The following is a 72,089-nucleotide window of genomic DNA, read 5'->3' as shown; positions in this document are numbered from 1 at the left end:
TGTTATAAAACATGCCTTTGTGTATGATTCAACAAGTAGTAGAACAAGCCATATGAGTTGAAGTTTATCCATTCCCTTTACCTTCGGGATAAAAGCGATATCTGTGGGCCCTCGATGACTTAGCGATGACACATGTGAGTGCTTGGCCAAGCCAGAATTGATTTGATTTGTTCAATCAGTCAGTCATCATAAGTCGGAAATCGGGAAACAACAAATGGACTGAGAGAATGATTGATAATCCATGTCTCAGTCCATATGATATCTAGAATGGAGGAATATATGATCCCTTATCTAATGGACAAGTCGTTGACGAGTTCAGAGTTCAGTTACAACGGCAGAGTTCGACAGCAGCGAGCTACGATTGCCAGTTGGTTTTTGAAGTCATACTCAATAATAGTTTTAGACTTATCCAAGTGGGAGACTGTTGGACTAGTGTCTAAGTCCACAACTATAATTGGTATGTACTTGACCCAATTGGCGTGGTCCATTTGGGTTTCATGGCATCATGCATTTGGATAGACTAAAATGAGAGATATAGCACTTAAGGTTTGGTAATATATTGATCAAGAATTAATTTGGAATTAATTAAGTGATCAAAAGGAGACTAATTAAATATATGGATTGATTGTGTAAATCATCCATACTTGTATAATGGGCTAATGCTCCATGGATTATCAAGTTGGGCTAAAACTCATAGGATGCTCCATCGTGTTTTTGTACCCATGGATCATGGAAATGAAAGGCCATGACAATCAGGGTTTACATGGTGTAACCCTAATTGTGACACACTATATAAGCATCTTATTCTTCCCAAAATCTGCGACCATGAGAAGACTATGATGGAATGGTGAGGGCTAGCCGATTTCATGAAGTGGTTCATTTCTCTCTAAGTTATTTCAAGTGTATTTGATGTTGTGTGAAGCATTTGAGGTGTCACACTTGGGGCACTCTGCTCTTAAGCATCAAGGAATCAAGCTACATAAAAAGGTATGTCTTCTAACTTGTTTTATTACCCAAGTATCAAAGATTGTATGCTAGATAGGGTAATACCTTGGAATATTCATATTTGCATGTATAATAGAGAAAACATAGATCCAAGGTATTTAGGGTTGCATGTACACTTAGGAGTGTTATAATGCTCTAAACCCAACAACATATATAGACATTCTAAGAGTACTTAAGAAGAACTAAGAGATTGTATATGAGATAATCAGTTTAGTAGAAGATCTTTATGTAAAGAGTCACACAAGATGCTAACTTCAAAACAAATAGATATAATTATGAATTATAATTGGATTATAACTTCATTATATAATGAAGAGTAAGTTTTATTGGAATGAGGTCCAAGAAAAACAATAATAACACAACCTACTAAAAAATCTAAATACACTACTACTTTAGAAGTTGTAATCAAATATGAATGGATAATTGAGTTTATTGGAAAAACTAGGTTGAGTCCTTCCATTTAGGGATTTCCTAGAAATATTTTGTGACTTCAAGAGTATACTTAATTAAGCCAAGAGACTTTATGTCACATCAGAAAACCAATCATATTACCTGAGGTATTTAACTATACTTAGAATAAAGTTAATTATGGAGATGATAGTAGTCACAGAATTCACACAAATTAAATTTAGTTAGACCCATTAATAGAGTCTTTCCTTCAAGCTAAGTAGGAATGGTTACACTTCAACTATAGTACTTTTTTATTCTAGAAATAGGATTTTGATTTGGATTTAGCATTTGGATATTGGAACATTAAGACAACTACTATTATATTATTTAGATATATTACGATATGATCTTCACAATAATATTTGTTGTGTTTTATATGTTCACACCCCCAGTCGATGGTGAAAACGTCGGGTTGTACGACATAGTCATGGGTCACAGTTATTGAACATGCATTGAACAATACAAAATATAAACTTCTATTATGATCGAAATAGAAATTACATTGTCGTTGTCTATTACTAAAACACAATATAGACGTAACAGTTTTGCATTTGTGAAATATAGTGCAATAATTAAATGTCTTCAATGTGCGTGTTCTTCCAACTGCTTATGATCCTGAGAATACATGCGTTCTAAAGATATTTCAACATAAATTTGGTGAATTCTACAGGTATTGAAGCATTGTGGTTTTATATCCAAAAGTGTTTTATATCGTTTTGACTGGTTGGCCAGCTTATATAAAAAGTTCACTTTTTCTAACCAAAACGTACAAAATTTAAGACAGTACGTAGTTACCCTACTTATGTGTTTACGTGATTCCTTTAATTTTGATATTTGTGATCATAATTTCCTACCAAACCTATCAAACATATACCTACTTGTAAATCCATACAAGTATTCAAATAGATTAATTTCAGTCATATTTCAACTTAATTAGTTGCTTTTAGAGTGTACTCTGGGGCTATGATGGGCCTATAACCGAGCTATATGACTAGATTCAGCCTCTATAAAGCACTGCAAAGGGTCGAGCATCACCAATGCTTCATCAATATCATGAAAGAGATAGAGAATGGACAGTTATCACCCGTTTAGACTCGTCAGAAAATGGTTGTGGCTAGCAACCACATGTGGGGGGTGTCAACCTATATAGAGCTATAAACAACACTTCTCGCTCGTTTAAGATTAATGGTAATAACACAAAGGGATTTAATAAGTTTGTGTTCTTAATTGATGAAGAGTAGAACTCGTATTGAAATCCCGAGTTTAAACAGTTCTCAATATGTGTGATTTCGTGTTCTAAAATTTAAGTTAAAAAGTTTCTAGACTCATTGTTCGTTCGTTGTATAAAAACTATAAGAGCTTTTCTAACAAAAATTTGGCTGCACGACGTCTGTATTTTGATCAAAATCAGACATTACCCATTAAAAAACCAACAACACCAAATTAACATACAAGTTCAAAATAGAAGCAATTCATATCATTTGAAGTGAATAATGACATTTGACAATTATTTTAACATGTATAACCATAAACCATAAAATAAACTTTTATTATTTATATTTATAACGAAGTATATATTTTTTGTAAAAAAAAACATCAAATATATATATATATATATATATATATATATATATATATATATATATATTAAGCATTTGTGGCTCAAAATATATACAAATGGTGTAAAAACGTTCGTTTTACCAACCGCTATATTTATAACAAAAACATTAACTTATATAAACCTTTAAAGTTAGGGATTTAACATTTATATAAAGAAAAATGACGATATGCATGTATTCTCCCCCGCAAAATATAAAAAGGTTAAAAGGGGTCGTAGAACTCACTTTCGTTGTGTGCTTTATCGTTATTTTGTCCGTATCTAAAACCGGGATCCAAACCGCGACTTGGTTTTTCACGAAGAACAAACTTTTTCAAGTAAACAACACATGAATGTCATAGATCGGTAAAAAGGGAGTAGGAAAAACTATTCAGATTCACCGGAAAAACTATTCGGATCAAGAACTAGGATTCGTCTTACGATTTCTGACTTTTCACCTAGCACACTTTTCGAGCAAAATGACTTTCTAGGGTCGTAGAACGGGTCACGACAAGTTGGAAAAAGTATTTGTGGTCTCCAGAAAACTGTCCAGAGCCTCACCACGCCGTAAAATTCCCAAAAATCAGTCGTTACATAAAAAAGATGATGGCGGACCCCTGTAGGACCTGAAGTCACTAGTCAAGGAGCTCTAGGAGGTCCTTTTTTTCGATTTCGAGGGTTTTTGGTGGTGGTGGACGGTGGCAGTTGGTGGCCAGTGGCGGTTGTCGACTGTTTCCGACAATTCTGGGCTGCCGGAGTGGGTTTTCTGCCTCGTCGGAGTTGGTCGAACAGAGGGGGGGGGGGTAGCTATATGGCGGGTAGTGGCAGTAGGTGGTGTCGGGTGGTGGTGCACGGCGGTGGAAATCGGCGGAGGTGTTGGCCAGCGATGGGCCGATCATAGAGAGAGAGAGAGAGAGAGAGAGAGGGAGAGAGAGAATTTATAGAGAGTGGGAGAGGTGCAAGAAAGAAGGGATAATCTCTTATCTATATCTATATCTATATCTATATATCTATATCTATCTATATCATACATACTTATAAAGCTAGCATTTTTTCTTGAATCTCATGCATTTGAAACCCCATTTTTTAACTTCCTCAAACAACATTTATTTGAAACCCCCTTTTTTTAACTAATGCAACTTAAAAGTTTTCTTAATTATGATTTAACACTCAAAAGTTTTATAAATTATATTATGTTTAATTAGCATTTAGTGAAAAGTTTACTATAAATAGACCAATCTTTTGTGTCTTTTGTGTTATATAAAATCTTACATGTAAGAAGGATTTAAAGATATTGTGATTCAAAAGTTTTCATATAGTTGAAGCATTCACGATCCAAATATGATGATTTGAAGAAATGGGTTATGTCGCATCGATGGTAATTGTAATATGATTTTTTCTTTCAACCAAAATAAATGAAGCTTTTTCTATTCCTTCTTTAAATTCAGTTTCTCATTTAATCTTTATATGTGATTTGTGTGTATTACTCAATCTTGAATGTGACTCTCCAAACATCAATGTTTTTCTTGGAATATCTTTCTGATTCTTCTTTTTCAAGAAAAATATTTTGATTGTAGGTTAGTAAAGAATTGTCATCAAGTTTCTATGGTTGAATGGTGTTAAATGAAGAAAGAAGATTCATAAAATGGATATAGGTTTTTTTGTTTGAGCAAAGTTTACGAATGTTAGTTTTTTCTTTTGATTAAAATGTATGTTTATGTAACATCTTTATTTATATATTTAACCACCCAATGCTCTTATTTATTTGATTGTAGTTTTTCTATTTTGATTATGTTTATTTTCTATTATTTTTTGTTAGGTTATCCTACACATCATATTTAAAAGACAATATTTAAAAGATAACATAATTTTGAACATTTGATATGTAATTATGATAGACTTATCATGATATGTTCTTCATATGAAAGTAATTTATCCATATTACTACGACAAGAATACTTATAAAGCTAGCATTTTTTTTTAATCTCATGCATTTGAAACCCCATTTTTTAACTTCCTCAAACCACATTCATTTGAAACCCCCTTTTTTAACTAATGCAACTTAAAAGTTTTCTTAATTATGATTTAACACACAAAAGTTTTATAACTTATATTATGTTTAATTAGCATTTAGTGAAAAGTTTACTATAAATAGACCAATCTTTTGTGTCTTTTGTGTCTTTTGTGTTATATAAAATCTTACATGTAAGAAGGATTTGAAGATATTGTGATTCAAAAGTTTTCATATAGTTGAAGCATTCACGATCCAAATATGATGATTTGAAGAAATGGGTTATGTCGCATCGATGGTAATTGTAATATGATTTTTTCTTTCAACCAAAGCAAATGAAGCTTTTCTATTCTTTCTTTAAATTCAGTTTCTCATTTCATCTTTATATGTGATTTGTGTGTATTACTCAATCTTGAATGTGACTCTCCAAACATCAATGTTTTGCTTGGAATATCTTTCTGATTCTTCTTTTTCAAGAAAAATATTTTGATTGTAGGTTAGTAAAGAATTGTCATCAAGTTTCTATGGTTGAATGGTGTTAAATGAAGAAAGAAGATTCATAAAATGGATATAGGTTTTTTTGTTTGAGCAAAGTTTACGAATGTTAGTTTTTTCTTTTGATTAATATGTATGTTTATGTAACATCTTTATTTATATATTTAACCACCCAATGCTCTTATTTATTTGATTGTAGTTTTTCTATTTTGATTATGTTTATTTTCTATTATTTTTTTTAGGTTATCCTACACATCATATTTAAAAGACAATATTTAAAAGATAACATAATTTTGAACATTTGATATGTAATTATGATAGACTTATCATGATATGTTCTTCATATGAAAGTAATTTATCCATATTACTACGACAAGAATTACATATGACATTTACGAATATATATATATATATATTATATGTGATTTGTTTAACATGTATATGCACCTATGTATGTTATAAATTTATAATTAAATATCTTTAAGTTTAATAATTGAAGGGATTAAAATGATGCATCAAAACCAATTATTTAGACGAATATAATAATAATAATAATAATAATAATAATAATCCATTTCCAAGTACCGCATTCATTTGAAACTCACACTAAAACCCAAGAGTTTTCTAATTTATGTATATTTATTAGTTACAACCCAAGAGTTTTTAACTTATGATTATTAATTAGTAATCACTAATAAATTTTTATTTTCCTTTCTTTTATAAGGTTGTAAAGTTTTATTCATTAAAAACATTAATGTTTTTGAAGAGATTTGTAATTTAAATATGAAGAGTTAATATAAATGTTATAATAGATGTTTTAGTGTTTTTATGTTATTAAAAGTTATAGTGTTTGTTTTTATGTTATTAAAAGTTATAGTGTTGTATATATATATTTTTTAATACAAATGTTATAATAGATGTTTTTCTATTTTTATGTTACTAAAAGTTGCAGTTCATATTTTTGTTCCTACGTTTTGTTACCCGTTATATTATCATTCATTTGATATATAATTTACACAATTTTAAACGGTTTATAAAATTATCAAATAATTGTATATAACACAATGACTTAAAAATTAAACTATAATGTTTAATAAAACTAATATGTTAACTATATGTTTGCTTTACTACTAACATTTTGTTTCAAAGTAGAAATATTAAATAATAATTTGGTAAAAGTTATTATTTTAACTATATATTCTATTCTCGCGCAACGCGCGGGGATTCGCCTAGTATACTTATAAAAGAAAAATTTTTGCTTTCACCACATTCATTTGAAACTCCCATGACTTTTCAATTTCTTTCTAATAATAATTATAAGTTGGTTAATAAGGTTTAATAAATATCAAACTTAAAGTGTAATCATATATAAACTAAATTTCAATATTAAAATAATAAATTTACTTCTACTTATAAACATATATTTTTTTAACTTTTAACATATTATACTTAATTTATTAGTTTTAATATGTTATTGGATGTAACATTAAGAAAATAAATTGTAAAAAACTAATTAACAATAACAACAACTATAAATAACATTAAACCATATATTATATTTAATTTTATTCATTTGTAACTCGCGGGTAGAAGTTATTCAAACGATTGAGATTATGTTGTTATAATAGATGTATATATTATCATATAATTCAAAATAATCAATATATTATATAAATTTAGTATACGAATTATTATATCAAATTTAACAGCAATTTTATTTTTATATTAAAAAATATATATATTTGTAAAGACGTCAACTATATAGGCGTTTCTGCACAATGCGCGGGCATTTGCTTACTATATATATATATATATATATATATATATATATATATATATATATATATATATATATATATATATATATATATATATATATATCATACATACTTATAAAGCTAAAAAATTTTCTTGAATCTCATGCATTTGAAACCCCATTTTTTAACTTCCTCAAACCACATTCATTTGAAACCCCCTTTTTTAACTAATGCAACTTAAAAGTTTTCTTAATTATGATTTAACACTCAAAAGTTTTTTAACTTATATTATATTTAATTAGCATTTAGTGAAAAGTTTACTATAAAATGGTCAATCTTTTGTGTTATATAAAATCTTACATGTAAGAAGGATGTCATAAGAAAATGAAAAGAAAAATTTTCAATAGGCACAATTCTTTTAGAATGTATTTAAGTGATGGAGTCCCTAAAAGAGCTCTATAAGTCAAGGTTGTGGATGAATATATCATTTTTTACTCATAATTTGATCATGTTATATTTTTTCCAGTAATATAAATGAGACCATTCAAAATCATATGTTTAGAGATATTTTGTTTTCTCAAACCATAACATTCAAAATCATATGTTTAGAGATATTTTGTTTTCTCAAACCATATTGATTTGAAACCGACATAACTTTTTATATTCCTTATGTAAAACCATTTATAGTATTTATAAATTTCCAATAATTTTTTTTGCATTCTCTTATTATATATGTAGTTATATTAGTATATTTTTCTTACAAAAAGTCGTCATTTGGTTGAATATATTGTGATTCAAAAGTTTTCATATAGTTGAAGCATTCACGGTCCAAATATGATGATTTGAAGAAATGGGGTATGTCGCATCGATGGTAATTGTAATATAATTTTTTCTTTCAACCAAAACAAATGAAGATTTTCTATTCTTTCTTTATATTCAGTTTCTCATTTAATCTTTATATGTGATTTGTGTGTATTACTCAATCTTGAATGTGACTCTATAAACATCAATGTTTTCCTTGGAATATCTTTCTGATTCTTCTTTTTCACGAAAAATATTTTGATTGCAGGTTAGTGAAGAATTGTCAACAAGTTTCTATGGTTGAATGGTGTTAAATGAAGAAAGAAGATTCAGAAAACGGATATAGGTTTTTTTGTTTGAGCAAAGTTGACGAATGTTAGTTTTTTCTTATGATTTAAATGTATGTTTATGTAACATTTTTATTTATATATTCAACCGCCCAATGCTCTTATTTATTTGATTGTAGTGTTTCTATTTTGATTATGTTTATTTTTTATTATTTTTTGTTGGGTTATCCTACACAACATATTTACAAGACAATATTTAAAATATAACATGATTTTTAACATTGGATATGTAATTATGATCGACTTATCGTGATATGTTCTTCATATGAAAGTAATTTATCCATATTACTAAGACAAGAATTACATATGACATTTACGAACATAGATATATTATATGTGATTTGTTTAACATGTATATGCACCTATATATGTTATAAATTTATAAGTAAATATCTTTATGTTTAATAATTGAAGGGATTAAAATGATGCATCAAACCCAACTATTTAGACGAATATAATAATAATAATAATAATAATAATAATAATAATAATAATAATAATAATAATAATAAATACACATTTACAAAAGATATTGTGATTCAAAAGTTTTCATATAGTTAAAGTATTCACGGTCCAAATATGATGATTTGAAGAAATGGGTTATGTCGCATCGATGGTAATTGTAATATGATTTTTTCTTTCAACCAAAACAAATGAAGCTTTTCTATTCTCTCTTTATATTCAGTTTCTCATTTAATCTTTATATATGATTTGTGTGTATTACTCAATCTTGAATGTGACTCTATAAACATCAATGTTTTCCTTGGAATATCTTTATGATTCTTCTTTTTCACGAAAAATATTTTGATTGCAGGTTAGTGAAGAATTGTCATCAAGTTTTTATGGTTGAATGATGTTAAATGAAGAAAGAAGATTCAGAAAACGGATATAGGTTTTTTTGTTTGAGCAAAGTTGACGAATGTTATTTTTTTCTTTTGATTTAAATGTATGTTTATGTAACATTTTTATTTATATATTCAACCATCCAATGCTCTTATTTATTTGATTGTAGTTTTTCTATTTTGATTATGTTTATTTTCTATTATTTTTTTGTTGGGTTATCCTACACAACATATTTACAAGACAATATTTAAAAGATAACATAATTTTTAACATTTGAAACGTAATTATGATAGAATTATCATGATATGTTCTTCATATGAAAGTAATTTATCCATATTACTACGACAAGAATTAAATATGACATTTACGAAAATATATATATTATATGTGATTTGTTTAACATGTATATGCACCTATGTATGCTATAAATTTATAATTATATATCTTTTTGTTTAATAATTGAAGGGTTTAAAATGATGCATCAAAACCAACTATTTAGACGAATATAATAATAATAATAATAATAATAATAATAATAATAAATACACATTTCCAAAAGATATTGTGATTCAAAAGTTTTCATATAGTTGAAGCATTCACGATCCAAATATGATGATTTGAAGAAATGGGTTATGTCGTATCAATGGTAATTGTAATATTATTTTTCTTTCAACCAAAACAAATGAAGCTTTTCTATTCCTTCTTTAAATTCAGTTTCCCATTTAATCTTTATATGTGATTTGTGTGTATTACTCAATCTTGAATGTGACTCTCCAAACATCAATGTTTTGCTTGGAATATCTTTCTGATTCTTCTTTTTCAAGAAACATATTTTGATTGCAGGTTTGTGAAGAATTGTCATCAAGTTTCTATGATTGAATGGTGTTAAATGAAGAAAGAAGATACAGAAAACGGATATAGGTTTTTTGGTTTGAGCAAAGTTGATGAATGTTAGTTTTTTCTTTTGATTTAAATGTATGTTTATGTAACATTTTTTTTATATATTCAACCACCCAATGCTCTTATTTTTTTATTGTAGTTTTTCTATTTTGATTATGTTTATATTCTATTATTTTTTTGTTGGGTTATCCTACACAACATATTTACAAGACAATATTTAAAAGATAACATACTTTTTAACATTTGATATGTAATTATGATAGACTTATCATGATATGTTCTTCATATGAAAGTAATTTATCCATATTACTACGACAAGAATTACATATGACATTTACGAAAATATATATATTATACGTGATTTTTTAACATGTATATGTACCTATGTATGTTATAAATTTATAATTAAATATGTTTATGTTTAATAATTGAAGGGACTAAAATGATGCATCAAAACCAACTATTTAGACGAATATAATAATAATAATAATAATAACAATAATAATAATAATAATTACACATTTCCAAAAGATATTGTGATTGAAAAGTTTTCGTATAGTTGAAGCATTCATGATCCAAATATGATTATTTGAAGAAATGGGTTATATCGCATCGATGGTAATTGTAATATGATTTTTTCTTTCAACGAAAACAAATGAAGTTTTTCTATTCTTTCTTTATATTCAGTTTCTCATTTAATCTTTATATGTGATTTGTGTGTATTACTCAATCTTGAATGTGACTCTCCAAACATCAATGTTTTGCTTGGAATATCTTTCTGATTCTTCTTTTTCAAGAAAAATATTTTGATTGCAGGTTAGTGAAGAATTGTCATCAAGTTTCTACGGTTGAATTGAGTTAAATGAAGAAAGAAGATTCAGAAAACGGATATATGCTTTTTTGTTTGAGCAAACCATTATAAGTTTAAAGCTATAACTTTTGTATAATTTTGACAAAATACATAAATTGTTAACTTAAATATAACATTACAGTGTCAACTTAAATATAAATTTCAGTTCCACTTAAAAAACCAAAAAATATTTTGTAAATAGTTAAAAGTATGAAATTGTAGAGATAAATGCAAAAGTTTTCAAATAAGTAGCTTAAAATAATTTACAATAACAATAGTTAAAAATTACTTTATATAAATTATTACATAGTTATCTTTAAAATAAAAAAACAATGTTTGATGTTTTAAATAATTATAATGATAGAAATTAAAACATTAAGCAAATAAATTTTAAAAAAATTAAGTAACAATAAAAAAAACTATAAATAACATTAAACCAAATATTATATTAAGTTTATTCATGTGTAACTCGCGGGTAGAAGTCATTCAAACGATTGACATTATACAGTTATATTAGATGTATATATATTGTCATATAATTCAAAATAATCAATATATTATATCAATTTAGTATACGAATTATTATATCAAATTTAACAACAACATTATTGTTATATTAAAAAAAACATATCTTTGTAAAAACTTCAACTATATAGGTGTTTCTGCGCAACGCGCGGGCATTCGCCTAGTAGACTTGTAAATGAAACATTTTTTCCTTTTACCACATTCATTTGAAACTCCCATGCATTTTTCCTTTCACCACATTCATTTGAAACTCCCATGACTTTTCAATTTTATTTCTAATAATATTATAAATAAGTTAAATAATGTTCTATAAACAAGAAAATGTGTTTTATTACAATATCTTCATCCTACATCGATGATGAGAGTAAACAAGAGAACGTTTCCTCTTCTATAAACAGGAAAGATTGTGAAATGTTTCAAAGCGACCAAACCATGAGAACTTCTTTATGCCTACCTTTGTAGGTTTTTAAGGGTATTATTTGGTGAGATTGTCTATATTGGCAAGTGTCCAGTTAACTTTTAGAATTCCAAATTTGGTTTTGAGCAGGATTTTTTTTCAGGTTCAAACCATGTTTCAGTAGAAAAAAAGTTATGTAGTTGGGTATATTGAGTTGAGTCGGAGATTGATGAATTTGGATCGATAAAGGAATAATTTTCTTTTCACCACATACATTTGAAACTTTATGATTTTTTAAATTATTTTTAATAATATTATAAATAAGTTACATCATGTTTTATAAATATAAAAAATCATCTATCTAAACCTAAATTTATAACTGTTTGGAAAATCACTTTGATTCAGAAGCATGAAATATATATATATAAACCGGGTTTCACTTGAAAAAAAGTTATGTAGTTTGGTATATTGAGTTGAATCGGTCCGAGTTTGATTAATTTGGACCGATAAATGAAACATTTTTCTTTCACCACATACATCTGAAACTCCCATGGTTTTTCAAATTGTTTCCAATGATATTATAAATAAGTTACATAATGTTATATAAATATAAGTGAACATCTACCTAAACATCAAATTATAATTGTTTAAAAAATCGCTTTGATTCAAAAGCACGAAATATATACTCGATTATATTTTATAAATGAATTCATTTTATAATGAACTTTTGAATCATGAAAATACATATAAACAAACTTTCTATATTAAGTACCTAACCGAATTTATGATTTTAGAATTTAACAAAAAGTAACTCAATAAAAACATACGTTTTTGGATAGCCACTTACGAGATTATAGAAAAATGGAACTATTGAACAATAAAGAAAAGGTAAACAAGAGAAATGGTGTTTTATTAAATAAGTTAAATAATGTTTTATAAAGAAGAAAGTTTGTTTTATTACAATGTCTCCATCCCACATCGATGGTGAGAGTAAACAAGAGAACGTTTACTCTTGTATAAATAGGAAAGGTTGTCAAATGTTTCAAAGGGACCAAACCATGAGAATTTCCTTTGCCTACCTTTTTAGGATGTTGAGGGTATTCTTTGGTGAGATGGTCTTTATTGGCAACTATTCAGTTATGTTTTAGAATTCCAAAAATGGTTTTGAACATGATTTTTTCAAGTTCAAACCGATTTTCAGTTGAAATTTTTTTATATAGTTGGGTATATTGAGTTTAATCGGTCCGAGTTTGATCAATTTGGACCGGTAAAGAAATCATTTTCCTTTCACTACATACATTTGAAACTTCCATGATTTTTCAATTTGTTTCTAATAATATTATAAATAAGTCACCTAAACATAAAATTATAATTGTTTGGAAAATCAATTTGATTAAAAAACACGAAATATATGCAAACGGGGTTTCAGTAGTGTAACACTAGTCAAAATAGGTCAATAACAATCACATGTGATTATATCAATCATGTAATGTGATTTTGTCAAACTAGTAATGTGATAAACTTACTATGTAATTCGTGATAAATTCTAATACAAGTATGAACTTTTACGATACAACTCAAAGTATACGTACATACGATTCCAAATATATAGAGAACGTCTAAATCTGACTTCGCATGAAGAAGTTATGATAAACCGAACACTATAAATCTCTATAATAAGAGGAATTTAAAATAGACTAATAATTAGCTATTGGAGTCTAAAATAGAGTTGTAGTACTCGTAAATACCTAATCGTGGATATAAAGAACGTCAAAAACGGAGTTCGTATGCAAAATTTACGACCTTCCGAAGATATAGCCGTCAGAAACCCTAATTTGACTGAACTCACGACGTGAGCATAAAAAACTCACGACGTGAGGAGTCAACAGACACTAATCAGAGCTAGAAAACACGCGTTAATGCTATGGGATGACTCATGGAAGTTCACGACGTGAATGAGCCCAAAACACCCTATAAATAGCGATCAAAGCTCATTCAATCCTTACACCTTCTCCTTTCATTCTCTTTCGTTTCCGAAGGCCGTTTCCCTTCTCGAGCCTGACAACGACGAGCCTCTAACCGTTTAGATTCTATAGATCATGCTACTAGGGTGAGTTTCACGGCCCCACTTTTTAATATTTTCGGGCGAAAACGCATGGTAAATATTGTATATACGTTAATATTATGTCTATATGATAGTATATTAGTATCAACGTAGATAGTTATATTAACCGGGATAAAGTTGTTTAAATATAATATTTTGAATATATACAACTATTATCAACTTGTTAGCATGTTATTATACTAATATAGATCTTGAGTTATACTTAGGATTCTATATATATGTTGTGTGCGATATAGTTCCGAAGTTATATTCGGAAGTTCTATATGTTAATTTATAAAGTATGTTGCTATTATTAGTTTTATTTCAAGATAAAACTTGGTATGCTATATGTTGTTATTGTTGGTTTTATGATAAAACCTGGTTTTACCTCAAGTTATAACTGTTATACTGCCTAAATATTATGAAATTAGGAGTAATGTTTAAAAGCATTGTATAGTAACTTAGGGTGTTAGACATGAATATGCTTTGTTGTTAGAGTTATAGGAAGTAGACAAAGTCTACATGAGCTACCTCATTCATCAACTAAGATTGGGAATCGTATTGGAAATCCTCTGACCTGTAACCGTTAATCCCGTGTGAGTGAGGAAGTTGTGTATGGATCTATGTGGGTTAACGCCCCATCCGTGGTTGGTGGCTACAACCCAATCGATTTTACGGTGGACTATAGATCTATGTGGGTTGACGACCCCACCCGTGGTTGCTAGCTACAACCCAACGGTCTGCAGGTGACGAACTGTCCTATTGATAGTTATGGACCCGACGTCGATGAAGCGTACGGGGGAAGTATTTACCTTGGTGGAATCCTTTCTGGCACCAATGGCGGTTTTATTGTGGAACCAATGGAGGAACCATTGGTGGGATATCTTTTAATCAGAGGTTTGTATGTCTAGCAGCGGTTACGGACTCATGGTAGCACAACTTTAGAAGCATTATACTTTGTCTATATACAAGTATGAATGTTAAGTATAAGTTTCCCAAAGACATATACTCTAAGTACAAGGAACTTGTAGGTATACTACTTGCTCATTAAGTAGACAATTATACCTAGCACACTTACTCGTATAGAATTGAAATAGATTTATACATAGCGGTTTTACTCATATAGAATTGAAATAGATTTATACGTAGCGGTTTTACTCTTATAGAATTGAAATAGATTTATATGTAGCGATTTTAGTCGTATAGAATTGAAATAAGATTTATACGTAGCAACCTTAGTTTGTATGGGATTATATTCATTTATTCAGAATATGTGAAACTTATAGGTATATCACTAATTTAATAAGTAAACCATTATGCCTAATATATATACTAAATGTTGGAGATTCAAAATGATGCTTTTAAAACTAAACTTTTGAACTTAGAAAAAGTATTATTTTCATATGGAGTCAAAATCTGTGAACTCACCAACTTTATGTTGACGTATTTTAAAATGCATGTGTTTTCAGGAAGTTGATAACTATGATACAAGAAATGACGTTACACTGCCCGGTGTTTCCGCCGACGGCCGGGGTGTGACAGATTGGCATCAGAGCTATTAACTATAGTGAATTAGTACTTTCTTAGGAAAGCACGACTATAGTTTAGGGCTTACTCTGTTAGTTTTAGGTATATCCCTTAGCCTACAATATAAAGTATTATTATATATTCTACTGAAGGACTACTTACGTGAGCGGTGACAGGATAGACATGTCAATTTGGGTTGTTGGATTCCAGAACGGCTATATGCTAAAATGATCCTGCCCTTTCGACTGTCCCGACTGGTCGGTGCCTTATCAGCTAGACCTGAAGTAACAAACAATAATTAATAGAGCATGAATACAACAAATAATAAATATATAGTCATATATGAAGACTCAGACCCGCGATGAGAATACACCTAAATGCCCGGAATGCTTTTGATCTCAAGGATTTAGATAAGATATTCCAACTAAGGCTTATATGTGAATAGATCCTATCACAACTAGGTGTAGGTGTACAACTACATTTTGTTATGATCAAGTCATATGGACTATTCAAATTGGAAGTAGTATTTGATAGACTAAATATTTGGTGAATCTAACTAGGAATTCGATAGGGCTCATTCTCGAGAATGGATAATCTTAGAAGGTACAGATGAAAAACAAGAGATTCCATCCCCTCTTATGGTAGATGATCCTTACTACCCTATAAATCCAACTACCTTTCATCCAATACCTTCTGACGATGGAGCACCTTTATCTTCCAACGATTAGGAAGAAAGCAAGTCATTGGAAGAAAGCAAGCAAGTGGAAGAAATAGAATCAGTTACATCTTCTTTTCCCCCAATAAATACCCTTTGTTGTCAATTCCCAGGAGGAGCGAAGATGAAATGAACGGCCCGTAAGTCTATACCAAAATGGATAAGGAAGAATCCAAAGGGGACATCTTCAGGAACCCATAGAGTTCAAGATGAACCTGGGAGGTTAGCACAAACGGTTGATAGGTGGGTAGCAGAAGAGAGAGTTGCTAACAAGTATGAGATTGGTCAATCATCCCGACCATATCTCTCACCTTCTTCCAAAGATGACACTTTGTCTCAGCTGTTTGAGAAAAGTGTGAGAATCGAAAACAATAGGGAAATTTTCAAAGGAAAGTCTACACATCATTTAGGAAGGATGTGAAGGCTAGAAGGACAAATTACGCGAGATCAAGAGGCAGTGATGGAGGTCCATAATTGTATAAATTTTGCTTATAACTCACGATGCAAGGATTGGAGAGTTAGAGCTCTACAATCAAACCTCAAGAAACGAGGAACGTACAGGAGAGATTGAACCGAGAACTCAAAGCACTTGAGGAACAAGTGATTCATGTCACTAACGTGATGTGTCATCACTTAGGGTACTGGCATATAAACTAGAACTAGTGGTTGTGTAAAAATAGAGAAATCAAACTAATTAAGGCAAAAAGAGTAAAGTTTATAGCAAGGGTGTAGTAAACCTTGCAAATTTTGTTTTTAGAAACTTTTCTCATATAAAACTATAATAAACTGGTTTAACCACTAGTAATAAATATAAAGCATATATTACATGTGCCAAATAGTGTCGTCCACTATGCTTTATACCTTGAACAAAAATTTAAGTTATTAACAATCGTAATTTAATGACTAATACTTCATAGAACTCGTAAAATTATTATTATTAATAATAGGAACTAAACAAAATGCCTAGAAGGAGTAGTGCTCGACTAAACCTTAACCAACAATCAGCACCACAACAACCGCAACCACCAACAGAAATAAATCCCTCAATAAGTTCAGCATAACTTGAAGAAATCATAGCTTAGAGAATCGCTACAGCTCTAGCTAATTGCACAAGAAGTGGAGTTAGAAATGAAGGCAATGTAGGGACCTCCAGAATGTGTACCTACAAAGACTTTATGAATTGCAAACCAAAGAGCTTTCATGGAACTGAAGGAGCTGTTAATTTGACCAGGTGGATTGAAAAGACAGAGCTCGTCTTTCAAATAATCTTATGTCCAGATGATTGTAAAGTACGATGTGCAGCATGTACTTTTCACTGATGCAGCACTTACATGGTGGAACAGCCATGTAAATACAATGGGAATTGATGCTGCAAATTCCATGAAACGGAAAGAGCTAAAGATGATGCTGGTAGAGGGGTATTGTCCTAGGGAGGAAATACAAAAGCTGGAACAAGAATTGTGGACCCCAACCATGAAGGGTTCAGAGATAAAAGCTTATACCGCTAGATTTAATGATCTTGCAGTGATGTGTCCAACAGTTGCAGAAGATCGAGCGATATATATGGGGTCTAGCATCAAAAATCAAAGGAATGGTGATCGCATGGAAGCCTTCAACATATGACAGTACCAAGCGAATATCTCATTAACTAACTAGCACATAAATCCAAGAGGGATTTATAGCTGAGTCTCCCGAATCTGGAACGAACAAGCGCAAATTCAATGGGAAGAATCCAACACAATCATCTGAGGAGAGACAAGATGTGGCAGCAAATTATGCAGCCACAACAAAAATACACATACAACCAAGGAAGTATGATGGAAAACTCCCATGGTGCACTCAGTGTAATCGCCATCACCTAGGTAATTGTTTATGGTGCACTCAGTGTAACAAACAGGGACATATCATCAGCTACTGCAGTAACACAACACCTGCAACAATAAACCAACGAACAAATATTGGAACTGGTTATGGTGGCAGAAGAACGTGTTATGAGTGTGGTGAAATTGGACACTTCAGGAGGGAATGTCCAAAGTTAAGAAGTCATGGACATTTAGGCCGCGATAGGGCATTCGTAATCTAAAGCAGAGAAGCTATCCCGGACCCTTCAGTGGTATCTGGTAAAAGATAAATAGGTTAATAATAATCACATGTGATTATACCAATCATGTAATGTGATTTTGTTAAACTAGTAATGTGACAAAATTACTATGTAATTCGTGATAAATTCGAATACAAGTATGAACTTTTACGACACAACTCAAAGTATACGTACATACGATTCCAAAAATATAGAGAACGTCTAAATCTGACTTCGCATGAAGAAGTTATGATAAACCGAACACTATAAATCTCTATAATAAGAGGAATTTAAAATAGACTTATAATTAGCTATTAGAGTCTAAAATAGAGTTGTAGTACTCGTAAATACCTACGCGTGGATATAAACAATGTCAAAAACAGAGTTTGTATGCAAAAGTTACGACCTTCCGAAGATATAGCCGTCAGAAACCCTAATTTGACTCAACTCACGACGTGAGCATAAAAACTCACGACGTGACGAGTCAACAGACACTAATCGGAGCTACAAAACACACATTAATGCTATGGGATGACTCATGGAAGTTCACGACGTGAACCTATCATGTTCACGACGTCAATGAGCCGAGAACACCCTATAAATAGCGATCAAAGCTCATTCAATCCTTACACCTTCTCCTTTCATTCTCTCTCGTTTCCGAAGGCCGTTTCCCTTCTCGAGCCTGACAACGACGAGCCTCTGACCGTTTAGATTCTATAGATCATGCTACTAGGGTGAGTTTCACGGCCCCTCTTTTTAATATTTTCGGGGGAAAACGCATGCTAAATATTTTATATACGTTAATATTATGTCTGTATGATTGTATATTAGTATCAACGTAGATAGTTATATTAACCGGGATATAGTTGTTTAAATATAATATTTTGAATATATACAACTATTATCAACTTGTTAGCATGTTATTATACTAATGTAGATCTTGAGTTATACTTAGGATTCTATATATATGTTGTGTGCGATATACTTCCGAAGTTATATTCGGAAGTTCTATATGTTAATTTATAAATATGTTGCTATTATTGGTTTTATGTCAAGATAAAACTTGGTATGCTATATGTTGTTATTGTTGGTTTTATGATAAAACTTGGTTTTACATCAAGTTATAGTTATTATACTGCCTAAATATTATGAAATTAGGAGTAATGTTTAAAAGCATTGTAGTAACTTAGGGTGTTAGACACGAATATGCTTTGTTGTTAGAGTTATAGGAAGTCGACAAAGTCTACATGAGCTACCTCATTCATCAACTAAGATTAGGAATCTTAGTGGAAATCCTCTTACCTGTAACCGTTAATCTCGTGTGAGCGAGGAAGCTGTGTATGGATCTATATGGGTTAACGCCCCATCCGTGGTTGTTGGCTACAACCCAATCGGTTTTACAGTGGACTATAGATCTATGCGGGTTGACGACCCCACCCTTGGTTGCTAGCTACAACCCAACGGTCTGCGGGTGACGAACTGTCCTATTGATTGTTATGGACCCGACGTCGATGAAGCGTACGGGGGAAGTATTTACCTTGGTGTAATCCTTTATGGCACCAATGGCGGTTTTATTGTGGAACCAATGGAGGAACCATTGGTGGGATATCTTTTAATCAGAGGTTTGTATGTCTAGCCGCGGTTACAGACTCATGGTAGCACAACTTTAGAAGCATTATACTTTGTCTACATACAAGTATGAATGTTAAGTATAAGTTTCCCAAAGACTTATACTCTAAGTACAAGGAACTTGTAGGTATACTACTTTCTCATTAAGTAAACAATTATACCTAGCACACTTACTCGTATAGAATTGAAATAGATTTATACGTAGCGGTTTTACTCGTATAGAATTGAAATAGATTTATACGTAGCGGTTTTACTCGTATAGAATTGAAATAGATTTATATGTAGCGGTTTTACTCGTATAGAATTGAAATAAGATTTATACGTAGCAACCTTAGTTTGTATGGGATTACATTCATTTATTCATAATATGTGAAACTTATATGTATATCACTTATTTAATAAGTAAACCATTATTCCTAATATATATACTAAATGTTGGAGAGTCAAAATGATACTTTCAAAACTAAACTTTTGAACATAGAAAAATTATTATTTTCATATGGAGTCAAAACCTGTGAACTCACCAAATTTATGTTGACGTATTTTAAAATGCATGTGTTTTCAGGAAGTTGATAACTATGATACAAGAAATGACGTTACACTGCCCGGTGTTTCCGCCGACGGACGGGGTGTGACAAGTACAAAAACGTTATGTAGTTGGTATATTGAGTTGAATTGGTCCGAGTTTGATCAATTTGGACCGATAAAGGAAACATTTTTCTTTCACCACATACATTTGAAACTACCATGATTATTCAAATTGTTTCTAGTAATATTGTAAATAAGTTACATAACGTTATATAAATAAAAAAAAATCTACCTAAACATAAATTATAACTGTTTGAAGAATCACTTTGATTCAAAAGCACGAAATATATACTCGATTATATTATATAAATAAATTCATTTTATAATGACCTTTTGAATCATGAAAATACATATTAATAGACTTTCTATATTAAGTACCTAACTGAATTTAGTTCTATAAATGGGGAGGAAGGAGGAGGTCGGGCCACCAAATGCTTGACAAGTGTCACCATTTAGGTGGTCACACGTATCATCGTCTCGAACCACGTGCCGGAACCCTACGAAAAATTACTTCGTTCCAACCTTCCAAATATACCTATTAGATGTCTCGAACATGGGGATTCCAAAATATGGGATCACAATTTTCTAATGAAAGACGATACTAGTTCAAAAGCACGTTCAAAATTTCAATACGGTTATTTTTATAGTTTTCTCATCGCGTCTGATTTCGTAAAATGGCCATAACTCCGTACTAAACATATTTCAACAATGCAATCAAACATTAGAACATAGCCTTTGTTCAAAAGTGTGCTTGAAAATACCTGATTCAATGCGTAGCTATCCTTACGAATCGATTTAACATTCGTTTTTGGAAAAATTATCAATGTAACAAATTTTCCACCGTAAAAACGGCATAACTTTTGCGTATAATCCTCGTTTTCAACTTTCTTTATATCGAAGGATTCATATTTACAAGGACATGTACTTTCATTTAGAGTATTTTGCCTGACGTGTAATCGATCTGTAATACCTCATTTACTAAATAAATAAATAAACAAATTAATGAATGAATAGTAGCCCTAAAATCCATAATATTTAGTGGAGTGTTGGTTTTTGGGAGCCAAATGTTATAATTTAGAGTATGCGGGGGTTAAAGTGTAAATTCAGGATTTATTTTGTAAAGATTCTTAGAAGACGGGGGCTAAAATGTAAATTATGGACCTAAATTGATAAGGAATCTGAAGAGAGGGGCTGAATGGTAAATACTGGATTAAAGTTGAGAAGATTTTATGGAGGCAGGGGCTGAAAGGTAAGATTTAAGTTTAAATTGGAAAAAAAATCTGGTGGGGAGGGGCCGATATTGGTAAAATGGTCTGAAGTTTGATGAAACACGGGTGAACCCCTCACCCTCATGTACAACCTCCATATATAACCCATGTCATACTAAGCCTAACCCTAATTGATAAAACAGCCGCCACCTTCCCTTCTTCTATTTCTGGCGCCGCCACCACCATGTTGAAGACGATCAACACCACAACACTCGTTGCCGTTGAAGACGAGAGCCACAGACCCGACGTCGTAGTTGGGGAGGATTGGGCGAACAAGGCTCGCGGGTGCTGCTATTCGCCGACCATCTTTCATAGCAGAGCTCGACCGCAACCTCCATGCTACTGCTTAACCCACCGGTGCTCCTCTCGCCAGCGAAGTCGAAGTCGAAGATGTGACATCAGGAAGTCAGGACTTTCAAGAACCGGGGGCTGATGTTTCCGTTTTGCGGTAGAGGGAACCTCCACTTTCCCCGCTGCTTACAACACTATTGAAGACGAGGACGGGCTAGGGACATCGCGGCTGTAGGCCGTTAGAAGAGCGTCCGCGGTGTCGTTGGTGCTGTGAAACACCGTAACCGCCGCTACTGCCGCCATCCCGTGATGCTGCCATCGCAGCCCACCACAGGTGGGTGTTGGGTTCGCTTTTCGAGAAAAGACGCATGTGTATGTATCTTCTGCTGTTGTGCATGTCGTGTATGGGGTTTTGTTAGGCCAGAGTTCACGGAAAAGCCACCGCCACCACCGCCGGCCACCATAGGGGTGGCTGTGTGTGTGTTTGTCTTATTGTGTGTGTGTGTGTGTTTGTTACTTAGGATTTTTCATTGTAAATTGTAATCAGTGCTAGTATAATAATAAAAAAAACTCTTAACCACCACCGTGAGGTGGTGGCTGCCGCCACCAGCCGCCGTGTTGGCTGGGGATGTGCTTTTGGTGTGTTTAGACTGCTTTGGGATGCTTGGAAAAAAATAGAATAGAACCATAACCACCACCGTGAGTTGATGGCTGCCGCCGTGAGACGCCGTTGAGCACCACTGCCCGAGGTGGTAGTGGGTGGTGCCCGACTTATGAAACCATAGTGGGCCTAATGAAACCCTAATTGATCTAAAGAGTTAGCTTTTGGGCCTAATTGGGTTGGGATTGGGTTGGAAAACCTAATTAGGGTTTAGAAAAACCTATTTTTGGATATATGGGTTTTGGAGTGTCGAGACCCGCATTTTGGATGACCGGATTGGGATTATGTATTAAGCCCGACCACACTGAATGATTGACCTAGTAGATTGATGGACTTAATGGATTAAGTCCTTAATGGGTTAAGTAAGAAACACTTAAACACTTAAGTTGGGCCTTTCTATTGGACTTTGGTGATTGGGCTATCGATGGGCCACCTAAGAACAATTTTATGGACTAGAATTATTGTATGGGCTTTAGGGTAAGGCCCATGTAAGGGGTTTGGGCCCAATTTGGAAAATTGAGCCATAGATGGGCCATAACCGGGCCTTGAGGATTATGAGATGTTGCACCATCGGAATACCAATGTTGGACTAGAATAAATGGTTGGGCCTTAGGGTAAGATTATGTAGAGGCTTGGGCCTAATTTGGAAAATTGGGCCATATGTTGGGCTTTGATTAACAGTTTGACCTTTGGGCCTTTGGATTGGGCCTTGAGGTTGAATCAAGCTTAGATGGGGGTAAAATAATCTTTTACCCCAAGCATGGACTTATGGATATATGTTGGAACCCAATTACTGATTGGGTGTTATTTTGATGATTGACAATTCGGGAATCTGTCAACCAGCAGCTAGAGTTTTGTTTGCGGGACTTCAGCACTGCGAGGTGAGTTACCTTCCAGTAAAAGTGGGTCTACGGCCACAATGTCGTCCCAATAGTAGGAGTTGTTTGCTAGATGATTGTCTTTGTACTAATTATCTAGGTTTGCTACTACCTGATATGTTTTATGTGCTAGCATGATATGATGTTATGTGATAGTGGTAGTAGGGGGAATAGTCCCCGTGTCACGGTCGTAAGGACCGTAGGGTAGGTCGGGCACCCCAGAATTGCCTGGAAGTATGTTTATCCTATTTGGTTATATGGTAGTAGTAGGGGGTGAAATAGTCCCCGTAGTCGGTTCAGATAAACCAGAGGGTAGGTCCGGCACCCCAGAATTGTCTGGCATGGTAGGTCGGGCACCCTAGAATTTGCTGGCAGGGTAGGTCGGGCACCCCAGAATTGCCTGACAGTATGTTTGTTATATGGTATTGTTGGGTTTTATGTACTCTAACATTCCTATGGTGCAGATACAACCTTAATGCTTTGGATCTATGTTTTCTCTAATTATACATGCAATATACATTTTCCAAAGCATGAAACTTAATCTAGCATGCAAGGTGATATTTGAATCATAAAAATTAGTTAGAATATTACCTTGTGTAGTAGCTTGAATAACTTGGCCTCAAGAAAGGTTAGCACCCCAAGTGTGATGCCTCAAATGGAATCACAAAACACCAAGAGCAACTTAGGACGAATATGGAGAGATTATGGAGACTAGAAATCGGATTCTCCTTCTTGAAAAGCAAGTGGTAACCGATTTTAGCTTATACATACATACATACATATATATATATATATATATATATATATATATATATATATGTCTGTGTGTGTGTGTGTGTGTGTGTAGAATGTCAAGGGTCATATGTAACCCTAATCCATACACATTAGCCCATGACCCATCCATTTGATTTGGATAAATACTTCATGCATCAATCCATAAGTCCATCACAAATCAAACCATGGATCTTTAGCCCAACTCATATGTATCATTTTAATTAGTCTCTTTTGATCACTAAATTAATTCTTAAATTAATTCTTGATCAATACTAATTAAATAATATGATTCCTTAATTAGTATATTATACTTATAATATATTAATAAATCATAAATATCCTCTCACTCAAATATCCTTCCTAACATATTGCTTTCATGAATGCAACCAAAATGGACCATGCTACTATCGGGTCAAGAACATACCAATTATAGTTATGGGCTTAAACACCTTTTTCCAACAGTCTCCCACTTGGATAAGTCTAATAACTATAATTGCCAATGTAACTTTAAAATCCGATTAGCAATTGTAGCTCTCAAAAAGTCGTTGTCGAACTCTGACGCGTCCATTAGATAAGTGATCATATAATCATGTGTTCTACAAGATATCATGCGGACAAATACATGGAACATAGTCATACTTATTGTCCTGCAGTTTGTTTCCCGATTTCCGATTTGTCTGACATAGAACTTAATTGAACACATCAATAGAGTTCTGACCGGGTCCGACACATAAGTCAAAACAAAATCATCGAGGGGCCCAAGATATCGCTTTTAATCCTCATAGGATAAAAGGAACAGATAAACTTCGACTTGTATGCTTGTACTAACTATTCATTGAATCAAACCTAACAGCACGTTTTATAACATCGAGTTACTGATGCGTTTTTACACTATCAATGTACAATCAACAAATAATCGCCAACTCATATATCTTGGTTTGAGGATTATATAATATTATCGTCTCACACACCCGTGATAAATTCCATGAAGTGATATGTGAGTGTGGGTTTAGTCCAATACTCAAATCTTATTTCAAAAGAACTCATGAATGTTTATAGCAATCTTTTGCTATGTCTAACACCTTTAGACAATCATACAAAAACCCATTCACGACAGTCTTGTTTCATGACCTACTTCCAAAGTATGATCGAATGTGGATAGTTTGAATAATCTTATTATTCTGGAAGTAAAAACACGCAAAATGAAACAATAGTAAATAATTGACACAAGACAGTAACATTACTTATAAATAAAAAACACCTTTTATTCAATCATCAAATGTCAATTACATTTTAACTATTACAAGTTTCTGAAATCCCATCGACTCACTGAAACTAATATCGTCCTTCAGCTCGGCACTACTAGCATGCCGCAAGTGCTTAACCCTACTCAGTCCCTTCGTAAGGGGATCTGCCGGATTTTCTTTTGAAGATACCCTCTTAACCACGAGGAGTCCCTCTTCTACTTGATGTCTTATGAAGTGATATCTTCTGTTGATGTGTCTTGATCTTCTATGATCTCTTGGTTCCGTGGATAAGGAAACTGCACTATCACTATCACTATCACAGAAAATCTCCATGGGCTCCTTTATAGCTGGTACATCTCCAAGGTCTTTGATGAAGTTCTTCATCCATATCGCCTCTTTCGATGCTTCACTCGCTGCTATATACTCTGATTCGCATGTTGAATCAGCTACAGTATCCTATTTGTAACTTTTCCAAGTTATTGCTCCACCATTTAGGGTAAATATCCAACCCGATTAAGAGCGGAAATTATCTCTGTCAGTGTGAAAGCTGGCATCATTATACCCTACCACTCTTAAGTCATCACTCCCACCAAGGGTAAGGAACCAGTCGTTAGTCCTTCGCAGGTACTTAAGAATGTTCTTTACCGCAGTCCAGTGAGCTTTATCAGAATTCCCTTGATATCTGCTAACCATGCTCAGTGCAAAGGCCACATCTGGGCGAGTACAGGTCATAGCATATATGATTGAACCAACTGCAGAAGCATATGGTATCGACTCATTTCTACTATTTCAGCATCAGTACTCGGGCTTTGAGTCTTACTCAGTCTTGCATTGCTTTGTATAGGTAATTCTCCTCTCTTGGAATTCTGCATGCTTAAACGTTTCAACACCTTGTCCAAGTAGGTACTTTGACTAAGTCCTATTAGTCTTTTACTCCTGTTTCTCAATATCCTTATCCCTAGAATATAAGCATCTTCTCCGATGTCCTTCATAGCGAAACACCTCCCAAGACAGGACTTAACCTCCAGCAAGGTTGAGACGTCGTTTCCTATTAGCAGTATGTCATCCACATACAACACGAGAAAGCTAACTTTACTCCCACTTGCTTTGACATACACGCAAGACTCATCCTCACTTCTCGAAAAGCTAAACTCTTTAACTTTCTCATTGAAACAAAAATTGCATCAGCGAGATGCTTGTTTCAATCCATAAAGGATTTCTCAAGCTTGCACACTCTATTAGGATACTTTGCATCGATAAAACCCTCTGGCTGATTCATGTAAACATCCTCAGCTAACTTCCCATTAAGGAAAGCGGTTTTGACATCTATTTTCAATATTTGATAATCATGAAATGCAGCTATGGCTAGCATAACCCTTATAGATTTAATTTTGGTCACTGGTGAAAAGGTCTCATCATAGTCAACTACAGGAGTTTGATTAAAGCCCTTCACAACCAATTGCGCCTTATAAGTGTGTACTCTCCTATCCATGTCAGTCTTCTTCTTGAAGATCCATTTGCACCCGACTGTCGTAAGGCCTGGTACATTGTCAACCAAGTTAAAAACTTGATTTTCATACATGGACTGAATCTCGCTGTCCATTGCCCCTTTCCATTTTGCAGACTCAGGGCCTGCCATGGCTTCCCATTAGTTGTTAGGCTCATCCAAATTTACCAGTGTGCTATCACTGATAAATGTATCACCCTCAGAAGTAATATGGAAACCATAAAACTCAGGTGTCTGTCTAACACTACTGGAACGCCTCAGAGGTAAGCACTCGTCAATCGGTTCAACTGGAGTTTCCTCCTTAGGTTGAGCGCTAGTGTTTGAGGTTCCTTCATAACTTAACTCTTGAAGATCTTGAAGGTCAATTTGCCTCCCACTGTGCCCTTGGCATATGAGTTCTCTCTCGCAAAAGACTCCTCTCCTTGCAACGAATACAACATTGTCACTCGGTCTATAGAAGAGATATCCAAAGGATTTCTGTGGGTAGCCGATAAAAATACATCACTCACTTCAAGGTTCGATCTTGTCGTGAGTTTCTTTTCTCACAAAAGCCTCGCAACACTAAACTTTGATGTGTGCTAACTAGGGAATCTTCCCTGTCCACATCTCGTGAGGTGTTTTGGAAACCTTTTTAGTTTGGACTTGATTAAGGATATGGGTGGCAGTCTTTAAGGAATACCCCCAGAATGAGATAGGTAACAAAGCTCGACTCATCATAGTGTTGGATTAAGTGTCTAAGTTCATAACTATTTCTGATATGTACTTGACCTGGTTGGCATGGTCCATTTGGGTTGCATCATGACACTTGGATAGACAAAATCAGAAAAGGACACTTATGGTTTATTAATATATTATAAGTTCTAATATATTAATAATATTATTTAATTAGTATTGATCAAGAATTAATTTGGAATTAATTTGGTGATCAACAGGAGACTAATTAAATATATGGGGTTGATTGTGTAAATCATCCATTCTTATATATTGGGCTAATGATCCATGGTTTATTGAATCGGGCTAAAACCAATTGGGTGCTCCATGGATGGTCCATGGAGGTTAAAACCCATGGATCATGGAGAAAATGAAAAGTCATGTCAATTAGGGTTTACATGGTGTAACCCTACTTGTAACACACTATAAAAGGACCCCATGGACTACCAAAATCGGCACTAAGTGAAGAACAAGACGGCTAGCCGATTTTGAGTGTTTGTGTACTTCTCTCAAAGTTATTCCAAGAGTTGTGGTGTTGTGTGAAACACTTGAGGCATCGCATTTGGAGTGCTAGGCTCAAAAAATTCTTAAGGAATCAATGCAATAAGAAAGGTAAGTTCTTCTACTAGCTTTTATGTTTCAAGTTCCCCATGTCATGCTAGTTAGGTTAAGAACCTTGGAAAAATCAATTTTTCATGTATCTTAGTAAAACATATATCCAAGGTTTCTAGGGTTGCATGTACACTTTAGGAGTGTTAGAATGGTCAAAACCCTTCAATGGTATCATAGCGTAGGCTTGTTTTCTTGATACTTGATGCAAATTGTTGAAGAAATTCAAAATTTATGCATTCTGCTGAGTGAACTCGCCGAGTCTATGGGGGGACTCGACGAGTCCATGCATATATTCATCCTACTCATCGAGTAGGTTCATGCACTCGCCGAGTAGGAGGCGCAGAGTGCAGTTTTTTCGAGTTTTGTTGCTGGAAATGGACTAGAATCATTACCCTAAACTGTTTTGGACTTATAAAACCTGTTTTTGATGTGGTAATGATTATGCTAATCCATTTACAATGGTTTTTATCAAAATTTCAAGTTTTATATGTGTTTATATGATTCTTGAAATTATTGATATGAATGTTCATACAGTTATGAGTTTGGTAGATCATAGGAATTATTTGCAAAAATTGTTTGTTAGTTTATTTCTTGATCTAAATGGTTTTAATGGAATCCCTAATTTGTCCTCAAGTTATGGATTACCAAAAGTCTTTCTTTTAAAGTCCATTAAAGAACACATAGGTTACATAAAATGAAGAGTCTTCATATTAATAAACCATTAACTCATAACTTATGAATTTGAAGAGTTTTGAATAATTACAAAACTTGCCCTCAAGTTTTGGAACATGTACAGTCACTTTAGAAAACTTTAGTTCCAACCCCTAGAATTTTTAAAGTTAAAATTCAACCCTTATACTTTATAATATTATAAGTTAATAATATATATATATATATATATATATATATATATATATATATATATATATATATATATATATATCTGTGCGTGTATAAGAACAAGTCGTTTTACCGTTAGTAGGCCTCATTCATGAAGCCGGTCTATAAGGGGGGTATAAGGTTGTTGCCTATAAAATGGCAACTTAATGGGTGTCCACTCTCACCCACCGCTTCCTTGACTGGTGGAGGGTCGTTAGCCGAACGGGTAGGACAATGACTTGAATTCTCATTAAGTTCTATATCAAACAAATCAGAAATCGGGAAACAATTAAACTGCTGGACAATAAGTATGATAGTGTTCCATGTATTTGTCCAGCTGATAACTTGAGAGCAGAGGATTATATGATCACAAATGTTAAATGGCACGCCATCTTAGTTCCACGAGACTTTGAAAGAGATACGATTGCTGATCGGTTCCTGAAGTCATACTTGCAGTTATATTAATTATACTTATCCAAGTGGAAGACTGTTGGATTAGGTGTCTAAGTTCATAACTATTTCTGGTATGTACTTGAGCCGGTTAGCATGGTCCATTTGGGTTGCATGGCATCATGACACTTGGATAGACAAAATGAGAAAAGGACACTTATGGTTTATTAATATATTATAAGTTCTAATATATTAATAATATTATTTAATTAGTATTGATCAAGAATTAATTTGGAGATCATATGAGACTAATTAAATATATGGGGTTGATTGTGTAAATCATCCATTCTTATATAGTGGGCTAATGATCCATGGTTTATTGAATTGGTCCATAACCCATAGGGTTCTCCATGGATGGTTCATGGAGGTTAAAACCCATGGATCATGGAGGAAATGAAAAGCCATGTCAATTAGGGTTTACATGGCGTAACTCTACTCGTGACACACTATAAAAGTGATAGGTTTTGAGCACTACATCATTCCTATGGTGTACATGCAAACCCTAATAGCTTTGGATCTAGTTTGTCTAATCAACATGCAATTCATAATCCAAAGCCATAAACCCTAGAGCTATCATATAAGAGCTGAAATAAGGGTTTAGTAATTACCTTTGATTGTTATATAGCAATAACAATCAATCCTTGGCTTCAGAAAGCTTAGTGCCGCAAGTGTTGCACCTCTAATGGAGTCACAAACACCACTAAGCAACTTGGATGAAGAGGGAGGAGAGAGGAGGTACCAAAAACGGCTGGAAATCCTAAAGGATTAGTTGTCCACGTTTTTGGGGCTTAGGGTCTCCTTAAATAGGTAGGCAATTAGGGTTATCTAACAAGGAAACCCTAATTTGACTTCTTAAGCTCTAAGCAGCCCATGGACCCCTTCTGGAACATGCCTTGGACGATTTCTAATGGGCTTCCCCACAGAATTCGTCCAACCTATTATTCCAGGGTGATCCATAGCCTAATTATGTAATTATCTTATAATTACACAATAAGTCCCTTAAGATTAATTAATCTCTTTTAGCCACAAAATTAATTCTTAATTAATTCTTGGCTAATATCAATTAAACATTATGATTTCTCCTTTAATATATTATTCTTATAATATATTAATAAATCATAATTAAACCTTTCTCTCCTTAATTCATCCTACATATTGCTATGGTGAAGACAACCCAAAAGGACCATGCTCTTAATTGGGTCAAGTACATACCAAAATAGTTACGGACTTAGACACTAATCCAACCGTCTCCCACTTGGATAAGTCTAATAACTATTCTGTATAACTTCAGAACCTGATCAACAATCGTAGCTTTCAAAAGCCGCTGTCAACTCTGATCTTATCAGATACGCGTGTCCTTTAGATAAGGGATCATATATTCCTCCATTCTACAAGATATCGTATAGACATGAGACATGGATTTAAATCATTCTCTCTGTCTATGTATTGTTTCCCGACATCTGATTTATGACGACAGACAACAGACAACAATTGAACACATCAACTTAGTCCCGAGCGCTTAGGGTGTCATCACTAAATCATCGAGAGGCCCACAGATATCGCTTTTATCCCACTTTGGGTAAAAAAAAATGGATAAACTTCGACTCAAATGCTCGCTTGCACCTACTGATCGAATCACACACAACAATAAGTTTTATAACACCAAGTTACTGGTGCGTTTACTTATCATCAATGTGCAACCGCCCAACAAATAACAACTCACATGTCTCGGTTTCAAGAATATACAATGTTATCGTCTCACTAATCACTCGTGATAAATCCATGAAGTGATTCAAGTGAGTGTGGGTTTAATCGCATACTTTAATCTTATCAAAGCACTCATGAACTCTGCAGCAAACTTGTGATATGTCTAAACACTTTAAACAATCTGCAGACAGATTCATGACAGTCTTCCTTCATACCTACTCCCAACGTATGACCGACTGTGGATGTTTGAATAACGTAGTTATTCTGGAAGTCAAAACATGCAGAGTGATACACAATAATAATATTAATCCTATATGGCCCCAAAACTTTTGAGCGTAAATAAAAACACTTTTATTTAAACACCATATTGATTACTCATTATTCATTTCTTACTGTTTCAGAAAATCAACTTATTTCTCGAATTATAACCACAATCGTCCCATGCTCCAAGCATGCACACTTTGGTTTCCTATGTTCCATACTTTGTGAAATAGATAAATCGAAAAACTTTTCCAATGAAACTCATTTCACAATCCCCAATCCTTATTATTAGTATATGAATACCAAATTCTTGCTACTTTTAGAATATGTCAGATTCTAACATTTTATGCAATGATTCTTTCGTAGTGTCGTAGCACAAAAGTTACCAAGACCCGGCTAATGAAATTACAGGGTATTCTATCGGAAATTGTTACAAGGCAATTCCATAGACGTGAAGTCTGACATTCAAAGTACATTCCTTTGAACATCCTTCTCGCATAAATGTTTCTAATCTAGACATATTTCTTAATATCCAACTCCCATTAATGGAAACATTTCCATATTTGCCATATGACAATTCATTCTTAATAGAATCTTATCTATTCATAATAATGTCAATATAGTCCATCCAGTAGTATACTTCCAACTACTCACAAGCGACAAATCCTCAGTGAACCTCAGATCGTCCTTTGATAGTTGTTTAATTATTTTAGTCAAAACCGATTCTAGTCCCTTTTTCCCTCTTAATGCCCCTAGGCATTTGGAAAATTTTAGAACGGTCAAATATTATAGCATATGCAATCGATCCTATACTCGAAGCGTATTGGACACGATGCATAATGTCTCACATAAACACGTGATACTTTATCATCCTTCTGCCATAATATTTTATGTGCCATGTTCCCACAATTCGAACTATTAAGAGGGATTTCGTAATCATAATCGAATTTTGAGAATGCACTATGTATCCTTGACTAAATTTATTAACATTTCTCGATCTAAGCTTTAGAATTTTGAAACGAAGCATAATATTCTCTCCCTTAATTATAGCAAAACAACTTTTCAACCTTTGCAACTTTGCAAAGTGAATCTTTGTTTTCTATAATTAATATTGCTAACTTGAAATACTTACCATACTAATCATGCTCCCACTAACATGATGATTATTTTCTTACCAGCATAACACTTATGCTCCCACTAGCTTTGACATGTATTCAAAAAACAATTGAACTTCCAGAAAACAATGCTTATTGAATTCCTTAAGTTCATATTTCTAATACCTAATGCTTTGATAAGCCTTTATCTAAGCTTTTTAAGCTCATACACCTTTGCCTTAGATAGCTCACACGTGTGTCTAAATAATTCAAAATTTATGTTACTAAGTCCCAAATGTTCAGACCAATTGCCAAATCTCACAATTCGAGCTATGAAAAGGGATGCCGTAATCATAATTGAATTTGAGAATACAATTTTTCACAATTGCTATCTTCTTAAAATCTCTCTTAGTGAAAGCATTTCCTCACAATCATTTTCATGAAGGAGGGAAGCCTCATGACACTTAGATTTTAAAGTGTATGTGTTCTTATCCATGTGAATTTGCCAAAACCAAAGTTTACGACAAATCCAAACTCATATGGACCGAACGTGCTCAATCTCGATTTCTTGCCTCATGGTAACATGAATGCCCACCATGTCTTCCAAGCAACTCACCCTTTCATATCAATGTATTTTCCGTTGATCAAGGTGCTTTGTCTTTATGCATTCAAATGAGAACTCATAGAACTCACATGCATAATTAACTCAATTGGAATGGCACAGAAAAAGAGTATGCCATCCACGATAGGCTTTAAACCTCAAGTCGTGTGCTAGTGATGATCAACTAGGTTTAACTCTTGATTTGTTCTTGAAACCTTTCAAGACCATTAAGACTCCCACTGACTCCTTGACATATAAGATTCTCTTGTCAAGAAACATTCCTTGACAAAACAAATATTCAAGAGTAAGTGTAGTTTTTATCAAGACTATCACTTCACATAATTGGTTCTAGTTGGTCTTTGTCTTATACAAGACATCACAACTTACCAATCTCAAATGTGCAAGAATAAGAAGACTTTTTCCAATTCCACATTTGTTGAATGTTATAAACCTACTAAAGACGTGTCACTCAAGTCATAATCTTGGAGTATGACTCTTAAGACTTGATGTTGGAACAAAGTATGATTGACTTATTGATTTAACTATTTCCATAATTCTCGATTCCTCTTCTTAGACATGCAAATGCACTAAGACTCACTTAGAGGACCAATTGAGAAATAGTTCTTAATTATTAAGACCTATCATAAAACACAATAAAAGGTACTCTCCCTTCTTCTTAGAATAGAGAAACTTTTATCTTTCTGCCTACTTGATTCTTCTTATTCGTTCTGCTATTGATTGAAACTTTTCGATCAACTCAGAATTATACTTAATCTTATAAGTATAACCATATTTACTAAAATTTTAGTAAATCATGACGAATATCTTTATCACTCGTGTGATGGACTTGATCAACGCACAACCTGTTGTACTTGATCTCCTAGTCCTTCTCTTGGCACTTTGTCAAAAATAGTCTAATTTCCAAATATGAAGTTTCTCATTCATCACGCAACCTAGTTGTATGATTCCAAGTTTCTGTCCAATTGAAATTTGGGCGATGAGAATCTTCCCTTATTTGGCAAATTCTCGACATTTCCACAAATAACATAATTAAGAATCAAATCCATTATTGCTAATAATAGAAACAATAAAACATCAATTTTTCATACACACCATTGCAAGGATAAATAAATAAGACAAAATCAAAATTTATTTTATTGCGGAAAAATTTGTCCTTACAATGCAATTCAACTGAAAAACTATGCTATTTCATATTTCTTATCATTCTATCCTAACTCTAGAGTAGCAGCTCAAAAAATCTGATCTCATGCGATCGAAATCCATTTCTTCATGATCAAATTTAGCACGCTTCTTCCTTAAGCTTCCTCTCTTTTCTTTGATCCTGCAAAACATCAAAATGTAATCTTATCACATCATATATTAAGAATCAAAAATAGGAACTTATAGAGTTCGATAATGGATTTTACCTGAAGTAGAGCCATATTCCTTGACTCTCCCATCTCTTAGATCTCTCAGGTAGTTTGGCCAGCTTCGTCTCCAATGCCCCTTCTCTAGGCAATAAAAGCAAATGGACTCCTTTGGCACAACACATGGGATAATCTCATGCTTAGTCCTTTCTGGACTTCCAATGTTGCCAGTGTCCATTGAAGTTTGGGAGTTTGATTCACCAGACAAATTTGCTTGACTAGCATGCCAAATCATTGCTGATTCAGCAACTATAAGCAAATAGGTGAGATCAATGAGGGTCACGTCATGTTCCATCATATAGTACTCTCTTACGAACTCATTATATGATTCAGGAAGTGACTGAAGAACCTAGTCAACAGCCAACTCACCTGAAATCTCGACACCCAACATCCTTAACCTGTCAATGTGTGACTTTATCTCCAAGACGTGTGCACACACAGGTTTCCCATCTTCGTGTTTACTTGCCAACAGGGCTTGAGTGAGCTTAAACTTTTCAAGCCTTTGAACTTGTGGATTAGGAAGAATAATTAGAGGAGGTGGAGGAAGTGAAGCATGACTCTCATTTCCTTGATCGTATCGTGGAACGTCATCTTCATTTGGAAAGCTTCTTCCAAGGGACTTGGGAAGACCATTGTAAGATTTAGACATCTTCAAAACGGGAGAAAATTCAAGTTAGTTGATAAGAATCCTTGATGTAACACCCAAATGAAACATCAAGGCTAGGATCCAACACAACATTCTACAACCTAGAAGAGGGATGCCGTAATCTAGTTGCAGAATATTTGAAGGTAGGTAAATGACGATTTACCAATTTCCACCATGAAAAACGAAAAAGAAGTTTAAGTTTTAAATGAATTGAAACTCCTAGGTCTTTTGAGATTCATTGAACTTTTCAACGTCATGTTTAATCTAGATTATGCCCTTCAAATTTGTGACTGGGTTGCCGAGGATCACAAATAAGGTGTGAATAACCATGCGAATCTACGTGGTGCACTCAATGCCACTACCACCTAATTAATGTGCTGGTTAACCACAAACGCTCCATTGATCTATGATAAACATCGAGCCACCCTTCATAACCAATGTCAACCCCAAATTAGTGTGCCGGTTAACCACGCACGCTCCACTAACGTTTGGCAAGGGTGTGAAGTGTAATTCCATGGATTAGCATACAATTTCACATTTTTCCTAAAGTAACTATGATTTGGGAATTCATAAAAGCATTTAGTTACTTTGTACTTCATTATACTTATAATGGAAGGTTTCGTCCTATCCTACCCGTTCGGCTAACGACCCTCCACTAGTCAAGAGTGCGGTGGGTAAGAGTGGATACCCATTCAATCGCCATTTTATAGGCAATTTCCTTAAACACCCCTTATAGACCAGCTTCGTGAATGAGGCCTACTAACGGTAAGACTGACTGTTTACTCATATATATAATATTAGACTTTTAATGTTATATAGCATATGGTGTATTTTACACTTTTAAAATACTAGATGGTCTAATTTAATAAATTATACTTTTAATTTAATTAAATGTAAACCAAAACTTTATGGAATTATTAACTCTCTTTTAATTATACACTTTAATTAACTAATAAAATCATAAGGGTGTAATTTGAACCTTTTCAAAAAAACGAGGGTTTTTAGAATTTAACATTTCAAAATTAAACTTTTAATCAACTTTTAAATTCCAAAACTTGAGGGCAAGTTTTGAAACATTTCAAAACATTAAGGTTTAACTATTTAAATTTCAAAAAAACAAAACTTTTAAGTTCAAATTTAAACTATAAAACTTAAAGGGAGTAATTTGAAACTAATCAAGCTTTGTCAAGAACATTCTAGATCAACAATTCAAATAAGGCAATTATATAATTTTGACCTAGTCTAATTTCTTTCAAGATAATACACCAAATAATTCAAATAATTAAATTTAATCATATAAGGAAGTAATTATTCAATTAATATGAAATTATCTTTTATTTTGGCAAAAGATAATCACCCAATATCATAAAAATCCGATTTCTATCAATAAAAAACGTTTTGGTAATTATCCCACAGCAAAAATAGGCAAGAAACCCGAAAAATCCTCCATCTGACCCTTTGACTCGTCGAGTCAGGCTTGGACTCGTCGAGTTCACTATGGACTCGGCGAGTCACCCAGTTGACTCGGCGAGTCAAGTCGAAAAACCTCAAAAAATTCGATTTTCAGCCAAAATTCGATCAAATAAGCATCAAATTCACTAACAAACAACCCTAGGCTCTGATACCACTGATGGGTTTTGAGCACTACATCATTCCTATGGTGTACATGAAAACCCTAATAGCTTTGGATCTAGTTTGTCTAATGAACATGCAATTCATAATCCAAAGCCATAAACCCTAGATCTATCATATAAGAGTTAAAATAAGGGTTTAGTAATTACCTTTGATTGTTATATAGCAATAACAATCAATCCATGGCTTCAGAAAGCTTAGTGCCTCAAGTGTTGCACCTCTAATAGAGTCACAAACACCACTAAGCAACTTGGATGAAGTGGGAGGAGAGAGGAGGCACCAAAAACGGCTGGAAATCCTAAAGGATTAGTTGTCCACGTTTTTGGGGCTTAGGGGCTCCTTAAATAAGTAGGCAATTAGGGTTATCTAACAAGGAAACCCTAATTTGACTGTTTAAGCTCTAAGCAGCCCGTGGACCCTTTCTGGAACATGCCTTGGACGATTTCTAATGGGCTTCCCCATAGAATTCGTCCAACCTATTATTCCAAGGTGATCCATAGCCCAATTATGTAATTGTCTTATAACTACACAATAAGTCCCTTAAGTTTAATTAATCTCTTTTAGCCACAAAATTAATTCTTAATTAATTCTTGACTAATATCAATTAAACATTATGATTTCTCCTTTAATATATCATTCTTATAATATATTAATAAATCATAATTAAACCTTTCTCTCCTTAATGCATCCTACATATTGCTATGGTGAAGGCAACCCAAAAGGACCATGCTCATAATCGGGTCAAGTACATACCAAAATAGTTATGGACTTAGACACTCATCCAACAAAAAGGACTCCATGGACTAACAAAATCGGCACTAAGTGAAGAACAAGAGGGCTAGCCGATTTTGAGTGTTTATGTACTTCTCTCAAAGTTATTTCAAGAGTTGCGGTGTTGTGTGAAACACTTGAGGCATCACATTTAGGGTGGCAGGCTCACAAAGTTCTTAAGGAATCCAAGCAACAAGAAAGGTAAGTTCTTCTACTAGCTTTTATGTTTCAAGTTCCCCATGCCATGTTAGTTAAGTTAAGAACCTTGGAAAAATCAAATTTGCATGTATCTTAGTAAAACATAGATCCATGGTTTCTAGGGTTGCATGTACACTTTAAGAGCGTTAGAATGCTCAAAACCCTTCACATAGAATGAACCATGTCCAGCAAGGTTTGATTGCGCCTCTCAGCTACACCATTAAGCTGTGGTGTCCTAGGTGGCGTCAATTGTGAAACAATTCCACACTCCTTAAGATAGTCGTGGAACTCGATACTAAGATACTCTCCTCCTCGATCGTATCGAAGCATCTTTATCTTACTACCCAATTGATTCTCCACTTCTTGCTTAAACTCTTTGAACGTTTTCAAAGGTTTCTGACTTATGCTTGATTCAGTAGATATTGCCATATCTGTTGTAATCATCAGTAAAAGTCACATAGAAGCGGTTAGCATCCCTTGTGGCGGTTCTGAAGGGTCCACACACATCGGTGTGTATGAGATCCAACAGACCCTCACCCCTTGCACAAGTGCTAGTGAAGGTTGACTTTGTCATCTTTCCAAGTAAACAAGATTCACAAGTGTCATCTGACTTTAAATCAAATGACTCGAACATTCCATCCTTTTGGATTTGGGCTATGCGCTTCTTGTTAAAATGTCCAAGACGACAATGCCATAAGCATGCTTTATCCAAATCAATGGATAAATCGATATGCAACACATTATATCCTAAGTTATCTACAACCATCACAGTTTCATATATGCCATTGCAAGGTAATGCTTCAAAATAAAATACACCATTATAATAAGCATTAATACTACCAACTTTATTATTAAAAGAAAAGGTAAAGCCTTATTCATACAAACTGTGAAAGGAAATAATATTCCTCGCCATAGCAGGCGAGTAGCAAGAATTATTCAAATCTAATTTTAAACCATTACTAAGTAACAAAGAATAAACTCCAATCTTGGTGACAGACGACTTTCCCTTATTCCCCATGATTAATTTCATCTTCCTGTGCTCCACATCCCTACTTCTTTTTAGCCCCTGCAGATCAGAACAAATATGTAAACCACATCCTGTATCAAGGACCCAAGAATTAGCATGTGGTGAGTTATTAGAAAGAATAGTATAAATAACTGCAAAGGAGGGTTTGATCTTCCCATCCTTTATGTACTGCAAGTATTTCGGGCAGCTTCGTCTCCAGTGCCCTTTTTCATGGAAATGAAAGCACTCGGCTTCTTTTGGGTTGGAAGAAGGTGTGACAGAACCAACTTTGGCTCCACTGGAAGAGGTTTCAACATGGGACTTTCCTCTTCTTTCCCTTCCCATGTCCAATTGCCAAGACAGGGGCAGTTGCGGTAGGAGTAGGTACAACAGATTTGCCTTTCAAACTGCTTTCAGTAGTTCTCAAGAGACCTTGAAACATGCTTAGAGTAACCTCCTCCTTGTTCATATGATAAGCCATATGAAACTGATCATAACAAGGAGGCTAAGAGTGTAGAATAATATCTATGGCCAACTCTTCATCGAAGTTAACATTCAATTTCAACCAGCGGTCCACAAACCTTTGCATCTTTTGCAAGTGAGCTGTGATGGACTCTCCTTCCTTCATTTTGGCCGTGATCATGGAGGCAATGATATCATACCTCTCCTGCCGAGCACTTTGATGGTACCTTTCCATCAAGTCCTGGGCATTTCATAAGGCCAATAGTCCTCTTATGACTTTTGGATCTCAGTAGTCATGGTAGCGATCATTATACACGACACTTTGGCTGCGTCCCTCTCATGAGTTTTGTATTCAGCAATCTGTCCGAGAGTAGCAGTTGATTCATCAATCTCCTTAAGCTCTTTATCAAGGACATATTCTTTGTCCTCATAACGAATTTCCATTATGATGTTTCGAAACCAATCATTGAAATTTAATCCATCGAAGATGACCCTCCCACATAAGTTCATGAGGGAGAAAGAGCCGGAAGGGATTGGGTTGGAAGCATTATTTGAAGCAGACATCTAAAAGAAAGAAAAAGTTTAGATTAAATAATGATCCTTAATATAACACCCAAAATGGAATATTAAGGCTAGGACCCAACACAATATTCTACAAATCGGAAGAGGGATGCCGTAATCCAATTGTAAAATATTTGAAGGTAGGTAAATGACGATTTACCAATTTACACCATGAAAAACAAAATTGAAGATTAGGTTTTAAATTAATTGAAATTCCTAGATTCTTTTGAGATTCATTGAACTTTTCAATGGCATGTTTAAATCTCGATTATGCCCCTCAAGTTTGTGACTGGGATACCGAGGATCACAAACAAGGTGTGAATAACCATGCAAATTAGCTTGGTACTCTCGATGTTACAAATCACCTAATCAATGTGCCAGTTAACCAGATACTCTCCATTGATACATGATTAACACCAAGCTACCCTTTGCCTCACATTGGCAGTCCCAAATTAGTGTGCCGGTTAACCACACACGCTCCATTAGCGACTTAACAAGGTGCAAAGTGCAATTTTATGGGAATTTATAAATGTAACACCCTGTTAGTTGTAACACCCTTTTTATTTAATAAATAAACAGATAAAATTTATTAAAGAGTAGTTGACTTAAAATCCATAATAATCAGTGAGATGTTGGTTTTGGGAGCTAAATGTTATAATTTTAGAAGGCGGGGGTTAAAGTGTAAAATTCGGACTTAATTTGTAAGTAATATTGAAGACAGGGGCTGCTTGGTAACAATTAGGACTCCGTCTGAAAGGAATTATGGAAGCAGGGGATAAAATGTAAATTCTGGATTTATATTGTTAATATTTATGGAGTCAAGGGTTAAAAAGGTAAATTTCGGACTCCATTTGAAATGATTTTAGAAGGGAAGGACCATAGTTGTTGTTATGGGAATATGTCTTGAAGGAACTGGGTATATAGCCCTAGCTTCACTGGTTATCAACCCTAAACCTAGAATCATCGAGCAGCCGCCACCCTTATGCTTCCCTCCTTCCAGCCGTCAACACCACCCTCATATCTCTCACCTTCGACGCTGCCACCCCTCTCCGTTGTCAAATATTGCCACTAACGAGGAGGCTCTTTTGCTACTATTTTATTGTCATCGCCGCCATCCTCGGACGATGGCGCAACTGTTCTTGTTGTCCCTTCGACAGCGACGGTCGAGACCAACGTCATGGTCACTGTTGCTCCCTAAATCACCGTTTCTCAACAGTGTAAGGCCGTTGCCGGCGCTGTTCCGGTCTTCTCATTCCTCCTGTTTCTTTTCCGCAGCAAGTAACTGACATCCACTGCCTGCCGCCTCGTGGGCTGATGAGCTCGTGGTCTTTCTGTTATCATCGGAGAATGATGACAAGTTCAGGGATTGTAATTGCGACGTGGATGCGTTGTGTGGGCGTTCTGTCGAGTTAGGGTTGTGAAGAACCACCATGGCGGCCTGCCATGGTGGCTACCACCGTCAGTACCGCTCCTGTCGTCGCCGTGGGCCACCAGGTGGGTGGATGGGGTCGTTTGGTGACCATATAGTGTGTGTGCTTTTCTGTTAGTGTGTTTTGTGTAATTGGAAAGCCAAGAAAGTCACCGCCACCACCGTGAGGTGGTGGCTGCCGCCATGCGCCACCGTCGGCCACCATTAGGTAGTTGTATGTGTGTATTTTAGTTAGTAGGTGTGTGTGATATTGGTATTTTGCTTTGTATCATGTAATCTATAACGGAATAATCAAGGAATACTCAAACGACCACCGTCAGGTGGTGGCTGCCGCCACCGGCCGCCGTGTCGGGTGGCGGTGTGCTTAGTTGTGTTGGGATTGCTTTTTGGATGGTTGGACAAAGGACTAAACCCCTAATGGGCCTATTAAACCCTAATGGTCCCAACGAAGCCCTAATGGACCCAAAAGCCCAAACATGTGACTAATGGGTGTAATAAACCCTAATTGACCTAAGGAAAACACTAATGGGCTTAGGGACTTGGTTTTGGGCCTATTGGGCCATAGATGGTCCATAGTTTGGGCCTTAATGATTATATGATATTGGGCTAGTAGAATGTCAAAGGTTGGACTGGAATAAACGGTTGGGCCTTAGAGTGAGACCATGTAGAGGTTTGGGACCAATTTGGAAAATTAGGCCATGTGTTGGTCTTTGATCCATAGTTGACTTTTGAGCCTTTGGATTGGGCCTTGGGCTTGAATCAAGCCAAGATAGGGGTAAAGCAGTCTTTTACCCCAACATGGACTTATGGACATGTGTTGGAACACAATTATTAATTGGTTGATGTTTGATATTGACAGATCAAGAATTTGTCATCCAGCAGCTGGGATTGTGGCTACGGGACTTCAGCAGTGTGAGGTGAGTTACCTTCCAGTAGCGGTGGGTCTACGACCACAATGCCGGCCCACTAGTAGGAGTTGTATGTTAGATGATTGTCTTTGTGATATTCATCTAGCTTCGCTGCTACCTGCTATGTTTTATGTGCTAGCATGATATAATGTTATGTGATAGTGGTAGTAGTAGGGGGTGAAATAGTTCCCAATTACCGGTCGGCAGGACCGAAGGGGTAGGCCAGCACCCAGATATGCTAGGCAGTATGTGATTTATGTATATATATGCTAGGGTTTTATGTGGTAGTGGTAGGGGTGAAATAGTCCCCGGTTACCGGTTGAAAGATACCGAAGGGGAGGCAAACTCCCGGTTACTGGTTGAAAGATACCAAAGGGGTAGGTCGGGCACCCAGATATGCCTGACATGGGGTAGGTCGGGCACCCCTATATGGCTGACAGTGGGGAAGGTTGAGCACCCCGGTATGCTCAGTAGGGTAGGTCGGGCACCCAGATATGCCTGGCAATATGTGATTGTATGGTATGTGGTATGATGGGGGAACTCACTATGTTTTGTGCTTATGGTTTTCAGTTTTGGTTTCAGGTACTTCGTTTTCAAAGGAAAGGAGCCGGCTCGATCGCATCGCATCACACTATGGTTTTCCGCACATGAGATCTTTGGGATTACACTATGATATTGTTTTATGATAACATGATTTGATTATTCCTACTTTGGTTTGACGTGAGATGTTATTATGGATGTTTTATTACTATTGGTTTATAAACAACTTAATTAAAAATGAAATTTTTAGTCTTGAATTTTGGGATGTTTCTAGTCGGTATCAGACCCTTGGTTTGAGGGATTCGGGCACACTCCCGGGTGTGTCTGAACTCAAACTAAGGACTTGGTATGAAAATTTTCAAAAGTAAAATCATTTTATAAAAAGAAGTTTGAAAAGAATTTGAAAGAGAAAAGAACTTTGAAAAGAACAAGATGTGTGATGCGTGCAATCATCCGAGCTCAAGTAAGTTTTCCCCAAGATACCCATACATGTTATGATATGTTATGTTATGATATGATTATAAGAATTGCATGCTAGATTATGGCTAAGGATCTAGGAAGGATGCCTTATATGCCTATTGTATGTGCTTATAGACTTGCATGCTAGTATTGATCAGTCAATGATAGGATAGCCTGTTTAGGTTATGCCTGATTGTATGAGCCTTTGAACTGCATGTACAAGTTCCTGATTAGAGGATATAATGGTTTGATTGGAATATGATGGTTAGATTTTCCATTGTCTGAATGCTGCTTGCTTTGTGCTTTATGAGACTTTTAGTAATGTGAGCTAACTATTTAGTGAATATGCTAAGTCACATGTGGCACACGCTTGATAATCCCAGAGTGATAGATTTTACGCTATTGCGCAAATCTTGTTTGAGTCCAACCGTTCTAGGTATGGGTCTTTTACTCAAAGGATTATCTGATCTCTGTTGCATGTGGCTATATTCATGAGGTAGCTAGTTGACATTACTGGTAATCTTTCAGCAGCTGAGGACTGGGTGAGTTCGGGAACCTAGGAAAGCCTAGGATATGTTTCAGTGGGTTAGTAGTGAGGTTTAGTGAGACTTGGTTGCACTAGTTTGAGGAAGTGACTTGGAAGATTCGATAGGATTGCTGAGGAAAGTATGGAAAGGTGTGGAAGGTAGTATTGGGCCCGTACTACTGAAAGCACCGGATCCATACTCGAATCAGTGAGAGTCTTGGCGAATCTGAGAAGCTTCGGGGAGGAGTTAGTGACCCGGTTTGGGGACAGAGGATGTTCCAGTTGTTGCAGCGTAGCTATGGCCAAGTGAGCTTGTGAGCGTGACAGGGTGTCATACCCTGAAGGACATGATTTCCAAGAGGTTGCAGATGCGAGATCAATTTGGAGCACTTTGAGAAGAGAGAGTCGTTCCAGGTGCGTATAGTAGACGGTCCCAGAAAGAGACCCATGACTTCTGATCATCGGGTGAAAGGCCACTAGGGTCGGAGTCAGTACAGCACGTTCGGGAAAGTGCACAAGGGAGTTTGTCGCTCCAAGGGTTTAGGCTGCTACAGGTGTAGAAGGGTTGATCATGTCAGTTGAAAGGTGATGAATACTCCTCCAGATGTTGCGGGTATGTCATCTTCTAGTGCTACTAGGTGGATGTTGGGAATTTGTATCGCTTTGGAGTTGTGAGTGAGTTTGGATAAGTCAGATCTCGGGTCGGTTTCCTGCTAGTGTTTGGGTTATCAAGGATCATATATGCCATCCTGCATGTCGAAAAGTCCTTGATGAACCCACAGAGGGACACATCTTGCAGAGTGGGTTCCACGCGTACCATTATCATTCTGGATCTTTGTCGGGATCTATGCAGGAGTATTATTTAGAGGATACTCGGTCAGGGTTGGACTGATAGTTCTCCAGTGAAGTCAGCATTATGGGGTTCTATCATTGTTCATGTATAGTCGGTAATTTTCTATGGATGAACTTTGGAGTTCAAGGCACTACCGTTGCTAGGACGGAGCTGGTGACATGAATAGGGTAGTGTCAGTCGCGGGTATTTGATGCATAAGTGGTTGGTAATCGGATGTTCAAGAAAATTGTATTTTCGCATGGGCTGTGTACGGTTAAAGTGTAGTGGTGCTGTGAGATTGGAAGTGGGAACGAGGACTCGTCAGCCAGAATGGAGATTAAAGCCTCGAGTTGTCAGCATAGGAGGTGGATTGAGGTGTCAGACTGGACCAGATTCCAAGAGTACTCATCAAGATTTCCGAGTATGGGCGATCTTAAGGTTTAACCGGTGATTAATCTCTAGCATTGGTAAGCACAGGTTGTCATCAGTGGGATACTAGAAAGTGATAAGGATTGGGAATCCTTCAATTCTCGCATGACGTGAAGACTTAGTCGAATCTAAATGGGGAGAGAGACTTTTTATAAAGTTCTCCAAATGTGAGTTCTGGTTGCGCGGGGTGCAATTCCTTGGGCACCTTGTCAACCAGAAGGGTATTCCGGTCGACCCGGCCAAGGTAGAGGTCGTGATGCAGTGGGAGATTCCGAGGTCTCCAACCGAGATTCAGAGTTTCCTGGGTCTAGTGCTTTATTACCGGAGAGTTATGCGGGACTTCTTCGAGATTGTGGTTCCTTTGACCCGACTGACCAAGAAGTCGGTGGCCTTTCGCTGGGGGCCTGAGCACTAGGCAGCCTTCGAGACTCTCAGACAGCAGGTTTCGGGAACGAGGTTAGAACTTTGGTTATGACTCAAGTTCAGTTGAGGGTTAGGTCGAGTGCGTGTTCGACCCGGTTGGGACAAGTGTTGTAAAACTTCGGGGGTAGCCGTAGCATTCACTAATAGTCAAATAGTATGGAAAGTGTTGTAAGTCTACGGGGGTAGACGTAGCATTCACTAGCAATCAGTTAGTATGGAAAGTGTTGTAAGACTACGGGGGTAGCCGTAGCATTCACTAGCGGTCAGTTAGCATGAAAAGTGTTGTAAGACTGTCGGGGTATCCGTAACATTCACTAGCGGTCAGTTAGCATGGAAAGTGGTGTAAGACTGCGGGGTAGCCGTAGCATTCACTAGCGGTCAGATAGTGACAGAGTGTTGTAAGTCTGCGGGTGTAGTCGTAGCATTCATGAGGTTGGCAGATAGTGACAGAGTGTCGTGAGACTGCAGGTGTAGCCGTAGCAATCACTAGGTTGGTAGATGGCATGATCGTGTTGTTAGAACGTGGAAGGAACAACAGTACCCACCAGTTCGGGTGCAGCAGTGAGGATATGGAAATCCAGATTGGATTTCGGAAGTACCCAGATGGATTAGATCTAGTTGAGCCAATGATAAGACTGTAGGAGCGCCACTACAGTTATGGGATCAGGGAAGCAATGGATTGTATAAGATTGGTTGTGATATAAGGCTACCATCGGTTAGTTGGCAATCACTTTTAGCTTTGGATTTGTTGATGACAGGATTCGACGAATGGACCCGATCGGTTAGATCACAAAGTTGTTAGAGTTGCAGTTGCATGATAACTAGTGGCAACTAGTTCCAGAGAAGGATTTCGTTCAGAAGTCGTGTGAGGCGACTAAGTGGGAGTCCTTTGGCTCCATAGCCGGGCCGGAACCCGGTATTTCAGATGATTATCGAGCGAATTGAGACTAGGCTGGTCTCAGTATATTTTGGAAAGCAGCCAGGTGGCAACATACTACTTCAGGCAGATCAGTATTCGGGCAGTTTCAACGTTTGGGCAGTATTAGTATTTGTGTTTTGGGTTCCAAATACGGACGGAATAGCTGGTTGATTGGGAATTGACAAGTCACTCGTAGCAGGCTTAATTGAGCCTTGGCCAAGTATAATTAATCTGCAAGGATAATTAGGTCTATGATCTTGTATTACAGTGGGAACCTCGAGTTGTCAGAAGTTGAGTAACCAGTTAAAGGATAAAGTGGACTGGGTTCAACGATAATGATTGAGTTTGAGTGGCCTGTCAGGGATTCGGACCATCTCGAGACAACAGATTTAAACGGAGTAGATGTTATCTTGTTGCGAGGAATTCGTTCACCTGCGGATGTTAGGGCCTTGCGAAGATCGGTCACGACTACCCTGGGAAGGCTAGGGTGTGCCCAGGATGGTGACCATGTTACTTGAGTGGTTTGGCGTGTAAGGAATGCTAAGGAATGATTTCGAGGAGGAAATCTAATTTAAGTGTGGGAGAGTTGTAACACCCTGTTTATTTAATAAATAAATAGATAAAATTTATTAAAGAGTAGTAGCCTTAAAATCCACAATAATCCGTGATATTTTGGTTTTGGGAGCTAAATGTTATAATTTTAGAAGGCGGGGGTTAAACTGTAAAATCCGGCCTTTATTTGTAAGTAATATTGAATACAGGGGCTGCTTGGTAACAATTAGGACTCAATATGAAAGGAATTATGGAAGCAAGGGATAAAATGTATATTCTCGATTTATATTGTTAAGACTTATGGAATCAGGGGTTCAAAAGGTAAATTTCGGACACCATTTGAAATGATTTTAGAAGGGAGGGGCCATAGTTGTTGTTATGGGAATATGTCTTGAAGGAACCGGGTATATAGACCTAGCTTCACCGGTTATCAACCCTAAACCTAGAATCATCGACCAGCCGCCACCCTTATGCCTCCCTCCTTCCAGCCGTCAACACCACCCTCATGTCTCTCACCTTCGACGCTGCCACCCCTCTCCGTTGTCAAATATTGCCACCAACGAGGAGGCTCTTTTGCTACTATTTTATTGCCACCGTCGCCATCCTCGGACGATGGCGCAACTATTGTTGCCGTCCCTTCGACGGCGACGGTCGAGACCAACGTCATGGTCGTTGTTGCTGCCTAAATCACTGTTTCTCAACCACGTAAGGTCGTTGCCGGCGTTGTTCCGGTCGTCTCATTCCTCCTGTTTCTTCTATACAGCAAGTAACCGACATCCACCGCCTGCCGCCTCGTGGGCTGATGAGCTCGTGGTGTTTCTGTTATCACCGGAGAATAATGGCAAGTCCAGGGCTTGTAATTGCTACTTGGATGCATTGTGTGGGCGTTGTTGAGTTAGGGTTGTGAAGAACCATCATGGTGGCCTGCCATGGTAGCTGTCGTCATCAGTACTGCTCATGTCGCCCCCGTGCGCCACCAGGTAGGTGGCTGGGGTCCTTTGGTGACCATATAGTGTGTGTGCTTTTCTGTTAGTGTGTTTTGTGTAATTGGAAAGCCAAGAAATGCGCCACCGCCAGCCACCATTAGGTACCTTTGTGTGTGTATTTTAGTTAGTGGGTGTGTGTGATATTGGTATTTTACTTTGTATGATGTAATCCATAACAGAATAATCAAGGAATACACAAACCACCACCGTGAGGTGGTGGCTGCCGCCACTGCCCGCAGTGTCGGGTGGCGGTGTGCTTAGTTGTGTTGGGATTGCTTTTTGGATGGTTAGAAAAAGGACTAAAACCCTAATGGTCCCAATGAAGCCCTAATGGACCCAAAAGCCCAAACATGTGACTAATGGGTGTAATAAACCCTAATTGACCTAAGGAAATCCCTAATGGGCTTAGGGACTTGGTTTTGGGCCTATTTGGCTAAGATGGGATTGGAAACCCTAATTAGGGTTTAGAAAACCCTAATATTGGATTTTTGGGTTTGGGACTTATCGGGACCGCATCATAATCATTTAATGAATTTAAATATTAATTAATAATCATTGCAAATTAACCTAAGGCCATGTTGGACTTAATGGATTAAGTCCTTAATGGGTTAAGTAGGAAAACTTAACCCTAATCATCATTTTATGCGAAAACCCTAATTTCACTTGGGCCTTGAGTTGGGCCTTTCCATTGGGCTTTGGTGATTGGACCAATAATGGGTCATTCGAGAACAATCATATGGACTAGAATAATTGGATGGGCTTTAGGGTAAGGCCCATATGAGGGGTTGGGCCCAATTTGGAAAATTGGTCCATAGATGGGCCATAGTTTGGGCCTTAATGATTATATGATATTGGGCCAGTAGAATGTCAAAGGTTGGATTGGAATAAACGGTTGGGCCTTAGAGTGAGACCATATAAAGGTTTGGGCCCAATTTGGAAAATTGGGCCATGTGTTGGGCTTTGACCCATAGTTGACTTTTAGGCCTTTGGATTGGGCCTTGGGCTAGAATCAAGCCAAGATAGGGGTAAAGCAGTCTTTTACCCCAACATCGACTTATGGACATGTGTTGGAACCCCATTATTAATTGGGTGATGTTTGATATTGACAGATCAAGAATCTGTCATCCAGCAGCTGGGACTGTGTCTACGGAACTTCAGCAATGTGAGGTGAGTTACCTTCCAGTAGCGGTGGGTCTACGGCCACAATATCGGCCCACTAGTAGCTGTTGTATGTTAGATGATTGTCTTTGTGATATTCATCTAGGTTCGCTGCTACCTGCTATGTTTTATGTGCGAGAATGATATGATGTTATGTGATAGTGGTAGTAGTAGGGGGTGAAATAGTCCCCAGTTACCGGTCGACCGGACCGAAGGGGTAGGCCAGCACCCAGATATGCTAGGCAGTATGTGATTTATGTATATATATGCTAGGGTTTTATGTGGTAGTGGTAGGGGATGAAATAGTCTCCGGTTACTGGTTGAAAGATACTGAAGGGGAGGCAAGCTCCCGGTTACCGGTTGAAAGATAGCGAAGGGGTAGGTCGGGCACCCAGATATGCCATACATGGGGTAGGTCCGGCACCCCAGTATGCCTGACAGTGGGGTAGGATGAGTACCCCGGTATGCTCAGCAGGGTAGGTCGGGCACCCAGATATGCCTAGGAATATGTGATTGTATGGTATGTGGTATGATGGGGGAACTCACTAAGCTTTGTGCTTACGGTTTTCAGTTTTGGTTTCAGGTACTTCGTTTTCAAAGGAAAGGAGTCGGCTCGATCGCAGCGCATCACACTATGGTTTTCCGCACATGAGATCTTTGGGATTACACTATGATATTGTTTTATGATAACATGATTTGATTATTCCTACTTTGGTTTGACGTGAGATGTTATTATGGATGTTTTATTACTATTGGTCTATAAACAACTTAATTAAAAATGAAATTTTTGGTCTTGAATTTTGGGATGTTTCAATAAAAGTTTAGTTACTTTAATAATTTTCATTATACTTATTAATGAGAATTAGTGTCCTATCGTACCCGTTCGACTAACGACCCTCCACCAGTCAAGGAAGCGGTGGGTGAGAATGGACACCCATTAAACCACCATTTTATAGGCAGTAACCTTATACCCCCTTATAGACCGACTTCGTGAATGAGGCCTACTAACGGTAAGACTGACTTGTCTTATACATATATATGTGTGACAACCCGAAATTTCTATTCTGTACAACCATTCACTGCAATAGGAGTCAAAACTGTTTCTGCTAATTTTCAAGCTTTTTGGAATAAGTTTGAGTATTTTAAGATTAGTACTTCAGGAGATACCAGGAAAGAGGATGCTCTAGGGTTATTGTGCAATAATAAAGTCCCAAAGCTCCAAGAGTTTGGAGTTTACGGCCTAAACAAAGGTGTTTACGGCCGTAAACCCTAAATTGGGGGTATGTATATGACACTTAGTCATTATTTACCATTTTTCACAAATTCAAGATCCAAACTCAATTCTCTCTCAAGTATCATCCAACAATTCTTCAAGATCTTCAACTTGTAAGTGTTTCTAGCCCTAATAAGTTGATATATTAGTTAATCTAGTGATTTAACACACTTCCATCCGTGAAATCATTCCAAAAGGTTAGATCTTCAAGTTTCACCAAGAACACACACTAGTGTTCTTGGACTTTTAGCACCTTTTCAAGCCTTTATCTTGTAAGTACTTCTATTCTAGAGTATAATAAGGCTTGTTACACTTCTATAAATCAAGAAAACACCAAGAAAACCAAGGATCAAAGGTGTTTACGGTCCAAGAACACCTTGGACCGTAAACCCTAAAAAGGGTGCCAAAGTGTGCCCTAGTCCCTTCTAAGCCTTGGAAACTAGCATAGATCCTTTCCTTGATGAGCTTAGCACTTGAAAACATCAAAATACCATAAACCATTTGGGTTTACGGCCGTAAACCCAAAGGCAAATGGCCCAAGAACCGTAAACTCCATTTAGGAGTGAAATGGTGCCCTAATCACTTCCATAAGCTTATACTTCAAGTGGAAATGCTTCTAAGGACTTGTAGAGCTTCAAAACAACACATGGTCAAAGAAGAATGAGTTTACGGCCGTAAACTCATGGGTTTACGACCGTAAACTCAATGAGTTATGGTCATAAAACCGTAAGCTAAAATAAGGGGTTCCCTTGAACCCTAAGCTCAATAGCAATGTCCTACAACACTTAGATGCAATCCTTAGGATTTATAGCACTTAAATAAGGTGTTTTTCATGTCCTAGGATTTCTTAACTTTGTTAATTAGTTGTTTAAAGACTAATTGGATACATATATGTGATATTATATGTTAACTAGGATCATCGTGTGTGTACAAGTTTTCACTTGACACCTAGCATCCTATACATTCCGTTCATCCAAACCACTCACTACAGGTGAGTTCATACCCCTTAATTAACCTTTTAAATGTTTTTAAATGCTTTTATGGGGGGGGGGGAATACAAGTTGAACTATTATAGTTATTATATCAATCACATGTGATTAATAACTACCAAACAAGTGGATTTCTTACTTTTCAAACGGTATTATCAAACTGTTTTACTTCAAACTGTTTTACAAACTCTTTTACATATCAAATACTTTTATTAAACTCTTTTAACTTATATTATGTGTACCTATATGGATATAATTATATAAATAGGATTGGAAGGACTTAGGACTGATATCTCACCTTACTTCATGTTCCTTGTTTGGTTGTGGACTTAGGGTATTCGGGTTATTTGTCTGAAGGTAGTTTGAATCCTAGTTATATAGCATGTATATGTGTATAGATATAAAAGGTTACTTCTTTCATTCAGTTCAATGCCTTTGGGTAGCAAAGGTATACAAACATGTTCATATACACAAACAACATTACTAGTAAACTATAATAGGTATAGTTTAGGAAGATACTATTACTAGAACAATGAAACATACAATGAGTTAGTTCATTCATGAGTAATACATAGTGATGAGAAACAAACATAATACATAGTGATGAGAAACAAACATAATACATAGTGATGAGAAACAAACAAAATACATAGTGATGAGAAACAAACATAATACACAGTGATGAGAAACAAAACATTCAAGCTAGACAGAGAAAGAACACACAATACAGCTACCACATACATATACATTACTTACAGTTATGTGAGCCACTTAACGGGGGCATGGCACTACCTGTCATGATGCGTTTTGTATCCAGAATCTCCTTAAGTGGAGAGCATATGAGTTTGTGTATAGATCTATACTGGATTGACTATCCTACACCTTGCTGCTCTCTATAGTGGGACTTGCAAGTCTACGGGTGCCAAACGTCATTTCTTACGACGTCTTACATCGTCGTTTTACTATAGAGTCGGTAGCAGGATACAGGCCGATCACATGGCACTTTAAATAACAAATAGTTTAAAGTAATTAGTACAGCAGTAGTTACTTAATACAACACTACAATACTATTTCATTTTCCCTTTTCATTTACTTTGTGATATTCACACAATAAACAATAATGTAAGAACTATATTTTTGGTTAATAATAGTCAGATTTGGGAAAATACACACTCTCACAAGAGACACACACACAGATACTAGATGCCTTGGTAGAAGGCTACTTTTAGTAGGAAACATAGGGTTTTCTAGGAGATTTCAAACAATTACAAACTTCTACAAAACTTATACATTTAAGACTTACAAACACATTCATACAATTACAGACACTGATATACTTATGATCTCACCAGCTTTAAAGCTGATACTCGCTTTCAAAATAACTTGTATTCTCAGGTCACCAGTAGACAGGTACCGGTGCCAGGTTCTGAGAAGATGGAGCTCATTCAAGACTCATCTTTTATTTTTGATGTATATTTTTGGTGTCTATATAACTTGACAGAACACACTTGTATGAAATTATATTATTAATGCAATGGATGATGTTGTTGCTTGTTTACTACTTTGCATTGTTGTGATACTGAACATGACGTCCTCCACCCCCGAACGTTTCCGCCGTTCCGGTTTTGGGGTGTGACAATATGAGTATTAACCTTTAATATTATAATAGTATAGGGTTGAATTTTAAACTTTTAAAAGTCTAGGGTTTGGAATTAAAGTTTCATTAATGTAACTTTTCAAGTTCCAAAACTTGAGGGGAACTTTTGTAACTTGTCAAAACTATTGAAATTCATAACTTATGAAATTTTACGCTCCATGAATGAGACCTTTCCAATTCCAAACTTATGTACAAGTTATGAAACCTTCCAAGACTCTTAGAATTCTATAACTTACATTAGTTAATGGTTTCATAAATAAGGACTTTTCATTTTCCATAACTTGAGGACAAGTTATAGAACTTAATCAAGAAAACACATATTTCAAATTAACTAATCCAATTATGATAGGATGATTGTTTAGCAACTTGACCTAATTTGTTCATGTTAAATGATAACTTCAAATTTTACAAATAACTAGTATTTACCAAAAATCAAGTAGTTATCTTAAAATTTGACAAACATCATGGTATTGGATGGGGATAAACATTACCATATCATTAAAATCAAATTTTATAAATCAAAACAGTTTGTGGTAATGTTCCTAATCCAAAACAGGCCAAAAACTCGAAAAATATGCTCACAGACAGACCAACTCATCGAGTGCACTTATGAACTCGACGAGTTCATCATCATACGGCACCTACTCGTCAATTCATATATGGACTCGTCGAGTAGGCCCTGGCAGAATCCAGTTTTGCAGTTTTTTCAGCTTTGAAAATTACACAGTTGCATCAATACAATAGAAAACATCCTAGGCTCTGATACCACTGTTGGGTTTTATGTACTCTAAAATTCCTATGGTGCACATACAGCCCTAATGCTTTGGATCTAAGTTTTCTCTAATTATACATGCAATAAACATTTTCCAAAGCATGAAACTTAATCTAACGTGCAAGGTCATATTTCAATCATAAAAACTAGTTAGAATATTACCTTCTGTAGTAGCTTGAATAACTTGTCCTCAAGAAAGCTTAGCACCCCAAGTCTGATGCCTCAAATGGAATCACAAAACACCAAGAGCAACTTAGGATGAATATGGAGAGATTATGGAGACTAGAAATCGGATTCTCCTTCTTGAAAAGTGTCACACCCCCAAACCAAGGATGGCGGAAACGTCCGGGGGTGGAGGACTTCATGTATAGTATCATAACAACAATTGTAATAGTAATTGAAGCAAACACAACCAACATATATATAATTGAAAAAGTTACATCATTGTATGAATTACATGTTTACGAATCAATTACAATATGTTGACAAAATATGAAATAGTAGACGCCTTAGCGCCCCATCCTCAAAAGCACTTGGTTACCTGTTTAATGATTTCCTGAGAATACAAGTTGTTTGAAAAAGTGTCAACACAAAGGTTGGTGAGTTCATAAGCTTTTGTTTGGTATTATTAAAAGCCTTTCGTTTGTAAAAGTAGTATTTGTGTTAGAAAATCCAATATTTTCCTTAATGTGTAAATGTAGTCTTAAAACCCAAAAGACCGAAATGTACAAGTAATTTGTCATATTTATAGTAAAACAATGCAAGTTTAAATCGACATAAACTCGTTAAATTTTAATGAAGTTCCCGTAAATTCCAATGTTTATTAATACTTTATGTGAGTTTATTATAACCATACTATGACCAAGGTTGCCTAAAACGACGTTCTTCAGGCGTCGGAAATGTTATGACATTTGTCACCCCAGACCTATCGGTCTAACTGTTGCATGCAGTTTAGGTGTGGGTTTGTCAAACCCAATATAGATCTATACACAACTATCATGCTCTCCCTCAAGGAGACTCTGGTTACAATACAGGACTTAATGGTAATTTGAAGTAAATGTCTCACAAAGTCATTAACGGAATTACGTGTTATGAAAACTTGGTACCGTATGGCCGTACCTTGCTTAATGAAAATATCCTTTGTATAAATGTACCCTTTTTAAATGTATGTGTTATGTAATGTATCATAAACTATACCTATTATAGTTTATCAACCAAGGGTAGTACGTAGTAATGTATGCAAACTATATTCAAAATAGTTTATTAAGTGTTTGAATGTATCGGTTGTACTTTGATTATAATCACTTGTTATTCTTTATATTTTATATGTCCAAATCCATTTGTAAACTGATGTGTATCTAAATATTAAGATAAAATGTCATATATTGCAATAACATATAATCACATAAAGATATACACCTTGCTCAACATGTTACAAGGTGAAATGAAATTGACAGCAACTTTTCGTTGAATACAGTTTGTGTTACTGTTCTTAGAAATTTATAGAAAAATCATCAAAGCTCTAAATCCAAATCCGCAAATTCTGAGAGTTTAGAATATGAGTCTAGTTTTTCTTAAATTTTATCATGATTTTTAGTGATCTCTAACAGAGGTGAAAATGTTCATAATCACAGACTGGTCTGCGTTTGCCTCTGAAATGACAGGCAGTTTTGTAAAAATCACCATAAATTGTAGAAAAATCATATGGAGATGTGCAAGTAGCCATTTTAAAGCTAAGAGTTTGAACTACTTGCACCTGGAACAGTTTTGAAAACTAAAATATTTAAGTTGACCAAAACAGTCTGTGATCGAAGTTCATCTTTTCTGATGTAATCTGATAGAAAAAGTTTAATTGTGTTCTTGATGATTTTACTTGTATTCCCCCCTTAAAACTTAAGAAAAACATGTAAATGTAGGGGTATGAACTCACCCTATGTGGTTTCAGTAGATGAAAGTGAGAGAGAGGAAGTGTTCAACCCAAGGACACTAAAAAGATGTCTTGATGATTCGAGAATCTAACATCGAATAAGATGGAATTTGTGTAAGATATCAATGATTTGAGTAGAATGGAGTGTAATAATTATATGAATGATGAAGATACTTACTAATTGAAGAAAGAAATCCCTGAAGAAAGCCTTGAAGTTCTTGAAGTTGAGAGAAAAGATGAGAGAATTTTGGAGAGTGTCCTTTGGTTGCTTAGTGTAGAATGAAAGAACTTTATGGAGAATGAGGAGAGAGGATCAATCCTCCAACTCTTAGAACGTGGGAAGAGCTGGAGATTGGGTGTAAAGGTCCACTAAGGAGACAAAGGGTAGTGGGAAAGAGTGGCTAATCATAGAGTGAGGTGGTGGTGGTTTGCTTTTGCCATATATTAAGGAAAAGCAAATATTCCCTAAATAATTAGTTCAACCACTAATTCTTTTAATATATTTTTATAAAAACCCTGGAGATTTATATATTTTGGGGCCTTAGTTTATAAAATAAAGTTTTGGGTGAAAATCCCACGTTAAAATAATGAAAAACGGAGTTAAAACGAAGTCGTAGTCGAAAAACCGGTAAAAAGGGGCCGTCTGCGAGACCCCTCGCATGGAGGCCGGATTCGGACCCTCGCATGCGAGGCTGCTGTCTGATGGCTTGGGATTCGGTCTCCTGAGAGGCTTCAGCTTCGGTCCTGATGAGAGGCTTCGGATCCGAGGCCTCGGATGAGAGGCTTCGGTCCTGAAGCTTCAGTTCCAGGTCCTTAAGGTTATTTTACCCGTTTTTACCCCGTTTCAAGCGATTTTTGACCCGGTTAAGAGTCGATATGACCCAAATGATTACAAAAAGTTAAACTAACTTTTGAGAGAGATTTGGGAGAGATTTGGGAGAGATTTCAAATAGAAAGAGATAGAGTGAAAACGATTTAGAGAGGTTTCGTTTGTGATTAATTTGAGTGTCCGGCTTCACAACGCAAGGTTCGTAAACCCCGTTAAACCGTGTTTTAGTGTCGTACACAATCCCGATGATTGTGCAATAGTGTTTTATCGCTTTGGTTCGTTGTTTAGCACTGTTAAGGCTAAGGAAAATCAAACACATGAACTTTCCAAATGATGATTTCTAATTAAAATAGCGAATTGTATAGTAATTACATAACGTAAACCCTAACGTACAAGGGTTGTTGGAGTTGACCGGTTTGACTTGTTGACTTTGTTTGACTTTGACTTGACCGAAATTTGACGGTTGTCACATCATCCCCCCGTTAGAAGGAATTTCGTCCCGAAATTTTCATTTTGACTGCGATTTCAAGAGTTTGGGAAGAGATGTGGATACTTTTGTTTCATCTGATCCTCGCGTTCCCAGGTGAATTCGGGTCCTCGTTTAGCGTTCCAACGGACCTTCACGATGGGAATACGACTTTGTTTCGTTCGTTTGATTTCCCGATCCATGATTTCGACTGGTTCCTCCACGAAGTGGAGATTTTCGTTAACTTCGATTTCGTCGAGTGGTATTACGAGTGTCTCATCAGACAAACACTTCTTTAGGTTTGACACGTGAAATGTGGGATGTACTTTGTCGAGTTCCTGAGGTAATCGAAGTTTGTATGCTACTGGCCCAATCCTAGCAAGGATTTCGAATGGCCCGATGTACCTTGGATTTAGTTTCCCGCGTTTGCCGAATCGTATCATTCCTTTCCAAGGGGAAACTTTTAGTAGTACACGATCACCCACCTGGAATTCCAAGGGTTTGCGTCGTTTGTCTGCGTAACTCTTTTGCCGATCGCGAGACGCTTTCAGTCTTTCTTGAATTTGAACGATCTTTTATGTGGTTTCCCTTATGATTTCAGGGCCAGTGAGGGTGCTATTAGAGACTTGCCCTCTAGCTAGCTGTGTATCCCCCACCTCAGCCCAACACAGGGGTGATCTGCATTTGCGACCGTAAAGAGCTTCGAATGGAGCGACTTTGATGCTAGTATGATAGCTGTTATTGTAGGAGAATTCGATAAGCGGTAGATGGGTATCCCATGCTTTACCGAAGTCTATCACACAAGCTCTTAACATGTCTTCCAACGTTTGAATGGTTCGTTCGCTCTGTCCGTTGGTTTGTGGGTGGTAGGCCGTACTCATATCAAGGCTAGTTCCCAATGATTTTTGTAGAGACTGCCAAAACCGTGAGGTAAATCTACTATCTCTATCAGAGATAATGGATATCGGCACACCATGTAGTCGTACAATCTCTTTGATGTACGTTCTAGTCAGCTTCTCCATCTTGTCGGTTTCTTTTATCGGTAGGAAGTGTGCTGATTTGGTCAATCTGTCTACGATTACCCATATGGTGTCAAGCCCGCCCCATGTCTTAGGCAGCTTGGTTATGAAGTCCATGGTTATTCGTTCCCACTTCCACTCAGGTATATCCGGCTGTTGTAATAGCCCAGATGGTTTCTGGTATTCGATTTTGACCTTGGCGCAAGTCAGACACTTGCTCACATAGGTAGCAATCTCAGCTTTCATGTTCGGCCACCAGTATAATGTCTTGAGGTCCAGATACATCTTATCTGACCCGGTATGGATGGAGTATCGAGTCTTGTGTGCTTCATTCATGACGACGTCTCGGAGTCCACCGAACTTCGGTGTCCAGATTCGATTCATGAGATAACGTAATCCATCATCCATGACTTCTAAGTTTTTATCCATTCCCCTTAACGTCTCTCCTGCCACCTTTTCTGGTTTCAAAGCTTCTAGTTGAGCTTCCTTGATTTGTATGGTCGTGTGGGAATGGATCGTCATTGTTAAGAATTTTACTTGGCGGCCCGAGTACTCCTTCCTGCTTAGAGCATCAGCCACTACATTGGCCTTGCCCGGATGATAACGAATTTCGCACTCGTAGTCATTCAGCAACTCTACCCATCTCCTCTGTCGCATGTTGAGCTCTTTCTGATTGAGGATATGCTGAAGACTTTTGTGATCAGTGAAGATAGTGCATTTCGTGCCGTAGAGGTAGTGTCTCCAGATCTTCAAAGCGAATACCACTGCTCCTAATTCCAGGTCGTGCGTAGTATAATTAACCTCGTGGTTCTTAAGCTGTCTTGATGCATACGCGATAACCTTCCCTCTCTGCATGAGCACACATCTGAGGCCTTGATTCGAAGCATCACAGTACACTACGAAGTCTTCGGTTCCCTCTGGGAGAGACAAGATCGGTGCGCTGCATAGGGCTTGTTTTAACGTTTGGAAAGCAGTTTCTTGTTTATTTTCCCACTTGAATATCACACCTTTCTGCGTCAAGGTGGTGAGTGGTTTCGCAATCTTGGAGAAGTTTTGTATAAATCTTCGGTATTAGCCAGCAAGCCCAAGGAATTGTCGAATTTCGGTTGGCGTCTTGGGTGCTGACCAATTCTCGATTACCTTGATCTTGGAGGGATCCACATGTATGCCTTTCTCACTTACCACATGGCCAAGGAAATCCACTTCTCTAATCCAGAATTCACACTTAGAGAACTTAGCATAAAGCTTCTCCGCTCTTAGTGTCTCTAGCACTTGGCGTAGATGTAGGCGATGCCCTTCTTCGCTTCGCGAGTAGATCAAGATATTGTCGATGAATACGATTACAAACTTGTCTAGGTAGGGTCGACACACTCTATTCATTAGGTCCATGAATACCGCAGGTGCGTTTGTTAAACCGAAGGACATCACCACAAACTCGTAGTGCCCATAGCGAGTTCTGAATGCAGTTTTGGGAATATCTTCTTCTTGAACTCGTAGTTGATGATAACCTGACCTTAGGTCGATCTTTGAGAAGAAATTTTCTCCTTGGAGTTGGTCGAAAAGGTCGTCGATTCGAGGTAGAGGATATCGGTTCTTGATGGTGAGTTTGTTTAGTTCCCGATAGTCGATGCACATGCGAAAGGATCCGTCCTTCTTCTTTACAAAAAGGACTGGTGCTCCCCAAGGTGAGAAGCTTGGTCTGATGAACCCTTTGCTCAAAAGCTCGTTCAACTGACTGGACAACTCTTGCATTTCTGTTAGTGCGAGGCGGTATGGAGCTCTGGCTACGGGGGTAGCTCCGGGTATTAAGTCAATTCTGAAATCGACTTGTCGTGCGAGTGGTACACCAGGAAGATCTTCTGGGAACACATCCGGGAAGTTACACACTTCGGGGATGTCTTTGATGTCTTTCACGTCTTGTTTCTTGTCTACTACGTGGGCCAAGAAGGCGTGGTACTCCTTCCGGAGATACTTTTGGGCTTTGATGCATGAGATGATTTGTAAATTCGCACTAGGTTTGTCACCATAGATGAGAAGGGTTTCGTCATTTGGTAGATTGAGGCGAACGGCCCTTTAGTAACATAGAATGTCGGCACGGTGAGGAACTAACCAATCCATCCTGATGATTACGTCGAAGCTTTTTATGGTGACCGGCATCAGGTCAATTTTAAATGTATGGTTATCTAGAGTGAGACTACACTCTGAGTATATCGCTAGTGCGTTCTACTTTCCCATTTTCCATTTCTACTACATAAGTATCCTTTAGTGATTGGGGATTTTGTTCAAGTAATTGTTTATATTAGTGGCTCACGAAACTCCTCTCCGCTCCACTATCGAATAGTACGCATGCATAAGAGTTATTGAGGAGAAACGTATCGGTAACCACCGCGGGATCCTCAACTGCTTCCCCATGTCCTATTGCCAGGATTCTTCCTACTCCACCAGCATTAGGGGCTTGTGCTTTGGGGCAGTTTCTTTTGAAGTGACCTGCGTCTCCACAGTTGTAGCAGGTTCGGGTTGCCCCCGTACTGGCGACTTGGTTGATTGGTCGAGCCGGCGCTTTACAAAAACGAGCAGTGTGCCCCTTCCTGTCGCAGTTGTTACAGTGCATCTCCCTACAAGCACCATTGTGGTGAAAGTTGCACTTGTTGCACTTGGGTAGGGTTCCAGCATATGGCTTCGGTGGTGTAGTAGTGGCAGCATTAGTGGCAGCATGGACAGCAACAGTTTGTTGCTTCTTAGCGGGGTCCTGTGCTGGTTGGCTCTTCTTTTGGTTCCAGAACTTCCTTTTGTTGTTTCCCCCTTTTGATTGATCAGTGGTGGTGGTTGTACTATTATGACCGGCTCGGTGGTCAACAAGTTGTTGTGCCAGCTCCCTGGCACTGTCAAAAGTAGTTGGCCTTGAAGCCAGGATACTACTTTGCACTTGGGGAGACAGTCCCCAAAGGTATCGCTCCACCTTTTTCTCCTCCAGAGTAACCATTGTTGGGCAGAGGAGAGCCAATTCATTGAATCGGGTGGTGTAGGTTTCAAGGTCGGAGCCCGTCATCCTGAGGTTCCAAAGTTCTTGTTCCAGCTTTTGAATTTCACCTCTCGGGCAGTACTCCTTCATCATCAAGGTTTTTAGTTCTGCCCAGGATATGAAGCTAGCCACTTCGAGAGTAAGTGAATTAATCCGACAGTTCCACCAAGTAAGGGCCCGGCCGGTGAAAGTGAAGGCTGCGAACTTAACTTTGCTCGCTTCGGGGCAAGAGCACACTTGAAAGACTACTTCAGTCTTTTCAAACCATTGTATTAAAGTGATGACTCCCCCGCTCCCATTGAAGTTGTCGGGTTTGCCATTGGTGAAGTCTTTGTAGGAACACTCTCTTGTACGCCACGTACTGTCTCCATGGTTAGAGTTTGTAGCACCCGATCCAGAACCACCAGCTCCGTTTGTCCCTATCTGCGATATTGCGGCCGCTACGGCTGCTGTTACTGCAGCCTGGAACATCGCAGGATCAAACTGTGGAGGCAGCGGCGGAGGAGGTGTTGCTGTGTTGCCGGAAGGTCTTGGTCTTCTCCTTGGCGGCATGGTTCTGTCATAAGTCGTAAACCAATGTACTTTTAGTAAAAGTATATTTATAGAAAGAGAAATCTTTTATACATAAAGTATATTATTACGTTGTTTTCCGGTATGCTTACGATACATACGATTTTATACTTTTAATTGACCCAATACATTGGGTTATGAGGTAAAATGAAAGTAGAAAATATTTTATTTGAGTTTCCTTGTTTCCAAGTATATGACTGTTTGTAAAAGTTTCACATATACTAATTTAGTCGGGACATAATTAATATATTATATTTTAAAATGATCTTTATCGGTTACTTAATTAGTTGCAAAGTGCATACCAGTCATATGTGATTAAGATATAATAGTCCTTCGAATAGTGACCCTAACTCCAAGACCACAACCAAACAAGGACAGGAAGTGAAACAAAGATACATAAATTCTAAGTCTATAGCATCTTAGTTACATATGACCTTAGCGCATCCACTTAGCAGCTATTGATCTATAAATAAAGACCTATTTAATTCTCAGATAATTTATTATAGTAACACAAAATACTCCTATAGTATTTGTAAATGTTTAGTTTTGAGTTCTTAAAGTATCCTTTGTAGTGTGTTATTAGGTTTGTTAGATTTGTTGCCCATCCTGACCATCCCCCGGTATATGCAAGTCAATTCCCGGACAGATATAGTTGATCAGGCTATATCCTTCCCAGATTTAATCCACATATACTAAGGCATACTCAAAATGTTCAACTCTTCTTCTTTTGCTTTATGTTTTCGCTAGTTATGATACCATGCGAGCATGTAATGTATGTATGTATACTTTAATCAAGAAAATCATTTATTTTCTAAGAGTATATTTATTTGAAAAATGCACAAATCAGAGACTATTAGTCCCAATTGTGTTTATAGTTTGTATATCTTATGTGGTTTGATATACTTAATTCACTATAAACTGTGCTCTGATACCAATCTGTCACACCCCCAAACCAAGGATGGCGGAAACGTCCGGGGGTGGAGGACTTCATGTATAGTATCATAACAACAATTGTAATAGTAATTGAAGCAAACACAACCAACATATATATAATTGAAAAGGTTACATCATTGTATGAATTACATGTTTACGAATCAATTACAATATGTTGAAAAAATATGAAATAGTAGACGCCTTAGCGCCCCATCCTCAAAAGCACTTGGTTACCTGTTTAATGATTTCCTGAGAATACAAGTTGTTTGAAAAAGTGTCAACACAAAGGTTGGTGAGTTCATAAGCTTTTGTTTGGTATTATTAAAAGCCTTTCGTTTGTAAAAGTAGTATTTGTGTTAGAAAATCCAATATTTTCCTTAATGTGTAAATGTAGTCTTAAAACCCAAAGACCGAAATGTACAAGTAATTTGTCATATTTATAGTAAAACAATGCAAGTTTAAATCGACATAAACTCGTTAAATTTTAATGAAGTTCCCGTAAATTCCAATGTTTATTAATACTTTATGTGAGTTTATTATAACCATACTATGACCAAGGTTGCCTAAAACGACGTTTTTCAGGCGTCGGAAATGTTATGACATTTGTCACCCCAGACCTATCGGTCTAACTGTTGCATGCAGTTTAGGTGTGGGTTTGTCAAACCCAATATAGATCTATACACAACTATCACGCTCTCCCTCAAGGAGACTCTGGTTACAATACATGACTTAATGGTAATTTGAAGTAAATGTCTCACAAAGTCATTAACGGAATTACGTGTTATGAAAACATGGTACCGTATGGCCGTACCTTGCTTAATGAAAATATCCTTTGTATAAATGTACCCTTTTTAAATGTATGTGTTATGTAATGTATCATAAACTATACCTATTATAGTTTATCAACCAAGGGTAGTACGTAGTAATGTATGCAAACTATATTCAAAATAGTTTATTAAATGTTTGAATGTATCGGTTGTACTTTGATTATAATCACTTGTTATTCTTTATATTTTATATGTCCAAATCCATTTGTAAACTGATGTGTGTCTAAATATTAAGATAAAATGTCATATATTGCAATAACATATAATCACATAAAGATATACACCTTGCTCAACATGTTACAAGGTGAAATGAAATTGACAGCAACTTTTCGTTGAATACAGTTTCTACTACTGTTCTTAGAAAATTTATAGAAAAATCATCAAAGCTCTAAATCCAAATCCGCAAATTCTGAGAGTTTACAATATGAGTCTAGTTTGTTAGTAAATTTTATCATGATTTTTAGTGATCTCTAACAGAGGTGAAAATGTTCATAATCACAGACTGGTCCGCGTTTGCCTCTGAAATGACAGGCAGTTTTGTAAAAATCACCATAAATTGTAGAAAAATCATATGGAGATGTGCAAGTAGCCATTTTAAAGCTAAGAGTTTGAACTACTTGCACCTGGAACAGTTTTGAAAACTAAAATACTTAAGTTGACCAAAACAGTCTGTGATCGAAGTTCATCTTTTCTGATGTAATCTGATAGAAAAAGTTTAATTGTGTTCTTGATGATTTTACTTGTATTCCCCCCTTAAAACTTAAGAAAAACATGTAAATGTAGGGGTATGAACTCACCCTATGTGGTTTCAGTAGATGAAAGTAAGAGAGAGGAAGTGTTCAACCCAAGGACACTAAGAAGATGTCTTGATGATTCGAGAATCTAACATCGAATAAGATGGAATTTGTGTAAGATATCAATGATTTGAGTAGAATGGAGTGTAATAATTATATGAATGATGAAGATACTTACTAATTGAAGAAAGAAATCCATGAAGAAAGCCTTGAAGTTCTTGAAGTTGAGAGAAAAGATGAGAGAATTTTGGAGAGTGTCCTTTGGTTGCTAAGTGTAGAATGAAAGAACTTTATGGAGAATGAGGAGAGAGGATCAATCCTCCAGCTCTTAGAACGTGGGAAGAGCTGGAGATTGGGTGTAAAGGTCCACTAAGGAGACAAAGGGTAGTGGGAAAGAGTGGTTGATCATAGAGTGAGGTGGTGGTGGTTTGTTTTTGCCATAAGTTAAGGAAAAGCAAATATTCCCTCAATAATTAGTTCAACCACTAACTCTTTTAATATATTTTTATAAAAACCCTGGAGATTTATATATTTTGGGGCCTTAGTTTATAAAATAAAGTTTTGGGTGAAAATCCCACGTTAAAATAATGAAAAACGGAGTTAAAACGAAGTCGTAGTCGAAAAACCGGTAAAAGGGGGCCGTCTGCGAGACCCCTCGCATGGAGGCCGGATTCGGACCCTCGCATGCGAGGCTGCTGTCTGATGGCTTCGGATTTGGTCTCTTGAGAGGCTTCAGCTTCGGTCCTGATGAGAGGCATCGGACCCAAGGCCTCGGATGAGAGGCTTCGGTCCTGAAGCTTCAGTTTCAGGTCCTTAAGGCTATTTTACCCGTTTTTACCCCGTTTCAAGCGATTTTTGACCCGGTTAAGGGTCGATATGACCCAAATGATTACAAAAAGTTAAAGTAACTTTTGAGAGAGATTTGGGAGAGATTTGGGAGAGATTTCAAATAGAAAGAGATAGAGTGAAAACGATTTAGAGAGGTTTCGTTTGTGATTAATTTGAGTGTCCGGCTTCACAACGCAAGGTTCGTAAACCCCGTTAAACCGTGTTTTAGTGTCGTACACAATCCCGATGATTGTGCAATAGTGTTTTATCGCTTTGGTTCGTTGTTTAGCACTGTTAAGGCTAAGGAAAATCAAACACATGAACTTTCCAAATGATGATTTCTCATTAAAATAGCGAATTGTATAGTGATTACATAACGTAAACCCTAACATACAAGGGTTATTGGAGTTGACCGGTTTGACTTGTTGACTTTGTTTGACTTTGACTTGACCGAAATTTGACGGTTGTCACAAAAAGCAAGTGGTAACAGATTTTAGCTTATAGATATATATATATATATATATATATATATATATATATATATATATATATATATATATATATATATATATATATATATATATATATATATATATATATATATATATATATATATATATATATATATATATATATATATATATATATATATATATATATATATATATATGTAGAATGTCAAGGGTCATGTGTAACCCTAATCCATACACATTAGCCCATGACCCATCCATTTGATTTGGATAAATACTTTATGGATCAACCTATAAGCCCATCACAAATCAAACCATGGATCTTTAGCCCAACTCATATGTATCATTTTAATTAGTCTCTTTTGATCACTAAATTAATTCTTAAATTAATTCTTGATCAATACTAATTAAATAATATGATTCCTCAATTAATATATTATACTTTAAATATATTAATAAATCGTAAATAACCTCTCACTCAAATATCCTTCTTAACATATTGATTTGATGAATGCAACCCAAATGGACCATGCTACTATCGGGTCAAGTAGATACCAATTATATTTATGGGCTTAGACACCTTTTCCAAGAGGTATGTGGTATGATGGTGGAACTCACTAAGCTTCGTGCTTACGGTTTTCAGTTTTGGTTTCAGGTACTTCGTTTTCAACGGAAAGGAGTCGGCTCGATCGCAGCGCATCACACTATCTTTTCCGCATATGATTTCTTTGGGATTACACTCTGATATTATTTTATGATAACTTATTTTGATTATTGACACTTTGGTTTGGACTTGAGATTTTATTATGGATGTTTTATTACTGTTGGTTTTATGAATTGTTAAACTAAAAACGAACTTTTTGGTTTCAAATTTCAGGATGTTACACGATCTCCGTTTCACTTTTTATGACACACCTTTTTGTGTTGGGTTTCATGTGAAACTTGGGAATAACATAAATTACTCATACAAAGTCATCTTTGCATGTTTTTTTATATGTTCAGAATCGTTTTGACGTGTACTTCCAGATTATGTTATTATTAGTACAAAGTAATATTTTTTTTTTCTGTAATTGGACGATGTAACACATTTTTCTTATGTTTTCTAATGAAGAATGTTATATTTTCCTCGAAAGTAATTAAACATTATACATTATGTCCATTACTTTAACATTCTTCACATTTACAATTAACAATCATTGACCAATTTTTGACGGTTGTCACATATATTAATATGGTTAATCCATGAATAATCTAAATTATTCTAAAAGTTCATAGTCGGTCACAATTGTGGGAGCTATTACGAAGTAAGACCAATATGAATTGGATTGGTTGACTCTTATTAGATGAAAGTAGGCAAGTAGTCATAACCAAGATTCATAGGTATTTGTCAGAGAATTGATACTGGATAAACCTGCATCAAGATCACCTCATTGATTCCTATCACGAGTGATACTTAATAAAAGGTATTATCTTTTGTCAGATGCAAATTTATGCATTTTTATATTAGTTTTTATTAGTGTTTTGCATCACATTTTATGCTTTTTTTATATGCATTAGTTTATATAATGTTCAACTCATGTATTTCTTTAGAATTCTCATATTGCTTATATTTTTATGTCATTTTTAGATATTTTCGAGTGAAGCGGTAATTCGGAAGCATCTTGGATGCATATTTGGAGCTTAATGGAGCTAAAACACCCAAGGTAGCTGGAACGTGGGTTAAATCTCACACCCCCAAACCGGAATGGCGGAAACGTTCGGGGGTGGAGGACGTCATGTCTAAGTATCACAACACATACATCATAGTAATCAAAGTAACAACAACCATTATATTGATAATATAATACTTACATTATGTTCAAAACATTACTTGAAATACATAATAAGTACAACAAAAGTTAAGACGTAAAGCTCCGTCTTCGCAACACCTGGGAGAGAGTACCTGTCTACTAACGACCCTGAGAATACAAGTGGTTTGAAAAAGTGTCAACATTAAAGTTGGTGAGTTCATAAGGATTTTTGTTATAGAAAGTATATTCTTTATCCTTTTCAAAAGTTCGCCAGTTCCTCCAGAAAATCCTTCATTTTCTGCTAGAAAATGATAAGTAAAATGACTCACGATTGTTCCTTCTACGAGTACTTAGTGAATACAAGTCATATACATTTAGATCTAACAGATAGTCGACTGTGTAGTTTTGCCCCAAGCCCACAACCAAACAAGGAACAGGAAATGAGGCGGATTCCACACATCCCACTATCTGTCGAATCCTCATGTATCAAACCCTGACGTATTCACTAAGTACTTTTAATAATCCTTTAATTTGAAAAGTTACTTAAGAAAATCCTATATTTTCTTAATAAGTAAAATGACTCTAGTTAATCCATCTGTAATCATTCGGTGAATACTAATTATATATAATACAGATCGATTAGATAGTTGAATGTGTGAATCTGCCCTAAGCCCACAACCAAACAAGGAACAGGAAATGAGGCGGAAGTCACACATTCCACGGTCTACCGGATCTTTATTATATATAATCCTAATGTATTCATCAAGTAATTACATAATTAACATTAACGAAATCTGGTAAAACAGTAACTACAATAGTTCCTTCTATAATCACTTAGTTTATACTAACTATATATAACCTAATATCGAACGGACAGTTGATTGTGTGAATCTGCCATAAGCCCACAACCAAACAAGGAACCGGAAATGAGGCGGAAGTCACACATTCCTTTGCTTATCGGATATTATTTATATATAATTTGAATGTATAAACTAAGGAATTATAGAATTAACCATAAAGATCCTTTATGTAATACTAGTTTAATAATAAATATTAAACCTTTTTTTAAATAAGTTTATCTTCTAAAATAACGATGTAAACCATAGAAAACCATATATTTTCTATAAAACCGATTTGTAGTCTTTAACACTCCAAGACCGAGAAGCACAAGTATAATTACCATACTTAGCTTAATGATTCCCAGTTTTGTTTACCAGTAACCCTATCTGAACATGTAATTACCCTGAAAACTCGATGTGGCGATACTACCCTCCTATGATCAGTTAGTAGACATGAGTTGTATAATACCGAGATCGAATAGACAGTTGAATGGGTGAAGTCACACATTGCACTGTCTATCGGACTTCAATTTTATCTAACCCTATTGTATATACTGAGAAATAATATAGTTAGTATTCCTTGGGAAAGTTTAGGAAAAGTATATCTTTACGTAAATAATTAGTTAATACTATTGGGAATATTCATTATAACCATACTAAAACAAAGTTAGTCCCGTATAGATCTATACACCAACTTACGCTCTCGCTTAAGAAGACTCTGGTTATAATTAAGATTCTAACGGGTACCATGTGTGGTACATCGAGTGGTTCACAATCCTGTATTAATTATTTACCTAAAATGTAAAACCTTTTTATAATTAACAAGTAATTTTGTGAATAGATTTCCTTTTGTTTCATAAACCATGTTTATAAGTTCATTTCCATGTTTTAACCTGAATTTTTGTAAAATAGTTCCTATGATCCATAAACCATACCTATTATAGTTTATAAGTTGATTTCTATGATTTTATCAAGTTTCAAGTTCAAATACATTAAAAAATAAGAAAACATAATAAGTAAATTATGTTTTTAAACACAAGCAATCTTGTGTTTTATTTGTATTCCCCCCTAAAAAATTTTAAAAAGCTTGGAAAATATGGGGGTATGAACTCACCTTATTTGATTGAAGGTTCGGTTTAGGATGTTTTCCACTAGTTAGAGCCCGGGACAAAAACAAGACCTAAATAACAATTTATGCAGCATATACGTATTCTATGAATGACAATTATCATAATAATGATAAGAATTCAATCTAATCTGTAAGTATAACATACAATAAAGGTTTTAGAAGCAAGTTTGAAGGCTGCAAGAAGGGTTCACGGCCAGCTGGGTGTTCACAGCCCAAGAACACCAAGTGTTCTTGAGTTCACGGCCCAAAGTGTGAAGATTGGAAGTGTTTGGAAGCTGATTTGAAGATCAAAGTGTGATTATTACAAGTTTATAGGAAGATTTCGCATGTTCTTGAGGAGAGGGAAGGTTTTTGGTTGATGATACTTGAGAGAAAATTGAGTATTTGCGGCTAGAAGAGGAAAAGTGAAGAAAATTTTCGTCAAATATATATATATATATATATATATATATATATATATATATATATATATATATATATATATATATATATATATATATATATATATATATATATAACGAAGAGTGTGGGACCCGAAGGAGTTCACGGCCGAAGTGTTCACGGCCGCAAACCAGAGGCTCACGGTCCGAGGATGGTTCATGGCTGTGAGGCATGTTTATGGCTCGGAGTGTGTTTGCGGTCCGAGCTTCGTTTGCGGTCCCCATGCGAAGTTTCTTAGTTTGGAAAAATGATCTTTATATTTCACTTCTAATTCAACAACTCTTCAATTTTAAAGTTTTAAACCATGTTAGGAGTCAAATCTATTTAAATAAGATAGATCAAAATGAGGAGGTTGACTTTTAAAAGAATAAAAATTTTCGGGTTGTCACATTATCCCCCAGTTAAAGGGAATTTCGTCCCGAAATTCAGAATTCTAAATGGTTACCCATGAATTTAAGAAAAAGATGGGTAGCTTGGTTCTATCTGATCTTCTATTCTAAATGATATAGAGTGTGTGGGTTTGGCTTATTTGACTATGTTTATCCAACTGGTAGGATTTCCACTCGTAGTTCTGGACAACTTTGCCCTGAAGTTCACGGTAAGACTCATACTTGGTTCATCCATCATCGTCTCGTGTATACAAGTTGCATATAATTAAGATTTGTAAGATGGTCGGATGTGCGACTCTGTCCTAGGTCCACAACCAAACAAGGAACAGGAGATAGGGCGGAAACACACATCCTAGGTCTATAGAATCTTAATTATATACCACTCTCGCGTATACACTTAACAGTGATAGGTTAACCGTATTTGTCCTTAGTCTCTATGCTTGAACTTGACTTGTTGTATAAGTGGTGTTCCTAGGAGATCTATTGGAAATACTTCGGATGAATCGGAGACTTTCAGAATATCCTCGGTGTGTCTCCCTTTAAGTTTCTTTTCTACGGAGTAAACTAGAAAGACGTGGTACCCCTCGCATGGGTACTTCTGAGTTTTGAAACGAGAGATGATACGAAGGTTCATGTCAAGTTTGTCGTTTTAGATTGAAAGGATTTCGTTAGATAGTTGATTAAAGCGAAGGGTCTTTATGTAACACAAGAAATTGGTATGGTAAAGACCAAACCAATATATTTCTAAAGACGACATCGGAACTTCTTATCGTGATAACTGTTAAGTCGAATAGAACGACGTACTATTCTATGTATATGTTTTCAGTGCCCTCCGGTTTTATCCTTGTTATTATTACTGCGAACAATTTGTACCGCATTAAGCGAGTACTAGCAGTATGAGTGTTCTGATATTCGAAACTGATTAATTTTCATAAGATCATCCCTAACAGATCTCTCTTTAATCTCTTGGTGTATACAAGTCATGTATAATTAAGATTGGAAAGACAGTTGACTGAGCAATTCTACCCTAAATTCACAACCAAACAAGGAACATGAAATAAGGCGGAATTACTCACTCTAAGCCTACAAATATTAATTATAAATGACTCTAATGTATACACTAAGCCATCACAGCTTATCTGCAAAGGGTTCTTACTTTCTTTTATGAATGATGCATTTTGTTCAATTATTTATAATTATTTATAAAAAGTCTTAAGTTTTAAAAATATTTTCATTGGGAAAACGTACCACTGTTCACAAAGGTTCCGGGACAGTCTCTCCTGCGGTAATCATCAGTACTCTTCCATCCCTGCCATCATTCTTAATTATTGGACAATCCCACTTGAAGTGTCCAATTTCACTACACTGCTAACAAACCGAGTTTACTCCAATATCGGGGACTTGGTTAAGAGGTTATGTTGGTGCCCTACAGAAGCATGCAGTGTGCCCTTTTCTGTTACAATTTCTACAGTGTAACTCTCGGCAGGCTCCATAATGATGGAAGTTACACTTATTGCATTTTTGGCGATTCCCCGCATATTGTCGTGCTGGTGTTGGCGTGTCAGGTGTTGTAACAGTATGAACAGTTACAATTTGTTGTCTTTTTGAGGCCTCTTGTGTTGACTGTTCTTTCTTCTTGCTCCCATACTTTCTCTTATTGTTGCCCTCTTTTGTTTGCTCAGGAACGGGGGTCATTATT

The sequence above is a fragment of the Lactuca virosa genome, chromosome 8, assembly GCF_052849685.1.
Source record: "Lactuca virosa cultivar CGN04683 chromosome 8, Lactuca_virosa_CGN04683_v6, whole genome shotgun sequence".
In the NCBI taxonomy this organism is placed as follows: Eukaryota; Viridiplantae; Streptophyta; class Magnoliopsida; order Asterales; family Asteraceae; genus Lactuca; species Lactuca virosa.
The sequence above is the reverse complement of the archived record's forward strand: the minus strand, read 5'-3'. Positions refer to the sequence as shown.